At 37.0% G+C, this 72,089-nt stretch overlaps 1 protein-coding gene across 34 annotated transcripts; it reads left to right on the top strand.

Annotated features, from left to right (window-relative positions):
- The first annotated feature begins 21,647 nt into the window (after window positions 1-21,647).
- LOC131154156 (pentatricopeptide repeat-containing protein At1g08070, chloroplastic) lies at window positions 21,648-56,002 on the top strand. Of its 34 annotated transcripts, XR_009136350.1 has the most exons (6): window positions 21,648-21,817; window positions 22,002-24,657; window positions 26,222-26,353; window positions 36,042-36,132; window positions 40,153-40,425; window positions 40,613-41,307. XR_009136350.1 is itself a non-coding variant. In XM_058106723.1 (2 exons), the coding sequence occupies exon 2, from the start codon at window positions 22,077-22,079 to the stop codon at window positions 23,871-23,873; it is 1,797 nt and encodes a 598-aa protein (XP_057962706.1). In that variant the 5' UTR covers window positions 21,648-21,817; window positions 22,002-22,076; the 3' UTR covers window positions 23,874-24,792. The 34 variants fall into 34 exon arrangements, 1 of the variants encoding a protein (XP_057962706.1); XR_009136359.1 differs by lacking the exons at window positions 40,153-40,425; window positions 40,613-41,307 and adding an exon at window positions 55,508-56,002 and having other exon boundaries at window positions 22,002-22,050; window positions 26,222-26,345; XR_009136366.1 differs by lacking the exons at window positions 40,153-40,425; window positions 40,613-41,307 and adding an exon at window positions 55,514-56,002 and having other exon boundaries at window positions 22,002-22,050.
- The last annotated feature ends 16,087 nt before the right edge of the window (window positions 56,003-72,089 follow it).

Here is a 72,089-nt window from a genome sequence, read left to right as displayed (position 1 = left end):
CATTTCATGTACATCATTAGGAAACTCTCATGGACCTTGAAATGTTTTCAAAATCATGAAAAATATATTTTATGAAAGATCCAAGAAAAGAAGCCAAGCGAATTTTTAGTTAGAAATAAAAATTTGAGAGAATGGGTAGTTCGGTCGTCTGAACTCAAACCTCAGTAGCCTAAAGAATTTCTTCGGTTGCCTGAAGATTAAGTTCAGTCGCCTGAAGAATTAATAGAGAAGACAGAACCTGGCCGAGGCTCTTCGGTCGCCTAACCTTGGAACCTCAGGCACCCGAAGTTGACACTTCAGGAGCCTGAAGTCGAGTTCGGTTGCCTGAACTCGCGGGAAAGCCTAAAAATCAGCTCTTTATTAAAAAGACACGCGAAGTATCTTATTGATCCAACAGCTGAGATTAATTCTAAGGGTAATATAATATATATTATGAATATCTAAACCCTAGAATATATACACAAGGACAAACCAAGAAAGATATACTTCTCATTGCAAGACTTGAACCCTAGAGCCAATTTTTCTGCACTTCAATCTTATTCCATCTTCCTTTGGAAAAATCTCTACTGAAATCAAAAGGGCATTCATTCATCCAACTAAACTTTGATCCAATATTAAGGTTTGATCTGTCAAGTTATTATTTTTCAAGAACCTCTCATATCTTTACGTGTTTATCGTTAGAAAGACATTTTGATCTTGAGTGTGTATTCACATATAAAAACTAATTTTCAGGAAGATCATGTTTTGAGAAAAACTTGTTAGCTTGGTTGATTGATTTGAAATTCAAGAAGTACATAAACACATATTCATATATATTGTTCATTGGGTTTCTTATTGAAAAACCTACTTTGATTAAAATATTGGAACTTAAAGGAAAATTTTGTGATTTTTGATTGAGTTGTATTCAAGTCAAATTTTTGTTAAATAGCTCACTTCAAATATACTTCAGCATCTTTACAAAGTGAATCAAGAACCCTAGTGGACTCCAAAGCATTCCAAATATATTTTCACTTGGGAGTTTTTGATTAAATACAAATTTGTGTGTTGACACATATCATACATCAAACGATTGTATTTTTTTTCATACATTCTTGAGCTTCAAGTTATATCATATGATAATGTACTAGGAAATTGAATTGTACTCACAAGCTTTTGTTGGAAGCATTGTTTTGAGTGTTATTTTTCAGATTTCATTGTAAACACGGTTCGGGTTGTGAACCGGGTGTGAGGAGGAAGTTGTACCTCTTGTGAGCAACGGATAAGGAGGGAGCTGTACCTCTTGTAAGCAGCGGTTTGTAAGGGAAGTTCCGTCCCACTTTAAGGAGCAGGGTTATTAGTGAATCCTTGAGTGGTTGCTTAAGGCGAGGACGTAGGCCAAGTCGGCTGAACCTCGTAAAATCGCGTTTGTCATCTCTCTTCCTTTTACTCTTTATTTTCCACATTGTATTTAAATTGAGTATATTGCATGCATAGATAGGATTGCCACACTCACACATAATTGAGCAACTAGAAGTAGTTGGTAAACTTATAAGGAGTGTGTAAAAGAAAATTAAGTGAATTTATTTTTTTTAAATATCCAATTCACCCCCCCCCCCTCTTGGGATTACACCTTATTCAACATCCCAAGTTGTGCTAATCTTACAATATCCTCAATCGTATGCCAAAGGTTGGTTCTCTTTTCACTTCTTGGGGGCACAAGGGTTTAAATGTTGATTATATAGGTAACCTTGCCCTTAGGATGATTTCTAACCATTGGATCAAATTGATGAAGAAATAACTCGCGTGTTCTCTCATTAAAAAATCAAAATTTTAATCTTCCTATAAGTTCAGACGACTGAGGGTTAGAGTTCATACGACTGAAGTTCCTTAGAGTTTCAAAAAATAGAACCTGGACACAGGGTTAGGTGACTGAAGTTGGGGTTCAATCTTCTAAAATTGCGGGTTCAGATGACTGAAGTTAGGGTTCAAGCTTCTGGTGTGCTTCTGCCTGTTTCCGTGTTTCTCCAATAATTCTTCAGATGACTGAACTTAATCTTCGATCTTCTGAAAAAATTCTTTAGACGACTAAGCTTAAACTTTGGTCTTCTGAAGTTGACACTTCAGACGACTGAAGAGGGAGTTTGGTCTTTTGAACAGTGCATTTTCTAGATTTTTCTTTTTAGTTTCATAAATTTTTTTTACTCTCTTTCTTTGCTCTTTCATAAAATATTTTTCAGGGTTTCAAAAACAATCTCTAAGTCCATAAATATCCCCTAAAGATGTTCATGAGATGCATGAGTCCTAAGGTCAGTCTAGGGTATAATTTGAGCCTCAAATTAAATCATATGAAATATGTAAATACATTCAGTTCTAAATACCCATTCCCATGACGATCTTGAACTTGTTGCTTGCATCTTCATTTTTCAACTCTTTTAGTTGCATGGATTTTTCCAATATATATATATATATATATATATATATATATATATATATATGTTAGTCTTCATGGCTTCCATGACTTTCTATCCTTCCGTGCATTTTAAATATTGTTCCTATTCATAATCTCAATGCACAGATCAAATACCTAGTGATTTTTCATTATCAAAACAAGATTGGACTCATAGAGTCAACAATCTCCCCCTTTTTTATGATGATAAATACACGAGCAAAAATATAGAATGGGTTACGCCTAAAAAGGCTCCCTCTCAAATAATGGACAAATATCCAACAAATAAAATATGCTCATGCCAAATGAAATATGCTCATGTTCATACACGATTAGTTTTGCCAACCATTTTTGCCCCTTTTTGCTATAGCCTGATTCTTCTCCCCTTTTTAACATCAACAAAGAGGTGTAGAATATTACATGAGTGGACATAATCTTATAATCTTCTCCCCTTTTAAAGCTTAAAGTTTTGAACTTATTCAACCATCAGGTTTGAAAAATTGTACTGTGAGATGTGTCTCCCTGTGTTAATTCAATTTACTTCTCCCCCTTGCTAATATAGAAAATTGTGTTGTTAAATGTAAATTGCAATGTGAACATACACAGTGTGAAAAATTTCAAAGATTATGTGATGATTAACATGTGTAAGTCAAAAAACTCTTATCATGATGTGAACAAATGTGATATCGAATGAGAGCAAATGAGCCGAATTTGAAATTTTTAACTAATTGTAAATATTAAGTGACGTTGCTCCCCCTGAGTTATGTCATCTAATATAATTCTAGGCAACCTCTCAACTATGCATCAGGCCTAATTCATGCCTAATTTGGATAAACCTATCCTCCGCAAGTGGTTTCGTGAATATGTACGCCCGTTGTTCATCTATGCATACAAACTCAAATGTTACATCTCCTTTTTGCACATGATCATGAAGAAAATGATGTCTTCTTTTTATACGTTTAGTTTGTGAATGCAATATAGGATTCTTTGAGATGTTTATTACACTCGTATTGTCGCATCTTATAGGTATTGTGTCATAGCTTAACCCAAAATCCATCAGTTGTTGCTTCATGTATAGTGTTTGAGCACAACAACTTCCTGCCGCTACGTATTCTGCCTCATCTGTGGAAAGAGCTACTGAATTATGCTTCTTGGAAAACCAAGAGACTAACGAATGTCCTAAGAAATGACATGTACCACTCGTGCTTTTCCTATCCACTTTGCTACCAGCAAAATCAGCATCTAAATAGTTGATAATCTCAAAAGATGTATACTAAGGATATCATAACCCAAGTTCCATGGTTCCTATCAGGTATCTAAGTATTCGTTTGACAGCTAAAAAATGTGACTTTTTCGGTGCAGCCTGGAATCTTGCGCACAAACATACGCTAAACATTATGTCAGGTCTGCTGGCAGTCAAATAAAGTAAGCTACCAATCATTCCACGATAAAGTTTGACATCTACTGGTATACCTTGTTCATCTTTGTCTAATTTCAAAGAAGCGCTCATAGGTGTTCCTAGTATTTTTCCATCTTCCATATTAAACTTTTTGAGCAGATCTCTAGTGTACTTTGATTGATTTATAAAGATTCCATGTTTCGCTTGTTTAATCTGAAGTCCTAGGAAGAAATTTAGTTCACCCATCATACTCATCACAAATTCATTTTGCATAGTGCTTGCAAACTCATTGCACAAGTCTTTATTTGTAGCTCCAAATATGATATCATCTACGTATACTTGAACTAGGAGCAAGTCATCTTTCTTAGACTTTATGAAAAGTGTTATGACTATCCTTCCTCTGATAAATCCATTGTCCAGTAGAAAGTCACTTAATCTCTCATAGCAAGCTCTAGGAGCTTGCTTTAAACCGTACAAGGCTTTTGTTAGTCTACAAACGTGATCTGGATTCTTATGGTTTTCAGACCCTGGGGGTTGTTTTACATATACCTTTTCACTTATGTAGCCATTTAAAAATGCGCTTTTGACATCCATTTGATATAGCTTGAAATTGTTATAAGTAGTATAGGCTAAAAGCATTCGAATGGCTTCCATTCTAGCTACAGGTGCAAAGGTTTCTTCAAAATCTATTCATTCTTCCTGTTTATATCCCTAAGCTACTAGTCTTGCCTTATTTCTAACAACTATCCCATGTTCATCTTTCTTGTTCTTATATATCCATTTTGTTCCAATAATTGTCATATCCTCAGGCCTTGGAACTAATGTCCATCCTTTGTTTCTCTCAAACTAGTTTAACTATTCTTGCATGGACAACACCCACGATTCATTCTCAATTACTTCACTCACATTCCTAAGTTCTTCTTGAGATAGAAAAGCAAAATGACTAATCATATTTGTAACGCCCCAACCTGGGTCTACCAAGGAGCACTACGTCTCTCCTCCTCCACCACCTAGACCAGACAATAGGGAGGCGGGCCTTATCGGACTAATGAATGGCCCCACAAACCAACACATTTCTTTTTTAGTGTGTTTTTGTCCTCACTCACTCACTTCCTCAGAAAACTTCCTAGGTGGTCACCCATCACAAGATTGTTCCAAGCCAAGCACGCTTAACTATGGAGTTCTTATGGGAAGGCTCTCAAAAATAAATGTGCACCTTGTTGATATGGGTAGTAACATCTAATCTTCTAAGTCTTTCATCCATGGGGTATCACATTCTCCCCCACTTATAGAACGCAACGTCCTCGTTGCGAACCCACATTTCCAAACCTAGGCAATGTGAATATCATCACATTTCCAGCTGGGTGTTGGCTTTGATACCATTTGTAACGCCCCAACCTGGGTCTACCAGGGAGCACTGCATCTCTTCTCCTCCACCTGGACCAGAAAACAGGGAGACAGGCCTTATCAGACTAATGACTGGCCCCATAAACCAACACGTGTCCTTTTCAATGTATTTTTTTCCGCACTCACACACTTCCTTAGAAAACTTCTCAGGTGGTCACCCATCCCAAGATTGCTCCAAGCCAAGCACACTTAACTATGGAGTTCTTATGAGAAGACTCTCGAAAAAAAAAGGTGCACCTTGTTGATATGGGTAGTAACATCTAATCTTCTAAGTCTTTCATCCATGGGGTATCACAATATTCCTAAGTGAGGATCGAGTGGCTACTCCACGTAATGGTTCACCTACTATTTCCTCAATGGGATGATTCTTTATGTACTTCCATTCTCTAGGTAGTTCATTAACCTCATTTTCAATTTGATTAGTTTTAGCAGATGGTTCCTTAATTTCATTTCTCTTTTCTGAATCATTTTTAATGGACAGTCAAATTCTTTATTTATCTCAATTTCATCTTCATCAGTCCTTTTAGAGAAGGGATTTGACTCATCGAACACTACATGAATGGATTCTATAATGGTTAATGTTCGTTTGTTATATACTCTGTAGGCTTTACTATCTACGGCATACCCTAGGAAGATACCTTCATCTGATTTCACATCAAGATTTCCTAAATGTTCATTGTCTCTAAGCACAAAACATTTACAGCCAAAGACATGAAAATATGATATGTATGGTCTATGGTCATTCCATAGTTCATACGGAGTCTTATTTAAGGATGGTCTAATCAAAACTCTACTTAGAACATAGCAAGCGGTATTTACAGCCTCAGACCAGAAGTACTTAGGTAGTTTATATTCGTTAAGCATAGTTCTGGTCATGTCTTGTATAGACCTATTCTTCCTTTCATCTACACCATTCTGCTGTGGTGTTCTAGGAGCCAAAAAATTATAAGCTATTCCTAGTGAATTGCAGTAGTATTTCATGCTTTGATTTTTAAATTTTCTACTCCTATCACTTCAGATTTTAGTGACAATATAACCCTTTTCATTTTGAATTTTCTTACACAAATTTATAAATTGTTTACACGCTTCATCTTTGTGACCTAAAAAGAGTACCCATGTATATCTTGAATAATCATCAACTATGACGAATGCGTATGATTTTCCTCCTAAACTCTGAATTGGGTTTGGACCAAATAAATTTAAGTGTATCATCTATCTCCATGCGAAGCGGACGGGGAGCTAACTCGTATGAAGTCTCTAGACGAGTCTAAGGTGTCAATGCGGGTGCATCCACCTCCTCCGCATTGAGAGGGTCATCTAGCAGGTATGACATTGACGGGGTGGCGGAAAAGTCAGACAGGGCGTCCGCTTGTCTACTAGATGGGCCTGCAATATTGGCGGCTGTCAATAGGGCATACGGTGCGGACGACCCTAATACGTACTCCACCTAAACAATGGGCGATGACAGCGTTGGACCCGACGGATGATTGGAGAAAGTTGCTCGACCTCCTCGTGGTGCTAAGGCCCATTATGGTGTAGGGATCCGTTGTCCGTCCTCGTGGACAATGTCCAAACCTACTCTCGCTAAATTGCTCATAGTGGGCTCTAAAGAGAGCAAGTCGACCTAGTGTAGTACATCTCGCTACCAAAAGAGGTTACCACATTGACAACGTAACATAGATGGTAAAAGATTAGGTATGCGTTAGAGTATTCTTACGAGGCTCGTGTAGACTGCCGCGGTCCTATCTAAGAAGCGTCGTGTGATGGACCTATACCATATATAATATGGGTCCTCCAGACCCATCAGACCATCCGCCTCCACTCCCTATATGATGTACTCCTGTCGATGCCCCCACATAGTCACGTACATCACGTGCTCGGTAGCCTAATCCGTGTTCCCTTGACCGTGGCTATCAATATCGTGTAGGTTGTCCCTACGTACATCGACCCTCGATGTCAAAAAACGGTCTGGAATGCCCTGTTGAAAGCCAAACTAACGCATCACTCGATCAGGGAGATGCCACTCGATAATATGAAAACATATGAGTGGCACTCGGGCTAGCCACAGGTCCCTCCCAACTGCATAATCAGCTGGTAGGTCGGCTAGAATGTCATCCATGTGGTGCGCCCATATGAACTACGCATAAACATATGCAAAATGTTGGGGTGTGTAGGGATATCTGATAAATATGCAATACGGTCAATACACTTGAATGGGACTATACCTCATGCTCCCGGTGCATGTCCAACTCGAACCTGTAACAGGGCAGCATATGTTGTGCAACATTTGGCACCAACAACTGATCCCTCCACCTGTACAAAATAATACGTAAGTGAACATGTGTAATGACTAGTATGTACTACGCATTAATATTTGTAGTAGTCATATAACGAATGCATTGTGAATGAAGTTAGTAACCTCCATACGAGTGGGGCTGGGTCAATCGGGTGACCGTCCTCGTCCTTCTCAATAAGACGCCGGACACCCCGTCGCGTAGGAGCTAAGGACATGAATCTCTCCCACCCCTAAACCTGTAATAAGCAGAGTGCTCCTCCAATTTGTGAGTGGGACATGTCAGTAGTACGACACATCTCCCGGTAAAGCCACTGACTCACTCGAAAAATGAGCAGCTCGAAAGCTGTCCCAAGTATAGGAGTTACGTCGTGTAATATTAAGCCCAAGGGCTAGATCGTCTCCTCAGGGAATGCGTTTTAATCTCAGATTTTACGTTCGTCCAATCAAAATTAAAAAGGTACTAAACTTGGTTCAGATTCGGGATTTTTAGAATTTTGGAGACTCAAATTACATACACATGCAAATTAAAGTCCTAAAATTAGCACGCACGGAATTAAATAACAATAACGGAAATCCAAGTCTACTTAAGGAAACACTGAAACACACACTAATTAAAAATGGTATCTTTGGACACAGAACTAAGCACGCGGGAATGGAAACTTAAACAGACACGAATATGCACTAAAAATCAAAACTTTAACAAAAATCGAGAATTCGAACCAAAAATTAGTATTTTGAAAACTTAAGAAATACCCAGACAATATATAAAAACACGAACTTTAACAAAAAGAACCTAAACTAAATCAAACTTCAATTAAAAATTAAATTTTTTTAAGAGAAGAGAACAACTAAATTAATCTACTACTAATTTATGGAAAACAAAAACAAAACAAACACAAGAAAAAAAAAACACAATTAAATAACCATTACAAAATAAAATAGTATCCAAACTTGCAAATAACATAGATAAATAATAGTAAACACAATAATATCCATCAAAGGAATAAATGAGAGAAAGAATGGAAGAAAAAGAAGAGAGAGAGAGTAAAACAAAGCAAGTCCGCTGGTCGGTTGTGGAGGCTCACAGGGCTGCTGTGTCCGGAGATAAAGCTGCTGATGTGCTGTCCTTTTGCCGTAGGAACTGTGCAGAGATGGAGGGGCTGCTGTGGAGGTCTCGGGTGATTGGTTTTTTCCACAAAGGTTGTGCAGTGGTGGTCGGAGGTGCTCGGCTGCAAGGGCGCTGCTGGCCGGATTCTGGAGCTGCTCTGAGATGGAGAATTGCAGCAAGTTGCAGAGGATGGAGCTGTGGTGGCTCGACTGGAAGCACAGCAGGAAGTTCTCGGGGTAGGCTGCTGTGTTGCTGGGAGGCCGGGGACCTGCTGCTGCGGGTAGAGAAGAGGAGGCCGTGTACAGAGGGAGTTCAGCAGGAAAACAGAGGATGAAAAAAAAGGAAAAGAGAAGAAGAAACGAGAAGGAGAAAAATAGAGAGAGAGCTTGAAAAGAAAGACAAGGCAGGGAAAGATTAAAGAAGAAGAAGAAGAATAATCAAAAGAAGAGAAAAAGAAGAAGAAGAAGAAGAAGAAGAAGAAGAAGAAGAAGAAGAAGAAGAATTGGTGCGCAGGGCACACACGAGAAAAGAGAAGAAGAATAGATTAAATAAGGGGAGGAGGAGGACAGCCCTAATGATCCAATCGCCTGACCCATCGGGCTGACCCGACTCGGCTGCATCGCCGGGTCAAATCAAAGCTCATTTGATATATATATTTTTTTTCTTTTTCATCTTTTTTTTTCTCTGTTCTTGCAAATTCTGATCTTCTGGAGCCCGAATCTCACAAAACTCAAAACACGAAAGTTGTAGATGATCCTTTCCTCTTTCTCCAGAAATTTGAATCGTCTCAATCGAATCTTGGACGGAAAAGTTATGCATGAAATACGAAGAGGTGTTGGTTTTGATTCCCGGGAATTTTCCTGCGATAAAAAATTACCAAAACTTCATAAATAGTGCAATAAAGTTCAAGAATGATGATTTTGGCACTTTATTAAAATATTAGACAATTTTGGACATTTAATTAAAAATATAAATGGTAAAGCCCGGGTTAAGCGTCCAATTACGCAGTTTTGACGCTGAATCACACCCCCCAACTAACGTTTTGCTAGTCTCTAGCAAATGACGTGAATGAATTTCATGGCGGTGCCTACAACTACAAACTCCAATAATCATGAAATCAATGCACATGCAATATAACTATACTACTTCACATACAAGAACATACTGAATTTCACACAAGCTCGTTCATATTCAATGCATACGACTCCAAAGCACGTCACTCATGCAAGTTTCATCATTTATATGTCATTTAAGAGCAGTATACTCACATGAAGTTAATCAGAGGTACATTCAGAGTTAATGCAATCATATAAGTTCGAGTGTAAACAGGTAAACTCTCGAGGTGTGTGTGTGATATGTGTGACTCAGTACACCTAGGATGCCAGTGGACACCTACAGAACGGTCGCTTTGACTCGGCCTAACTAGTATACCCTCAAAATCACTCAAAGAAAATGGGTTCACTCATCATATGTGAGGAGGAGTGTCGCGATCAAACATCCCACATATTAAAAGGAACAACGCTAAGTATATGGAGTGGACTAGTCTGGAAAGGATCTAGCCTATCTATGAGGTGTCGGGTCCTTCACCCTAGCATCTTCTCACCTACTCGCCATATCCAACCGAGACCACCCTAGATCAACTTACTCACAAACTTGTCGTGAATACATCTGAGGCATTAAGTGGTTGAAGCATCTTCATAAGTGGAAAATATGTGTCGTCCTTGACTTTTTGTGATATGTATTTGGGCCGGCATTGACATTTCATTTCATGCGCATGTGTATTGCTTATTCTTTTTTTTCTGCTCATTCTTTATTTTCTGTCTTTTCTTGATCAATAAGGACAATATTAACACTTCTTTTGTAATCTTCATACCATCAATGGGAATTGAGCTCGAATAGGAGTTCATGAATTAAGTTTATCTCTAGGGGTAGCTCAGCCTTCACATTTTGAGTAGGCTACAAGACCTAGGTTTCTATCTCCCCACTAGGTGTCACCTCTAGGCTAGCAAATCAAAAACAAAGACTAGTGTACAAAGGAATCATCCAGAAAAGGAGAATTGAGTTCTACGAACTCAAATTTGATATTAACGCTCAAAAGGACGATAATAGCTCAAGAATATCTCACAAAGGTGTCATAGTCGCTACGGGTGTTCTCTCAATGCTCACTGGAAACCTTAAGTGCAATGAATCACGTGAATGTGTTTATTTAGCCTCGTGAGATGCCGTGTAAATACAGGAAATTATATAACCAAATTAACATAAGTGTACTATCAATCAAAACTTCATGGAGTCATAAGATCATATAAAGAGAAAACTACGCATGATTGACTCAAGTGTGTGATTCTTAAGTTATACGCAAGTATGTGAAGGGTATACACAATGTTAAGCATGACATGGTGCAATATAATTCCTCAGTGCTCCTCCTTTCTTTCTCTCTTTCTTTTTGATTTTTTATTTTTTAATTTTATTTTTTAATTTTAAAAACCCAGTACGTGTACGTGCACAGTGTCACATGCGAATGCTTATCCCCCCCAACTAAAGTAGAACATTGTCCTCAATGTGAAAGCATAGGGGAAATAGAAAATACTGTGCACGGGAAAAGTAAGGCGTACCTGAGTGGCGAAATAATGGAAAACAAAGATCAAACTACGAGAAAATAGACCTAAAAACTAACTAAAAATAAAATAAGATAAACTAAAAAGAAAATAAGGGAAAGAAAAACATCACAATTGTCTTGGCGGAGGCTCTGGAGGAATTTCTTCTGGTGGCCGCAGGTCTATAAATTACACCGGTGGTTCTCCAAATTTGAGCCGCCATAGTGGATCAGTCTTCATACCTGCACGAAAATCAACCTCAAATGAATTAATGCGTGTCAAAATACCAAACAATTTGTGTGCAAGTCGACCCTCGTGTGTGGATAAGAAAGGGTCTTTATTCAACATTGTGTCCACGAAATGTGCTTCTTTACGAACTAACGGTTGAGAGAAAGTGATCGAAATAATTACCTGCAGTTCTTCAGAAGCATTAACATTAAAGGTTTTACCTAGTTCTTTGAAAATTATATGCTCACCAGACTGGTCACCCTCTTTATCGGGTGTACATATCATCATACCACTGCAAGAGTCTGCCTCCACATTATGCTCATTAACATCTGATTCAGGCGGAAGTGACGGTTTCACAATTTCTGAGCTCGGAGTATGAGGTACCACAGGTTGGTACTCCGTATGAGTGTCAATATCCTCATTAACTAACTGTTCCGCTTTTGGGTTCGCTTCCTCTGATTTTTCTTTGAATTCATCTATTTCAGCCGTAACTTCCGGTGCTGGGACAACTATTTGTCCGACGATGAGCATTTCAGATTGGGGGTCGTCTTTCTCGCTACTGAAGGTGATAGTGGCCTCTACTGTCTCAAGAGAAACATCATGTATTTGTTGTTGCGGTTGCTGGTACTCTTGAGAACTAGGCTGAGGTTCTGCGAGTGTTTCCTCGTTTTCTAAGATGTCCAACTGTGTGCTTATTGCATTAATGGTGTCCCGTAATTCATTATTATGATCGACTTGAGTTTGCATGAACTGCTGGAGCATTCTTGCCATCTGAGTTATGCTATCCTCCAGAAATTCTGACGGCGTACAGCTCGGAGAGATCTGTGGTGGCTGGTATTGAGGCGAAGGAATATCCGGGCAGTTTGGTGGTTCATATGCATCACCACCACTAATTGTGCTGATAGGATGTGCAGTTATGGGTGCTTGAGTGTATCGTGTGTTGCACTATGGGACATTGTCAGCTAAGTAATCAAAGAATGATAATACCTGATCTGGATCCTCGCTGACGGGCTCTTCATTAGACATAGTCTGGACAAAACACTTGCAATCAGGGGTAGGAGCAGTATAAAAACAGTCAACTAACCTCCATAAGTCGAACCCATGATGTGGACAAGTGCTTAGTAGATCCTTGAATCGCTCCCAGCAAGCCCGAAATGTCTCGTCATCTTGCTGCACAAAATTAAGAATCTGTTCCTGCAAAAATTGAATTTTCTGTGAGGGACAAAATGCATGCAGAAATTCACGCTCCATATCAACCCAATTAATGATAGAGTGAGGTCTCAAGGAATGAAACCAAATTAATGCCCTATCCTGCAAAGTAGTAAGAAATAAATTCAATCGAATAGATTCATCAGTTTTAGCATGAGAGAAAAACATATTGCAGGTTAATTCAAACTCTGCAAAGTGCTGATATGGGCACTCAGATTCCGTCCCGTAGAACTCGGGTAGCAGTGACGTCCTCCCGCGCTGCATCATGAAATTAAGCTCGTCATAAGGCAAAATAGTGGAAGAGGATGCAGTGGCATATTCAAGCTGCAAAAAATCCATTATCGTGCGCGGTGCAGGTGTAGCCATTTTTCAAAACTCGATTTTTTTTTCTGTTTTTGTTTTCTGCTTTTTCTTTTTCTTTTTCTTAAAACTAATAAAGATGACAGGAAAAACGCAAATTTGAGACTAAGAACAACATTCCCCGGCAACGGCGCCAAAAACTTGACTCACTCGAAAAATGAGCAGCTCGAAAGCTGCCCCAAGTATAGGAGTTACGTCGTGTAATATTAAGCCCAAGGGCTAGATCGTCTCCTCAGGGAATGCGTTTTAATCTCAGATTTTACGTTCGTCCAATCAAAATTAAAAAGGTACTAAACTTGGTTCAGATTCGGGGTTTTTAGAATTTTGGAGACTCAAATTACATACACATGCAAATTAAAGTCCTAAAATTAGCACGCACGGAATTAAATAACAATAACGGAAATCCAAGTCTACTTAAGGAAACACTGAAACACACACTAATTAAAAATGGTATCTTTGGACACAGAACTAAGCACGCGGGAATGGAAACTTAAACAGACACGAATATGCACTAAAAATCAAAACTTTAACAAAAATCGAGAATTCGAACCAAAAATTAGTATTTTGAAAACTTAAGAAATACCCAGACAATATATAAAAACAAGAACTTTAACAAAAAAAACCTAAACTAAATCAAACTTCAATTAAAAATTAAATTTTTTTAAGAGAAGAGAACAACTAAATTAATCTACTACTAATTTACGGAAAACAAAAACAAAACAAACACAAGAAAAAAAAAACACAATTAAATAACCATTACAAAATAAAATAGTATCCAAACCTGCAAATAACATAGATAAATAATAGTAAACACAATAATATCCATCAAAGGAATAAATGAGAGAAAGAATGGAAGAAAAAGAAGAGAGAGAGAGAGAGTAAAACAGAGCAAGTCCGCTGGTCGGTTGTGGAGGCTCACAGGGCTGTTGTGTCCGGAGATAAAGCTGCTGATGTGCTGTCCTTTTGCCGTAGGAACTGTGCAGAGATGGAGGGGCTGCTGTGGAGGTCACGGGTGATTGGTTTTTTGCGCAAAGGTTGTGCAGCGGTGGTCGGAGGTGCTCGGCTGCAAGGGCGCTGCTGGCCGGATTCTAGAGCTGCTCTGAGATGGAGAATTGCAGCAAGTTGCAGAGGATGGAGCTGTGGAGCCTGTATCTCACAAAACTCAAAACACTAAAGTTGTAGATGATCCTTTCCTCTTTCTCTATAAATTTGAATCGTCTTAATCGGAGCTTGGACGGAAAAGTTATGCACAAAATACGAACAGGTGTTGGTTTTGATTCCCGGGAATTTTCCTGCGATAAAAAATTACCAAAACTTCCCAAATAGTGCAATAAAGTTCAAGAATGATGATTTTGGCACTTTATTAAAATATTGGACAATTTTGGACATTTAATTAAAAATATAAATGGTAAAACCCGGGTTAAGCGTCCAATTACGCAGTTTTGACGCTGAATCAGCCATGCTAACGTCGTGGAGCCTCAAGTGTACTGGCGTATCTCTACTCACTTCGCAAGGAGTTGAAGGAACATCAAGTGCTCATAACTCCCCGAGAGGTCGTAGAATAGCGTCCCACATATCAATAGCATCAAGTGGGCACGTGCATGGCACGCAACTGTATGATCATCTGCAGCTGCCGAAAGCTGGCAAAACATCTCACCCTCAAGAAATAGCATGCAGATGCAAGCACCAACCATCTCACCCTTAACAGGCACCACCCCTAACAATCTCTCGCACATGCGGCGCAATGCTCCCCCCTGACTGGGTTCCCCTTCCTATATCAGTCCAGTTGTATGACCAGTGATAGGTCTCCCATCGATTGGCAGCCCGAACAACACCGCCATATCCTAGAGGGTGATATTCGTCTCCCCGTGCGGTTGGTGGAATGTGTGTGTCTCCGGCCTCCATCACTCCACCAAGGCAGTCACCAGATGCCAATCCAACTGGATATGGCCAATCTAGTATATCTCATAGAAGCCTGCCTCTTGTATCCAACCAACAATGTGGGGGTTTGTGCCTATCTTGTCATGTACAACCTGTATGCCCCCTTGGCAATATAGGACATCAGAGTGCGAATCAGTCCACGCCTGACTGGACCGATGATGATCACCCATCGTCAATACCCTGGAATTGGACAGCCCTAGATCGATCCTGCAAAAAGGCAGAAGTGTTAAATAGTCACTATAATAATTATAATAATAATAGGGACATGAGGGAACTCAGAGAGATTACTGAGTTTCAGATTATGGACTGTCCATAGTATGATGCTAAAACTTCCCCTTGGTTGCGTCGAGGATAAATAAAGGAATGGACACCTTTTTGAACATAGCCTTAATCACAAGGGCTCTTTGGAACATTCATAATCTTTATTTTTCTTTCTGAATGGGGTCAATATGTGGGATGCAACAAGGTATGAAGTGTGGACGTGTAGCAGCACCTCGAATACGTCCTTCGCCCTTTTTACGAAAATTGAAGGTAATAATAGGATTCTATATTAACCTATAAGTGATAGGTCAGTGCGAAGGTCCAGCTGCATCATCAGGTTGTGTCCTTCTTAGACACCTCATGCGGTTATGTCCTTCTTGATGACATATGCTGCACGTGATATTCTTCCTACCTTCTCGTGCATCCATCTCGTTGTGTATACGTGAGCTCCTAGGCTGACCTTTATGCCGAGCATATGTAGTATTTGCCTGCAAATTCGGCAAAGAGGATGCTGGTTAATATGCCTCGTGCATGATCAGATGAAAATCTGCAGCATATGTCGCATAGTGCTCGATAGTGCTCCAACATGGCTCAACATACTGGTTTGCGTTTAGCCGTGTCTCCGCACAGGCAGCGAGAAGGTGGGAATAGGGGAAGTGTAAAGCTTGCCACTTCTCGCACGAGCATTTGCGTCTCTGGATGCTCAAAATTTGGACATTATTCCCTTTATGTGGCCCTAACTGCGTAGTTGTGATGCTAAAACTACCTCTCGACTAGTAGAACATTGTGACTCGATGTCCGGTCACCTTCAGCTTCCTTCTTTCCATTGCTAGAAATATATGCAAAGTGAATGCATTTCCTCCAAATATTGCATTACGAACAGCCTCCCATTGGCTATTGAAATAATGTGTAATGCGATAAAAGGTTAGTTACACAAGGGCCATTATGGGAAGTCTACGAGCGCCTTTTAGGACGATGTTGAAACATTTGGCAAGGTTAGTGGTCATGTTCCCATACCTTTTTCCACCGTTGTGGCACTGAATCCACATATGAAGAGGGATCTGATCAAAGAATAACCTCGCCGGCTCCCCACCCTCATCGAATACCCTCTCCAACCACATGTCAAATTTTCTCACCTGATGCTCCCTTCCCGCTCGCTCAGCCATTTGCTTAAGATTGACACTTAGTAGTTTCGTATTAAAGTTGCTCACCACATGTGAAGGCAGAATCGGTGGTGGGCATGTAGTGGTTGCCAATCAAGATTGCGCCGCACTGCAGCGAGAATTCCTAAATGCCGATTTGATATAAGGCAAATGTCGTCCCTGTCGGTAATGGAACGAAGACAACATAGAAACCAATTCCATGTCTCCAGGATTTCCTCTTGCACAATTGCGAATGCAAAGGGAAATATTTGCCGATTTGCATCTGGGCACATTGCAATTATGAGTTTGCCCTTATACTTACCATACAAGTGTGTCCGGTCCACACATATGATGGGAGAGTAGTGACGAAAACCCTGAATAGATGTTGCAAATGACCAAAATACAGATACAAAAGTTGCGGTGTTCTCGCTACTTGGAACAGGAGTCCACCTCCACTTAACTATAGTCTCAAGATTGTACGCACACATCGTTTCCATCCACTTTGACAATGTTTGATAGGATTTCTCCCAATCGCCGAATATTTGGGCAATTGCCTTCTATTTGCCCAACCAAACCTTTTTATATGAGATTGAATAGCCGAAGCGACGATCTATGAACCCCTTCAATGTGGCAATCGACGTCGACGCATCTCCCCTTATCATATTCACAATCTCCCTTGCAATAAGGGACGATGTGATTTAGTTATGGTCCCGTGAGAGAAGTTCGTTCAGACACATGTGCGGACCACCATATTGGGTGATTTCGAATAATCAATGTTTCATCTGATACATTGCACGCAATCTTCATCCGCAATTGTGGTCTTTACACCTAGCAACTTATAAATCTGGGGTAGATCGCACGACGTGGAAGTCATGGTGGGTTCGAGCATGATACATTCGCACTACTGCGATTAATTGATCTTTCAACCCGAAGAGCATCCCCCTACTCAGCTCAGATGATTCATCCCAACGAGTCACGTGTATAGGTAGCTCATCCACCGCAGTTAAATCTACAGCATCTAGGTCAATATGACCGTACATCGGAGGCACGTCCATGAATTGGGCGTTGAACGTTGCATCATCCGTTTCACTGGGGGGTGAGTTCACATCATCGGGGGCCTCATTTAATTATTCACCCATTTCCTGCTCGTACGTGTCTTCATCTTCAAGATGAGCATCGTTCGTAATGTTCATCCCGTCATCCAATGCATCGTTTGCAATGGCGAACAACGATCCTAGACCCTCTGTGGGGAATTCTTCGCAACCTCCCCGCGGATACGTGTCAGGAACAGGTACTTCGTATGACGGTGGCGGATATTCATTAAAATCGACACTAGGCATACCACCAACCTCCACACTCACATCGATATGACGTGTTTGTTGAGTGTCTTCCTCGACTTCATCCAAATGCTCGGCAGGCGCCTCTGGCTGCGTAGCCGCAATTACACCCATTTGAGGAATGATTTCGACATATAATTGCACCATTAAATATGTCGAGCCTACACAGTGTGTGTCCAACACAATGCGCAGACCATAATTATCAGATATGGGAACAACCTCGTAGAGGACTATATTATTGAATCCTCACAAAGGGTATCTTGCGGTCACCCGTAATGCATATTGATCTGGATCAATATGCAAATATTTATATATCTTCGTATATAATTTATTTAATTTACACCTATGGCCAATTTGAATTGATCGAATTGGTGGACTACTATAACTAACACCATTTGCTTCGGTTATGATGTCCCCCCTTATATACAACAATATCGTCACCGGAGCACTGCTTGAGCTTCCTGCCATTTAGATCGACGCTCGGGAAATAGAAAAGACCTACGCAAAACAAAATTATATGTATAAGTGATATGTGTTACTTATAGTAATCAAAAATTAATTTTACTAAGTTTAGTCATCTTATAACTCTATTATGATCATTAAACTCTCTTATAGTTTTTAAATTTTTGAGTATATAGATTTTAGAGTGTCTTTATTTCGTTAAAAAAATATTAGACCTTAGATTTGGATTTGGATTTGGATGTATTTGAATAATTTTTAATATAATTTTCCATTACATTTTATTTAAATCCAATGCAAATTCACATTCAAATCTAAGGTCTCTCCAAAGATAAGGTACTAATATTTTTTATCATAAAAATATATAATTTATATATGCATGTTAGAATGTTATTTAATTAAGTACAAATCACTTCATAAGTTAGGAAAATTCTTGAACTTTTAAAATATACCTAGGATCTTTTTTTTACTTCATAAGTTGTGGTGATTTCTTAAGTTAACAATCTGAATACTCAACATTTAAATAAAGAATAGAGATAATGTGTTATTAAATAATTGGTATAAAACAATTATCTTCTTCAAATGAGTGAAGTAACTAAAATTTTAATTATATAACAAAATTATTAATTTTTGCCCCAGAGAAAATAAAATAAGTATTAATATATTTTTGCAACATGAATTTATTGTCATGCATCAATTTAAAATTGTGTATCTTCAAGTAAAATTATATATGCTTTTACATTCAAATTTATTGAAATTCATACACCTGTACAATTTATGTTCCCGAACTTGTGTTCTCAAATGGAACACATAAAAAAAATTACCAAGTAACTACAACCCGACTTTTCCATGCATGAGAAAGAAGAAGATCAAGGAGATCATAGGATTAGTGTCGATATATGTAATGTCAATGAGAGGTTAGTGTTATATTTTTTAACATTACAAGAGATTTGTGTGTGTTTTTTTTTTTTGGTAATATTTTTTTTAAAGAAAAATTATATAAATCCTTCTTGGAGATTAACCAAAACCACGTTTTGTCATCTTATAACTCTATTATGATCATTAAACTTTCTTATAGCGTTTAAATTTTTTAGTATATAGATTTTATTAATTAACAATAATCTTATTATTAATATATATTTATAACATTTGATTATGACATTAATTTATGTTAAAAATGGTATCTATAACCAAATTAATTTTTTTCATTTATTTAACGTAAATTTAAATTTATAGATAGTTCTTTTTATTCGTTCCATAATTTAATTATATTTTATTAATAATTAATAGGTTAATAAATAATATAACATTATTATATTTAATTAACAATAATCTTGTTATTAATGTATATTTACAACATATTACTATGATATAAAATTAAGATTAAGATGAATATTACTAATTTAATTCAACATATTAATTTATTTAATGTTAATTTAAATTAATAAAAAGTTCTTGTTCAATCCAGAATTGAATTAAAATAACTTATATGTCATGATATATTGGTACGTATATGTGTGTGTACAGTTGCATGCATACATGATTCGGAACATTATCATTACTTTTTTCTTTTACATAGTAGTCTACTTTTTTTTTAATTCTTTTAAATGTATTTAAAAATATAATTACAAATATATATACGATTTAAATATTACCTTTTAAAAAAATTATAATAAATTATTAACATCTTCAATGAAAAATTATATTTTAAAAACTTAATAAAGTGGTGCCTAAGTTCATTTACAGGCTTGACTAATACACCGAGTTAACAAGTTTGTCCCTCTACCCTTCTCTACATAAATATATAAGTTTTAATCTCAATTCAAAAGCCCATAATGCCCAATCATAATAGTTAGACTACTAATGGTCTTTTAATTAGTTAATTGTCCACCATTCAATCAACAAGTACTTCGTTTTTGTATGGAATAAAACAAATTATTGTAGGCCCTAATGTAATTTTTTGAAAATCATCACAAAACCCTATTGATGTTTAATTTTATTGATAACTCGTACTTTTAAGATAATGTTTAGCTTCATATTTCAATTAGTAAATCGATAAATGCTATACAAAATATAGTTTTTGTTATGCGAAATACAATAACACATGATTAAATAATCATTTTAAAGGAAATTGGTCTTAAAAAAATTTATAATAAACATTCATATTTAATATTCATGATTTTACTAAAAATGAATGTTACCAAAATGTAATATTAGAATTCAAATTCAAAATTAAAGGGCCTTTTAAGGCATCAAAGCTAACCGAGCTCTCTAATATATATAAACTGAAATTATTTGATAGTTTTAATACTACTAATCCAAATATATTTTAATCCTTATATTTTTAATTAGTAAAATTAAGGATTTCTATTTACTGATTTTATTCAATTATTATTGTCACTTTAGTTAAATCTAAAAGTACTAGAGAATCCCTATATTATATATATATATATATATATATATATATATATATATATATATTAAAATAATGTGTGTAGGCAATGGAATTACATACATATTATATTAAAAGAGAGATAAGAGAAAGCAAAATAAATTTATTTTGTAGTGATTTCATTATGTGAGATTAGTTTGGCTAATAAGCAAGTTCAATTGCATGCTAATTACACTTTAGCATAAAAATTAATTTGAAATTTGTATGCTACTAAATTTAAAATACTTAACACAAAATCAAATCACAAAACCCAACTGATGTTTAATTTTATTGATAACATGAAATTTTAGTTAGTCAACGATTAAGTTCAGTAAAATATTAAACTTAATAAAATGATACCCTTACACTCAATTTAGATGAAATAAATTAAGATAATAAATAACATGCATTTAGAAATAAAAATGCAAATACATCAAACAAAGATGATTCCATAAATATGCTAAAGAACATAGAAATACAAAAATGATTATATAATCCAAACAAATAAATTTCATAAATTTCAAATACAAAAAATTCCTAACCTTAAGTTTATATAGCTGCTTCTCAACGGTTAGGCAGCCTCTCGTTGAGTAACGGTCACCTGCGCAACACGTCCGGCTTCTACCTCAACAACAGTAACCTACTTTGCTCTGCTCCTCCCTGTCTCTCTGCAAAGCCTACGTAGGAGTACTCTCTGTTCGCGAACACAATTGAAGGAGGAAGGGCTCTGTAGGGGCCGAAGCAAATCTGACTAGACGAACCAGCGAGATTTGCCACGTATCGAACACCAGCTGGATGGACATTAAGTATCAAAAGCAAATCTCGTTAGATAAACCAGCGAGATTTGTCACGCATCGAACGCCGGCTGGACGGGCAATAAGTATCCGAAGCAAATCTCGCTGGTGAGATTTGTCACGCGTTCACGCCAGCATCCTTCCTCAAAAGTAAATCTCGTTACTTGAAGTAACAATATTACGTTAAAGTCATTCTGGAAAATACTTATTATTTAATATACTTTAAAAAAAAAAAAGTTAAATCGGAAAAAACTCCAACGAGGGCGTCGCGCTCACTCTTCCTGCCCAAGTTTAGATGCTTGCATGTTTTTCTTTTCAAATTATTATACTGTACCCGAACATAGTTTTGTTTTATAAATTTAGCTATAAAAATTGATGGAGGCGATCAGTGCAGGGATGGAGGTGCACCAGGGACTCATCACTGAGGTTATGATAGCTCGCCTTTGCATATTTTCTCTAAAAAGAACATGGTGTCTTTTGTTTGCAGGAGCTTCTCATCTTCTGTCTCTGTTTTTTGCTTTTTTAAGGTTTTTTGTTTTGTTTTTTCTCTTGGAAGAGTTTTTGGGACCCTGATTTAACTTTCGGAGATTGTTGTTTCTATGTACTTTAGGTGAATTGAAGACTTGAGTTGATCAGTAGTTGGGGATCCAAAGGAGAAGGTTTGTGAAGACTTTAGGTTGTCGATATGCTTATGAAAGTAACTGAAAAACCACCCCACATACTTCTAGAAGAAAGGTTTATCTCACTCTTGCACTCATGTAGGACTTCAAAACAGCTTCATCAGATTCAAAACCAGATAATTGTCCATGGCCTCCAACATAACCAATATGTAGCTCCAAAAGTGGTATCAGCCTGTGCCTTTCTCAAGAAAATAGCTTATGCATGTCAAATGTTTCTTCAAATCCCGAATCCCAATGTCATGTTATGGAATGCGATGCTCAGAGGGTATGCTGATAACGAGTTGTACAAAGAAGTAATATCTTTGTTCAGTCGTATGAGGAGTGCAGACATACGACCCAACTGCTTCACTTTTCCTGTTGTGCTCAAATCTTGTGGGAAGGTTTTTGCAATAAGAGAAGGTAAGGAAATGCACTGCTTCTCAATCAAGCTGGGTTTTAGATCCAACTCATTTGTTGGGACAACATTGATTGACATGTATTCAGGTGGGGGAGAAATTGGGTCTGCTTATAAGGTGTTTGGTGAAATGCTTTTGAGGAATGTAGTCACTTGGACTTCAATGGTTAATGGGTATATTTTGTGTCGTGACATAAATTCTGCCCGACGCCTTTTTGACTTGACACCGGAGCGTGATGTCATCTTGTGGAATACCATGGTTTCTGGGTACATAGAATTTGGGGACATGTTGGCAGCACGGAAGCTTTTTGATGAGATGCCAAATCGGGATGTGATGTCTTGGAATACTGTGTTGAGTGGGTATGCCAATAATGGGGATATAGAAGCATGCAAAAAATTATTTGAAGATATTCCTAATAGAAATGTATTTTCTTGGAATGGACTGATCGGAGGGTATTGCCGATATGGCCAGTATTTTGAAGTTTTGGGAACTTTCAAAAGGATGTTAACTGAGTGTGACGTGCTTCCTAATGATGCTACACTTGTGACTGTGTTGTCTGCTTGTGCGAGATTGGGAGCTGTTGATTTGGGCAAGTGGATACATGTATATGCCGAGAGTAATGGATTCAAGGGGAATGTTTATGTTGGTAATGCTTTGATAGACATGTATGCAAAATGTGGGATTATAGAAAATGCAATTGATGTGTTCAAGAGCATGGATTCAAAAGATTTGATTTCATGGAACTCCATTATTGGTGGCTTGGCAATGCATGGGCGTGGAGCTGATGCCTTACGTTTGTTTTCCCTGATGAGGAATGGAGGAGTAAAACCTGATGGAGTCACTTTCATTGGTCTTTTGTGTGCTTGCACGCATATGGGTTTAGTTGAAGATGGGTTTTCATATTTTCAATCAATGGTTGGTGATTGTGCTGTTGTGCCCCAAATAGAGCATTATGGTTGTATGGTTGATCTACTAGCACGAGCTGGTTTTTTAGACCAAGCTGTTGATTTTGTCGGGAAGATGCCCATGGAAGCAGATGGGGTAATCTGGACAGCCTTACTTGGGGCGTGTAGGATTTACAAGAATGTTGAAGTGGCTGAACTGGCTCTTGAGCGACTTATTGAACTTGAACCGAAGAACCCTGCAAATTATGTCATGCTTTCAAATATATACGGGAATGCTGGAAGATGGGTAGATGTTGCAAGATTAAAAGTCGCAATGAGGGATACTTGTTTTAAAAAAATACCAGGCTGTAGTTTGATCGAGGTCAATGATGGGGTAGTTGAGTTCTATTCCTTAGATGAGAGGCATCCTCAGAGTGGGGAAATATATGGAGCTCTGAGGGGATTAACAAAGCTTTTAAGATTTTCTGTTTATGTGACAGAATGTGTTGAGCTTGAGCTGTGAACTTTATGACAGAAACGTGTTATAATGGATTGAAAATTATGGAAATATATGGAGCTCTGAGGGGATTGCTGTTAATATCATTTGGTAATGTGCCAGAACTTGTGGAGCTTGGGCCATGAACTTCATGAAAGAAAATTGTTATCAAGGACTGAAAATTCTGGAAATATATGGAGCTCTGAGGGGATTAGCAAAGCTGTCAAGATTGTCTGGCTATGTAGTAGAACTTGTTGAGCTTTAGTCACAAACTTCATGAAAGGAAGATTTTAATATGTTATCAAGGATTTAGAAAATAGTTGCTCAATGGATTATTGTCTGCTATTTGCTGGCCATGATGTCTACACTGTATGGTGCTGTGTTGTGTCTACCATCAATAGTAGGAATGGACTTCAGGCACTGAATATATGCAATGAAGGGCTTTAGAAAATAGCGCTGTTTGGTGTTCTTGTTTTATCAGAGAACAGCATTAAAAATGCGCTTCCGACAAGAAATGGTTTTAGAAAATGCTTTTCCTCCTGTAATACATTTAACCGGCCTAAAGAGGAAGGACCTTTTCCTCTGGGGGTATGAAGTTTTACCTACTCCAGCGCCCCCAAATAGTCCAATTTTTCCTCCACGGAGATAAGGAGCTCAAAATATCGGCCGTATGTTATTATTTCAATTTCCCGAGTGGTCCGAGGATTTGTCTCATTGGCTCTTGTGGGAAAATGATCCCACAAACAAAGGAACTGCACAGCACGAAATAAGAGTCTGTTTTTAGATAACTGTTTTGCATCACATGTAAAAGGTTGGTGATATAATCATGTCCATTGTCCATGGATTGTTAAGTTGGCCCACACTTGTCAGAGTAACCACTTCTAAGAGCATCCTGGAATTCAACGAAATAGAAATTTCTATAATGTTGATTTTTTAAGATTTGAAATGATTTAGTGATTACATTTTTTGATGCCTGGTTGAGCCATGACGAATTAAAACATAGTTATAGGCTCTTCTGGCTAAGTTTTTTTCACGTTACTAACCATTGTCTTGATTGCACCAGCCTCTTGAATTTGTTTTGATAAATTACACCACAAATTTATGAAGGTAATGATAACTCCTGAAGTTTTAATTGTAATGATTTGATTCTTAAAGTTTTAATTTTAGCTGTAATGAGATGCCTAAAGAGGGACTTGAACTAGTCTAAAATGAAATTTTGAAGATTAAACTATTACAATAAAAACTCTAGGGAGGGAAATATAATTTCGTGAAACTTCAGGGAGTTGTAGTGTACAACAACAACAACAACAACAACAAAACCAAGCCTTAAGTCCCACTAGGTGGGGTCGGCTATATGAATCTTTTTCCGCCAATTTATGCGATCATGGACCATTTCTTTTGACAGATTCAAGGAGTTGTTGTGTAATTTACTCAATTTTTTTTAAAGGACTATTGGTGGGCCCTATTAAGAAGGGATAGAATGAGATGAGGAGGGGATTGGATTAGAATTTTTTTTTAAAAAATATTTTCTGTAGGATGTTAAGAGTGAGGTTGAATAATATTCTGGGACAAATTCTTAAAAGGAGTAATAGGAAAAGTAACCACCATAATATGCCTAGTTGGGCTCCAGGAGAATTAATAATCTCAATACTAATGATTCTCTCTGGTTCTCAAGTGAGTATCAAAATGCTGAGTTTTGGAATCCTATTTATTTCAAATCCAAATCTCTTATCCTGAGTTTCATCTGGTCAACTTGACATATTTGAAAATTTTCTTCAGTCTATCATAGCTTCTTGTTTGGAATTTTTGATGGTGATCTCTGGTGTCGTTGCACTATTCATTTTATGAATGTTTCATGTATTGACAAGATCTCAAAAGCATGAACTTATTGTTGTAATAGCGACTGGAAACCTTGCCTATTCTTCATGACTTTGTTTTCAGTTCTTTTTTTTAAAAACTTCTTATAATTTTTTTGCCTTCCGAGTCCTGAATATGTTCAAGGATCCCTCCTTGGAATACAAGTGTCTTTTTCCTGGTGCACTTCATTGGATTGATGAGGTAACTTAAGCTTGCAGCTTCCTATTTGCATGCCACCTGCACAGAAAAAAGAACAAAATAATCTTCTCTCTCTGTGCTCTCTTTGGCATTGGTGATATTACAAAGTTGATTTATCGCATTGGTACTTGCATTGATACATGGGAGTGTGATGTGTATCTTTTACATATCCTTAAAGATATGAGGAGCATGGGAATGTTTGGTGTTTTTTTTTAGATATTGCATGAAATACCATAATGTTTCTTTTATCAGCTGATATTTTTTTTTTCCACATCTAATATTGCTAATGAATCGAAATGACTAAAGTTATGTTTTTGCAGAGAGCTTCAGATGGCCCTTTAGTTGATCCTCACGGAAGGCTTGTTGGTGTAACTACTTGTGAGGAGGTGGACGTTATTCAGTTGACTTAATTTATTGGATTTCGGAGCACTTTGAGAAGTACAGGTAATCAGGTATTATTGAATTTCATTTTTGCACATTCATTAGTGTGTTGCACCCTATCTCACTTAGATAATGACTTGATGATGGTAGGAATTAGTAATTTTTCTCTGCCATCTTCATGGAGTCCTTTGGGCCCTTCCTCAGTTTACTATCTCATAGTATTTGCATTTAAAACAAAAAGAAATGTTTCGGCCTGATGGAGAACCACCAATGGAGAACATTAGATGTTGATATTGTAGCTGGGATTTTTATTTTAGTTTGGGAAAAATTCTAGTCATTTTAGAAGTTTAGTTAATTTAGGTTTATTATGTGTCTTTTAAGTACTTCGGGGTTGTTTTGTGATTACACGTTTTAGTTGTATTGTTGGGGTAGAAGCACTTTCTTTGTTATGTGCCAGTCAGTCATCAATTTGAATTCAGATTTTTTGACTGGTTTTCCCCTCTCCTTTGTGCAACCTCTCCTCACCTTCTTCGTTCTTCTTTCTTTTCCTTCCGTTCTTCTCTATTCTGTCTTCTAATTTCTATGCTGTTATTCTTACCTTAGTTTTGAAAATTGGTGCATAATGGCTGGTACGTAATGGTAGCAGTGGAGAGAGAGGGAACTGCTACCATTGTCTCACCCTCATGCCTCACCATTGTCCCCGTAAGCCTGAAATGCTGTTCACTGTGCCTGAAAATAATCAGGCTCACCAGAGAATACATTAACATCACTGAATGTTGATTATTAGCTTATGCAGTTAATGGAAGACCGTGGACGCTTGAGCATGGTGAAGATCTCCCTGATGCTCTCTCCCCTCGTCCTAGTTCGTTTCAACACTAGTAAGTTCGTAGAAGCACTGTTCCTGTTCTTGAAGTCGAACCCTAGCTGACTGTTTTCTTATTGAAGCCAAAATTTCTTGCCATCCATCCTTCTTCCAACTCTCTATTATTGAAGCCGAACCCTATTCAACTGATTCAAAGTCAACTCTTCCTTGACAATCTTCTTTCTTTGTGTTTTCTTGTTTGACCATCGGGATTCCTCATCAATCAATTGCATCCTAAATCTTCTGACCTGAAACCTCTTTATCGTGATGCCCTAGCCCTGAAACTGAACCGATGTCCCATCTTATCCACAGCAACTGAACCTATTTTAATTCAACCTCCCAAAAATCCCTTTCTACTTCAGACAATCTTCCTCTCTAAACTCTTGCGTCTCCCTACGGCAAGCCATCCTCGGCCATTAGGGCTTGTTTGTCTTTCTCTAGTGATAGAATACAACCTATTGACTCTCTTGATGACCATCATTGGACTGTCGGAAGGCTCTCTTCTTATGGCAACCTTCCTGGACATTCAGAGGCTGCTCGAACCTTCTTGGACATTCAAAGACTGCACCAGCGACTGGACCTTTAGTGATTCTATCGACTCTCTCTCCATACGGCTACCTTCACGGACCTTCAGAGATGCTCGAACCTTCCTGGGCCTTCAAATACTGTTTGCAGCAAAAAATCTTTCACCCTTCGATTATGGTGACCTAGTTATTGAAGGCGAGAGAGGCGTTTGGTTTTGCTGAAGTGATCGGTTCAGATCTGCATTTAGACAAGCTTGGGGAGATCCCCTCTTTGCTTGTGGTCAAGAATAATGCCTCCTGTAATAGATTCTTTAGGTTTTCTAAGGAAGCGGCAGTCTGGTTTGCTGATGGTTTGTCTTCTTTTGATCGGATGCAAAGGGGATTTTGAGTTTTTTGAATGAGATTCACAAAGTATTGGACGTTGATTAGGCGGATGAATGTGGGAAATTATTTGGAGTTATGGTTGGGGTGGAAAGGAAAGAGATTGTCAGTGTCTTGGAGGCTCTAAAGGCGATGCATGGCAAAGCTTAAGTGATTTTTTTGAGATAGAAAAGGTTTTTCATGCAGATTCTGGAGGTGTTGGTGCTGACAGTTCTGCATGTCAAAGATTGTTGGGGTCAAGTGGTGCTGGAAGGAGAACATAGGGAATGAGGATTGCAGTAGCCAAGTTAATTCTGGAAATCAGGGTGTATTAGTCAGGAAAGAAGAATTGTGCTGTCAGTGTGGAGGTGCGATGCAACTGAATGAACCTGGGGCCATCGCAAATCAATTGAAATCAATCAATCAGTATGTGAAGGAATCTATGGTTCTGGATGGTGTTGCAATCATCTCAGTGGTGGCTAGGGTTGCTTTTGGGTAGGAGGCTCTGAAAAGAATTGGGCCAGGCTGTATGTTACTTGTTGTGGACCTGGCCCAAGTTATTGAAAAAGGAGGCATTTCCTTTTTGACTAAATTAGGACAATTATTTGAACAAGCTCAATGTCTAGGAAAGGTTGATTTTTTTGGTTCAAAGGAAGGCTTTCTTCAAATGGGTTTCCAGCAGAAGGGTCAAGGTGGTGTTCAGGCTCATGTGTGCAGTAATGGTAACTCAAGTACGTCCTTATTGGTTCCGGATAAAGTGCAGGTTCAAAATTTTGCTCCTGGATATCAAGAAATGAGTATTGGGGAGGAGGTCTCTAAACATTCTGCTAATGGAATCCAAATCGAGCATACAGTTTTCCAGGATTTGAGTCCAAATGACCAACAAGTTAAGAATTCTAGCAGCATATTAGATTTGAAACAAGATCACGTGGAGAAAATTGTGTTGAGTATTGAAGAGGTATTAAAAGGCAGTATGGAAAAATCTGACAATCAAAGTCTTAATGTCTATAGATTTGAGTGTAAAAAGGTTTATGTTCATAGGAGGGCAGCTTGTATTAGTGCTGAAATGGAGAAGGTTTTTGAAGAAAAGAGAAAATTCTGGTGAGTTAGTGCCAAAGTTACTAGAGAAATTCTAAAGGAGAGTTGCGTATTGTAGAAGACTCTAGTGAAAAAAAGAAGGCCGGATGTAGAAATGAGGTTAGTGAAGGAAAGATGGGAAAGAAATGGGGGGATTTTTCAGATTTAGAGTGATGATATTAGTGAGTTTGATTGTGGTGGGGGTTGTTATTGGCAAGATTTGAGAACAATATGGATACATTTCTAATTCTTGTGATGAAATAGGGGATTTATCGTATGTCCATCCACCTCATTGGAAGGCTTGGAGAGAGTTTCTATTTTTTGATGACTATGGGTTGGTGAACAAGTTATGAAGTAGGGATGGAACTTTGCCTACACCCATGGTGGAAATTCCGAAGAAGGGTTGGCTTGAGACAGTTGATGTGAAAGACAGGATGCACTTTCATCCAAGCCGGAGGGTGAATTCTGTAAGAGGCCTTCCCGACTTTGGCCAAGATGGGGATTGGTCCTTCATATTTACGAAGTAGTCTCCTATCTCGTCCCTGTAGTGACTTGATTTGTTTAGGATTCATCTTAACAAGCACCAAGTCACCTTCGTTGAAGTGTTGTGGTCTTCTCCCCTGATCTGCCCACTTCTTCATCCACTTAGAAGCTTTCTCTTGGTAGGCTCTGGTAATCTTTGCATTTTTTCTCCATTCTTTGGTGAAGATGTATGCTCTAGGGGCTCTTTCCTTTGTATGGCTCATCCACTGTGTGAGGTAACAATGACTGCTGGCCTGTAACAAGCTCAAAAAGACTTTTGTTGGTTGTTGAGCTCTTTTGGGCATTGAAACAAAACTGAGCCACATCAAGTAGTTGCACCTAATTCTTCTTGTTGGGCTTGACGAAATGACGCAAGTACTCTTCTAGTAGCTTGCTGATTCTCTTCGTCTGTCCATCTGTCTGTGGATGGTAGCTCGAAGAGATGTCATGTTATGAACCGATAATTTTGAAAAGTTTTGTCCTGAAGTTGCTGGTAAATCTTCAGTATCAGTCACTGACAATATCTTGGGGAAGACCCCAATACTTCACAATATTCTTTAAAGAATAGTTGTGTCGTCTCCTCTCCTCTGCAGAACAATACTTTGGTGCGGGAATAACATATCGTACTTTGAAAACCTGTCTATAACCACAAGTATAGACCCTGTATCCCCCACTTTGGGCAAGTTAGTGATGAAGTCTAGTGAGACACTTTCCCATGGGTCTGGATGGTATTGGTAGGGGCTCCAGCGGCCCTGCAATCTTCTTTTGCTCCACTTTGTTTTGTTGGTAGGTGAGACAAGTCTGGGTATAATCAACCACATCATCACGCCTTTGCGGCCAATAATACCTTTGCTTCAGTAATGCCAAAGTGCGCTGCCATTGTGGATGCCCGACCCACATGGTATCATGACACTCTCTCAATAGTGTTTTCCTTAGATCTCCCGCTTGTGGCACAAAGAGCCGACTACCATGGGTCATCATCAATCTGTCTTCCATTCAGAACTGATGTGCCTTCCCCTTTTCGGTCAGCTTTGTGAGGTTCTACGCAGCTGGATCTTTGGTTAAATTCTCTTGATGCGCTCCTGCATCATCGTGGTAACATTACTCACTGTCAACTGTGTTACCATCTGCAAGGCCACTAGCTCGGCCTTCCTGCTCAGTACATCAGCAACTTGGTTCAGGTGCCCTGCCTTGTGTTCAAATGAAAAATCAAATTCTGCCAAGAATTCTTGCCACCAACCTTGCTTGGGTGTCAACTTCGGTTGTGTGAAGAAGTGGCTTACACCTGAGTTACCTGTTTTCACCATAAACCTTGACCCAAGTAAGTAATGTCGCCACACACGGAGACAATGTATCACCACTAGCATCTCTTGTTGGCCTAACAAGACTTAATCTCGTTTTGATAATGATAAACTAAGGAATTTAATTGTGCTTTCAAGTGAAGTTTCAGGCATTACATTTTTACAAGCACAATGGTTTACATTCAAATTCAAAAGCCATGAAGAAAACAAGCTAAATGAAGATTGGTCAAAGCTTGGATGAAGTTAAAGCTCCATTACATGAAGACTTAGGGTTTATTCCTTTTAAATGTCTTAAAAGTCTGATGTAAGTGCTTTTCGATTTTAAGTTTGTTTATGAAGCTCTTAGGATTAAGTATTGGACTTTGAGACCTGTTTAACAACTTGGAAAATATCTTTACAAAGTCCAAATGTCTTTTGAAAAGAATACAAATAAGTTTTGGAATCAAAAATATGAAAAACATTGAATTACAAAGTGTTCACGCGCCTGAGGAGTATGCTCAGTCGACTGAATGGCTACTGCTAGTGTTAAAAGATCTGACAATGTTGGTTCAGGCGATTGAATGACAGTTCAGTCACTCGAATAGAGTCATTTAGTCACTCGAATAGAGTCAGGCGACTAAACTTATAGTTCAGGCGACTGAAGAGCTACTGCCTGTTCTGGAGCGTATGTTTTTAATTGGTTCAGGTGACTGAAGATGGCGATATAAGTTGCTAAAAACTCGACTTCTTTCCTATTTTTTCTAGATATGGTTTCCAAAACTTGGGCAAACTGTAAGATTTCTACCCTAGCTATATAAGGCTACTTATAAACGCATTATGGCAAGAATATAGCTTGCATATATCTTGATTTCTTCTTGAAAAAGCTGCTGTGCGCAAATCCTCTTCTCTAAACTGATTTCTAGTTTTTTACTCTTGATTTTCACATCTTTCAAACTTGAAAACCCTAGATTATTTGTTGAGCTTCGTAGCAAATTTATTGTTGAGAGTTCATAGTGGTTTTATATTGTACAAATCCACTCTATTTAGAGAGTATTCTGCTTGTACGCAAAATCTGTTATTTGTTTTGTAACTTAACGATTCGGGGATAGAATCGTTGCCTATCAAGAGGGGTGTTCTTGCTAGAGAGGTGTCTCTACCTATTGAAAAGAGAGAAGGAACTCTACCTATTGAACGGAGAGAGTAAGGAAAATCCTCACAGCGGGTTGCTTGAGGCAAGGACGTAGGTGGGACGCCAAACCTTGTAAAAAATCTGGGTGTTCCTCTTCTCCCTTAATCTCTTTAATTTTCTGCAATTTTAAATTGATTATTAACTGCTGTGTATGAATTAAAATTGATTGGGAAATTGTTGAATGCTGAGATTGTTTTGAGGATACTGAGATTGATTTAAGATTACTTGTAGATATTGTGAATGATTTAATTCTCATTGAAAATCAAACATTGCTGAAATTGTAAGTTCTAAATTGATTTAATCGGCTGAGATTATTTCATATTGATTGATTAATTGTTTGAATACAAGAAGAGTATTTGCTTGGTTAAATAGCTGGGATTTTTGATATTGAAATATTCATTGATTAAATACAAGATCAATATTTGTATATCTTATCACCTATTTAAATCTGCTTGAGATAAAATGAGGCTTGTATTTCAATTATATAGATTTAGGATTGTTCATTAGTATAGCCGTTCGCTGATTAGATATTTGTGGTGATTGAGATTATTTAAAGGGGATGTGATAAATAAGTCTAGAATGAGATAGCTTCTTGTGGAAATAATTCTCATTAATCGTAACATGGGTACACGTCTGTATAAATAGATGTACAACATAAGAATAGAAGGAAAGAACCAAGAAGGAAAGAACCAAAGATGCTAACTTCTAGGGAAACTAAATATTCTAGGATATTCACACATTTACAGTCGAGATTCTCTTAGAAAAATTGGAAAGTTGACTAAACAGATTTGAAACTTTCCAACACTCCCCCTGAAGTTGGCTTGAAGCTTCCATGGCTAGCTTGCTAATGAAGTTTTCAGACTATTTCTTTGGCAGTCCCTTTGTCAGTATGTCTGCTACTTGCTCAGTTGTCGAGATATATGGTAAACAGATTACTCCCTTATCTGTTTTCTCCTTGATAAAATGCTTGTCTACCTCCACATGTTTAGTTCTATCATGAAGAACTAGATTGTGAGCGATAGCTATTGCAACTTAATTGTCACAATACAATTTCATTGGTAGTGAATTAGTAATTTTTAATTCTTCCAGCAACCTTTTGATCCATAGTGCTTCACAAATTCCATGAGCAACAACCCTAAATTCTGCCTTTGCGCTACTCCTGGCCACCACATTTTGTTTCTTGCTGTGCCATGTTACTAGGTTTCCTCCAACAAAGGTGCAATAGCCAAAAGTTGATCTTCTATCAGTGATACTTCTAGCCCAATCTGCATCAGTGTATACTTCAACTTGTAAATTCCCATGTCCTCCAAATAATAAACCTTTACCTGGAGTCCCTTTTAGGTACCTTAGAATCCTGTACACTGTACACAACATCAAAATGCTTGGATCCTGGTGAGTGCATAAATTGACTTACCACGCTTGTTGCAAAGGCTATGTCAGGACATGTATGAGAGAGATTGTTTTTGCTGCTTTGCACCTTAGCAGACCTATTTCTCCAAGTAAATCAAGTACATACTTGCGTTGGGAAACAAAAATTCCTTTCTTTGACCTTGCAAATTCCATACCAAGAAAATAGTTCAAGTTGCCTAAGTCTTTGATCTCAAATTCCTGAGCAAGGATCTTCTTTAACCTCTTTAGCTCATTGCTATCATCACCTATCAGAATTATATCATCTACATAGACAATACAGATAGCCATTTTACCTTCACTCGTGTCTCTATAGAACATAGTATGTTCGGCTTGACCATGGCTATAGCCATGACTCTTTACTACCTTCCCAAAGCGTTCAAGCCAAGCTCTAGGAGATTGTTTGAGTCTATGCAATGATTTCCTCAATCTGCACACTTTGCCTTTGCCACCTTTCCCTTCAAATCCTGGCGATAGATCCATAAAGACTTCCTCCTCTAAGTCTCCATTTAAGAAGGCATTCTTCACATCTAGTTGATATAAGGGCCAGTAAGAGTGAGCTGCTAGAGAGAGCAACGTACGGATTGAGTTCATCTTGGCTACAAGAGCATTGTTTCCTGGTAGTCACTTCGATATGTTTGAGTGAACCCCTTCGCCACAAGTCTTGCTTTGTACCTTTCTGTACTCTCATCAGCCTTGAATTTTACTGTAAATACCCATTTATAGCCAATGGTCTTCTTCCCCCCCGGTAGGTCACCAATTTCCCAAGTGCCGTTAGGAATTAGTGCATCCATCTCTTCTTGAATAGCCAATCTCCACTCCGGGTGATCTAGTGCTTCCTGAATGGTTCTTGGAATAAACAGATGAGAAACATTTGAAGTAAAGGCCTTATGAGAATCGGAGAGTCTATGATAGGATAGATAGTTGGAAATAGGATGTGTGGTACAAGTTCTAACTCCTTTCCTAGGGGCAATGGGCAGGCCAAGATCAGAAGAATTATCAAAACAAGAATCTGGAGAAGAAAAAGTACTTGGAGTATGTGAAGGAGGACCAACTTGTGTAGGTGATGAAGATTGACCTTGCTCTGGATTTGAAGAAAGAGCTCTATTATTTTGATGATTTCTTCTTCTAGTATAAACACGAAGATCAGATGAGGGAATATTTGATAGTGCTTCTCCCCCTGTTTGTGAATCAGGTATGCCTTGTATAGGTAGACTAGGATTTCCATTATTTCCATTATTTTAACTGGGCTGACCCAGTTAGGGAAGAGGGCTGCCACGTGTTAGCCAATGGTGGCGACACGTGGCACATGATATTATTTTATTTATTTATTTTGTTTTTTTTTGAACTTACTGTAGGAGGGTGGTGTTAGCGTGATGTCACTCGCCACGTGGCAGGCTGCGATGGGCGCTAGGCTTTTGATGCGGATCGCCGACATGACAGTGATTTGGCCGTCCAGAGAAAACATAGCTTGGACAGCTAGGATTAAGCCATGTCACTCCCTGAACGCTCGGTCTTGGTTATGCCACGTGCAAGCTCTTAAATTTCGATTTTGACTCAAATTTCAAAGCTCCAAAAGTACGGAAATTTTGACGAAAATTTCGATTTCGATTTGAAAAAATAACGGAAACTAGTAGTAAAACATGGAATTCTTTGTGAAACTTTAGAAATGGTTAACAAATATAATAATATAAGTTTTAAGACTAATATATTACAAATTAAATACATCTATATTTTGTATAGGGTGGAAAAGTTTTAAAATAGTATTTGTATCAAACATGTTTGTAAGATAATGTACATTAAATAGATTCAGTTAATGCAAATGAAATTCATAATTCATTTAAATATTATTTATCATACAAATATTGATAATTTAGACATGAATGGTTAAATAAAATATTACTATAAGTTTATTTTTTCATATAATTTCAAAAGCACTTGTGGTAACCTTTTGTTTCAATAAAATAAATTAAAAGAGAAATTTCACTTCACTCTTGAATCTCTCGTTTGATTTCGACGAAATTTCATTGTGTAGTTAAAATTTCGACAAATTTCGCTAAAATTTCGAGGTTTCGATAAATTTCGGATGATTCGTTGAGATTTCGACAGAAATTATGCAAGACGGAAATCGACTGCCATTTCGATTTCGAGGGGGATGGAAATTGGAAATTTCGACGGAAATTTTGACAATTTTGTGGAAATTTAAGACCATGGCCATGTGTCACCATTTGTACGGTGATGCGTTTACACACACACACACACACACACACATATATATATTATTTTTGAAAAATCTAATATAAAAACTTTTTTTTTTCCTTTTCTTTTCTTTTCTGAATTCTCTCTCTCTCTCTCTCTCTCCAAACTTCAATTTGACCTCTTTGACTCTCGGCTTCTTCTCTCTTTCTCTCTCTTGATCTTTCATCTCACCTTCTCGGCTCTCTCTCTTTCACAGATCACTTCGACTTTCTCCATGGTTTTCCCTTTTCTTTTTGATTTGTCTCTCTGTCTCTCTCTCATTTTCCCCTTTTTTTGCAGGTCTCGAGAAAAAAGGGAGGGGGGGGGATCACAAGCAGAGAGTCTTGAGCTATCTACTCTTAGATCCAGATTTGGATCAATCATCCTGAAGGTAAGATCTCTTCAGTCTCTCCTTATTTTTCATTTTTTTTTTTAACCTTTTTTCTTGTATTTTCTCATTTTATTGTATTAATGAATATTTACACAATTATGCATAAATTCAAAAATTGGACTAAGAAAAGACCCAAATGGGCACTAAAATTAGACCTAAAATTTTTTTTGTTATATAAGCCCTAGACAAAATGGGGTGTCTACAGACTTGAGATTAAAGGGGGATTTAGGAATTTAAAAAGCAGAATAAAGTGAGATGGAGGGAGTAGGATTTACTGTTTGTATTCCGTTAACAACAGTATTAGACCCAACAACAAGAGTAACTTGAGGTAGATTTTTAGAATACAAGAGAGCAGAAAATAAGTTGGTAACATCTGTCATATGGTCAGTAGCAGCAGAGTTGATAACCCAAGGACTAGTGGGAGGGATATCGGATGACATATAGACGGTATGATTACTTTTCTGAACAAAAGATGCAATGTGATGAGATGCTTGTTGGGATGCCTGATACTGCAAGAACCTTGAATACTCCTCTTCTGAGACAATTGTAGTACGCTCTTCACCCGAACAAGTAATTGTGAGGGAGAAACACTTTTGGGATTTGGGAACTCCATCCCATCACACAGACCACCTCGATAGAGCAGCGGATAAAAAAATACACAGCGGAAAACATGTTTTTCAAATTCATCACCTCCATCCCAGCACACACAACCTTTGACAATCAATGCAAACCACAAGCACACAATGTGCGAATAAAAAACACAGAAAATACCACTATTATAGGCCCAATAAACTCAATAGCCATTGACAAACTGCTTGGGAAAGCATCAGACAGCCATTCCTCATATGCTGCACATGAGCAACTAAAAAAGGTGAGATCTTTGGACAAAAGTAAAAAGAGTGTCCCCGGGCCATAAGGCTCCCTGCTTCGTGAGGGTAAGGGGAGGGTTGTCACAGTGTGGCAGCCTTTCCCCTACTCTTATGTAGAGAGGCTGTTTCCTTGGACTCGAACCCATGACCAACCTGTCACAAAGGAGTAACCTTACCGTTGATCCAAGGCCCGCCCTAATCTTTGGACAAAAGAACATCATGAAAAACTTCACTAATATGTTTATTGTGGGATTCAAGCACTGCTGGATGAATTCAGACCAGAAACAGGCTTGAAATTGGCTTCACGCTCCTAATATGTTTGTAGGGGGATTCGAGCACTGCTGGATGAATTCGAGTACTGCTGGATGAATTCAGGCCAGAAACATACCTGAAATCGGCTTCACGCACTGGCGTGTGTGGTCGGCCCTGGCAGCCTTTGAACAGCATGTGAGGGCATGTGGGGGACTGTCTGGAGATGTGATTTCAGTGGGGGCCAGATCGGCAGTGTCTGTGGGTGACTATGGTGTTGTTTTTAAAAATTCTAAAGTAGATTTGAGTTCCTGAACTGGCAGTGTCGCTCAGGAACTTTCCGGTGATTGCTCTTAGTTTCGGCAGCTGCTGGCTGTTTGTTAGGGCTATAGTGTTGCTGGAAATTCTTCTATGATGGTAAACATGCAGCAGATTTAGGGCTTCAGGCTTTGGTTTTGATGGTGGCTGTGACAATAAGGGTTTAGGTCTCAGAATCATGCTCAGGAATTCTCCCTTTGTCTAGGAAACCTTAGAATAAAGTCCGTGCTTAGATCCTTCCAGTGTGTTTTCTGCTCCTTAGCCTTGGTTAACTGGCTATTTTCCATTAAAACACAACCCTAGTGACATATTTCTTTGAGGGCCAATAGAACCTATCATCAACTAGAAGAATGGTCTTATGCCTACTGAAATGGCCAGCAAGGCTTGGTCCACGTAGCTCCACACATAGGAAAGTGAGAGGAATGCAAAGTCTAGTCCCTCTAAAAAATACGATCACCATCCCTAAAAAAAAATAGCCATCATTAACCACAAAATCAATAACTTTGACAATTATCAAGTTGCATCTCTTTGAAAATGATATTGAAGTCGAGACAAGAAGAGTACTCATCCTTTGTAATTTCAAAGCCTGCTACATAGACACTTATAAAGTGTAAAAGTGCTACAACTTGACTTAAGAGTGGCATTCGTCTTATTCTTAGTGTAAACATCGCGCTTTGTATTTGGGTTGTATGGTGCCACTTGGACTCTTAAGAGTGGCATTGGTGCCTAAGAACAAAAGAGTATTCTTGGAGAAATTTAATCCATTAATATGTCAAGCGCTAAATTCTTTTTGAAGTTTAGATACTTAAGGTCTAGGTGATTAAAGTATATAACAAACTCCTGGGGTAGGAAGTAATACATCCAATGCCTAAGTGCCAGCATTGTAGGTTGAATTTTTGTCATATGTGGTAAAAATTTCAACTTTGCATAACTGAATTTCCTGCTAAAATAGGCCAAAGGTTAACTCTCTTGATTTAACACTCTGCCAATACTTATTCTAGATGCATCAAAGACAACTTCAAAGAGTTTAGAGAAGGATGGATGTGATAAAATAGGTTCCTTAGGCATGTTGAGCTTCATCTCCTTGAAAGCTCTAGCTGCAGACGTAGACCAATATAACCCCCTTCAATCAATCAGTGATGGAAACCATGATGGTGACAAAGTTCCTAATGAATCATGTGTAAATGTGGCTAGTCCATGAAAACTATGCACGCTAGAAATGAATTATGAGCTCTAGCTCATCCAACATGGCTCTTGCCTTCTCAGGAATGGTTGAAATGTGCAGTGGCTACACGACATACCCTAAGAAAGCGATACAAGTTTGGAGGAACTAGGAAGGAACATCTGGATCACCATACTTTTTGCAGACTTAAGAGTAATGACAATTGCTGGAGTATGGTCCAAGTGTTCCTTTCTAGACTGATTGTCAATTAAGATGGCATCAAAATAAACAAGGAACTTACTTAGAAAAGGACAAAGTAGTTATGTTATGGCTCTTTTAAAAATGCTAGGCGCATTATACAAACCAAAAAGCATGACAAAGCCACTCATAAAGACCATCTTGGGTCTTGAAAGAGGTTCTCCACTCCTACTTAGGTCGTTTCCTAATTTGGTGATGGCCACTACGAGGATACCACATCATCATCACAACAATGCTCATCCCCTGTGGAGTCATTACCATATCCTCAAAAGAGATTCTATGTGTAGCGACTTGAGGTGGAGGACTAAGTCTAGGTTGCCTATGTTCCATGACTTGGTGGAGAAGGTTGCTTGGTACACTAGTACAGGCTCCCGTATGTGTTGTATTTGTATAGAATCAGTTATAGGGACCAAACTAGAGTGTTGAATGCCCTTGGGTTGATTCAAAGATCTGAGTATCCTAAGGTTCTACTTCGGCCTTGTCAATAGATTGTTTCCATGGACGCTTTTCATGCAAGGTAAATTGATGTTCTATTTGTTGATCTAGTCGCTATGTTAGTGTGGAAATAAGCTTCTCTTTTGTGGAAGTCTCTGAGTTGGTTAACCAAGTTGCCATTTGGGTTATGATTTCTTGAAGACGAGGTTTGTTTTAACTATCACATTTTTTTCTCCATGGTAGCATGTGCGTATTTTAAGTTTCTGATGGTAATGATAGGAGGAAATGTAGACAAGTAGGCTAGGTGTGCTGATGTTAGACTCATGATAACTCAAATATTTACAATGCCCACTACTATTATGCAAAATGAAGGAGTGCCTTTTGTTTAGGCAGGCGTGACAATGAAAGTATTTTGCTTCTAATTTGACAATAAAGGATTGTAAAGGGGCACAATGGGTAAACTTATGCTATGAACCATGGTTTTGTAAACCTGACCGAACCGGTTGGTTGACCTATCGAACCCGGTCACATGTCTAGTCTGATTGAAGCATGGGATTAGGGAAGGAAATGAGCTAGATGAAAATTGGCTAAAAAAGGGTTCAAGTTCGGGTTGGTCCAACCTTTTTAAGAAAAAAGAAAAATTTTTTTTTTTTCCAATGCTTTTCTGCACCTCGATTCTCAAATCTGCACTTCCAGTACTCCTCCCTACTCACGTAACTTTTAGATCAGCCTGCAGATGGAGGATTGGAGCAAGAAGCTTTTTATATCGAGGCTTTGGCATGGTTTGATGAACAATACAAAGATGAGAGAGTTCTCCTTGTAGATTAAAGCCACAACTCCTAGCATATCCCAAAGCTTTGCCATGGCTGAATTAAAATGTACAAAGAATGAAGAAAGAGAGAGAGAGATGAAGTAAGGAGGGAGAGGGGAGCGGATTTTGCGCGTGAGATAATGGGGCAAACTTTCTTACTGGGGAAGACTCGACCTACCCATATTTAATGTGTAAGATTTTTTTTTTTTAAATTTTAATTACGAAATTTACTTTTAAAGAGAGTAAATCCCTTCTTTTAAGGCAATGTTTCTTTTTCAAGAATAATAATTTTCCTCTTTTCCAAAGTTTATTTAATTGAAAATTTGAATGCAGTGCTTTATGTATTTTTTATCACACATTGAGACTCTGTGATTTCAGGGGATAGAGCCTATCCCAACAAACCCACCGCTGTTACTGCACGTTGGTTAGCATTGCTGCCCGTCTTGCTGGTTATTTTAGGCGACTAATTTCAGTTTCTTCAACTGTGTCCTGGGTCTTGTGACTGTCTATTTTGCGATTCTGGTGAGGCTGAAGCGTTAGTAGCATACTGGAAAGTGGCTTGCGGGGAGCTATTGTAAGCTTTAGGCTATAAAAAAGTCAATAGCCCATGCATTTGATCATCAGACTTAAATCCACTTCAATCGAATTTCATTTTGAAGGAGTGCCTTCGACTTGCCTCAAGAAGGTGAAGCCATTGCCAGCAGACCTAGACGCCCTTTGCCGTTGCTAGTCGAATCCTAACTCCTTCGTCCTCTGTCCCTCCTTCTCTCGTTGTCGGTTTGGTGTTCTTGACGGCGGTTTGTTATCTAATCTTCTTCGAGATTGCCAAGTCTTGTGGTGCTACATTTTCTTGGTTCTTGGAGAGGAAGAAGGATCAAGATTCTTGCATTGTTGTTATCAAGATTCAGTTTGGCAACTACAGGAGTTTTTATTATTTCACATGCCAATAAATCATTTACTTTAGCGACACAACCTCAAATCTTAATATAAACGTATACAAGAGCTATCCGTAATAATGATTTGCATGAAGAAGCAATAAAGATTTTATGGGTTGAGGAATGTTGTTTCTTCAATATTCTTGAATTTGAATCTTGAATTTAGATTGAAAAATTCTTGCAATCTCTCATTGCTTAAATATTCTTTGATTGATTTTTGTTAGCAGCATTAAGTTTCCTGTGCCAAAGGGTACTTGCTGTAGTATTTATAGTTGGTTGTCATTACTGTTTAGTTTCAGCCACTGGTGAGATCTTCTCCTCTCTTGTTATTTTTTTTTTTCTTTTTGCTATTATTATTATTTTTTCCAATAGTTGGTTAGCAATGGAAATTATTTGTTTATGATTTGTAGGTCTAATATTTGCATTTTTGTGTTTTGTGTATTTCATTTGCAAGTTTGGGAATATAAATTTTTCAAAAAGTACTATTATATGGTGTGTTTTTTTTTTTTAATTATATAAATTTTTGTGTAGCTTGGATTCACTCTTAAAAGTGTATGCTTTAGATTTTTTTTAATGCATTGTATTGTGTGTATGGTTTCTACTAGTTTTAGGGTGTGATTTAGAAAACTCTCTATGTGAAATAAGTTTGAAAAAAAAAAAAAAAAAAAAAAAGCCTCAAACGTTTACTTCGCTTGTGTCATGGTTTTAAATAAAGGTCGCAACCATTACATAATGCCGTTACGTAACGGTTTTTTGGGTTATTAATACCGTTACACCCTGCGAAATCGGTGGGAATAAAAATCACGGCCATAGCGGCCGTTATGGACCGTGACCGTTATAAAAAGGCTGCTACGACCGTTAGGTAATGGCTATAGGACTGTTACGCCAAATTTTTTTTTTTTTTTAAACTTTTTCTTCTCACATTTTCTCTCTCTTTCGTATATCATTCTCAATATACCAAGTGGCAAGAGGGGGAAAAGATTATAATGAGGACAACAATGATACAAAATTTACTATTTCTTTAAATACTCACAACAGATGCATTAATTAACAATTTCAAGATACTAACTTGTTAGGAAAATATCTTTTTTTTTTTTTATCATCTTAGTAACGTGATATTTATGTTCTTTATTTTTCAACTTCTTCTTTCTTTTCTAGCTATTTTATATTTATATTATTCTTGTCTTATGTGTCTAATAGATTAATGGAGTGTATAATGAATTTTGTTTTATTAATTAATTTAGCACATATAATAATTTATCACAGATAAGAACAATGAGAAATATAAATACGCACACACACGTAATTTTCTATCAATGGCGGTTTAAAACAAATGTAAACTTGCTGCCCTTACCAAATAACTTAGTTACTCGAAAAAGATCCAAAATACACTAAAACTCTTTCTAAGAATGGCTAAAAGTTTAAAACATGCAAGTACGTTAATATGCACAAGGTTGTGTGTGCTTCAAAAAAATTCATGGCTGTTACCTGGAGTTAATAAACATCATTAGTGCATATGTTTCACAAATAGACTTAGTAGAAAATCTTAAAAGAAAATTTTGGTAAGATATGGATAATATTTTACAATGGATACCAATGTCTGAAAAGACATTCATTGATGCTGATTTGAATGGTCACATTGGAAAGGATAATATAGGGTACAAGAGGATACGTGGAAGCCATGGATATAGTGATAAAAATGAGACCGGTTATATAAACTTAGATTTTGCCTGTCTTACAATTTGGTTATATTAAATACTTGCTTTATAAAAAGAGAAGAATACTTAATAACTTTCAAGAGTGGGTATAATAAAAGCCAAATAGATTTCTTTTTAACTAGGGACTGGGATCGTTTATCTTGTAATGATTGTAAAGTTATCCCAGGTTAAAGCTTGGCTGCACAACATAGAGTCTTAGTATTAGATATACAAATTAAAAAATAGAAGAGAATGAGTAACATAAATCAACACAAGAGGACTATATGGTGGAACTTGAAAGGAGATAATATAGTAAAATTTAAAGATAAAATGATCAAAGAGAGTGATTGGATAGTAAGGGGTAAAGTAGATGCAAATACTGCTTGAAATAAAATGGCTAATTCTATCCTAAGAATAACCAAGAAGTTTTAAGTGAGTCCAAAGGAAGCTATTTAGGTGGTAAAGAATGTTGGTGGTGGGATCAAGAAGTCTAAAAAACCTTTAAGACAAAAAGAAATTGGCAAAATTGTAGAAATATAGAATATCTTGAAAAATATTTAAAGGAGAGGAAAAATGCCAAAAAAAAAAAAAAAAAAAACCTATTAGGGAAGCTAAACATAGAACTTATGATACTCTTTATGCTAAACTAGATACAAGAAGGAGAAAAAAAACATTTATAAACTTGCTAGAGTTGGAGAAAGAAAGTGTAAAGATTTAGGTGATGTAAAATGTATAAAGAATGAGTATGATAATGTCTTAATTAGAGAAGAAAACATAAAAGAAAGATGATGAATATACTTTGATAAGTTGTTTAATGAAAACCAAAATGAAAGGTTGAACTTGGAAGGGACAAATGAGGAGAAGACTAAAAATAGGAGATTTATTTGCAAAATTAGAGTTCTTGAACTTAAGATGACATTAAAAAAGATGAAAAGTGGGAAATCTATTAGACTAGATGAATTTGGAAATGTTTAAGGGATAAAGGAGATATTTGGTTAATTAATCTGTTCAACACTTATAAAAACCAAAAGAATGGTGGAAAAGTATGTTAGTACTTTTATACAAAAACAAAGACGATTTTCAAAACTATGATAACTGTCGTGGAAATTAAGATTATGAGTCATACGATGAAATTATGGGCAAGGGTAATTGAACATATAATAAGATTGGAAACAAAGATTTTAGAAAATCAATTTGGTTTTATTCTGGGAGATCAACAACAGAAGCTATTTATCTTTTAAAAAGTTTAATGAAAGAAGTTTAGAGAAAAGAAGAGGGACTTGCATATGGTTTTCATTGACCTAAAGAAAGCATATGATAGAATACCTACGGAAGTTCTTTGGAGGGTCTTAGAAAAGGAGTTTTGTAGTAGATATACTGAGGTCATTGAGTATATGTATGATGTAGAGTAGTGACTAGTGTTAGGATTGAATTGGCAAAATTGTAGAAATATAGAATGTCTTGAAAAATATTAAAAAGAGAGGAAAAATGCAAAAAAGAAAAAAGAAAAAAGAAAAACCTATTAGTGAAGCGAAACATAGAACTTATGATACTCTTTATGCTAAACTAGATACAAAAGAAGGAGAAAAAAGACATTTATAAACTTGCTAGAGTTGGAGAAAGAAAATTCAAAGATTTAGGTGATGTAAAATGTATAAAGAATGAGTATGATAATGTCTTAATTAGAGAAGAAAACATAAAAGAAAGATGATGAATATACTTTGATAAGTTGTTTAATGAAAACCAAAATGAAAGATTGAACTTGGAAGTGACAAATGAGGAGAAGACTAAAAATAGGAGATTTGTTTGCAAAATTAGAGTTCTTGAACTTAAGATGACATTAAAAAAGATGAAGAGTGGGAAATCTATTAGACTAGATGAATTTTGGAAATGTTTAAGGGATAAAGGAGATATTTGGTTAATTAATCTGTTCAACACTTAATAAACCAAAAGAATGGTGGAAAAGTATGTTAGTACTTTTATACAAAAACAAAGACGATATTCAAAACTATGATAAATGTCGTGGAAATTAAGATTATGAGTCATACAATGAAATTATGGGCAAGGGTAATTGAACATATAATAAGACTGGAAACAAATATTTTAGAAAATCTATTTGGTTTTATTCTTGGAGATCAACAACAGAAGATATTTATCTTTTAAAAAATTTAATGAAAGAAGTTTAGAGAAAAGAAGAGGGACTTGCATATGGTTTTTATTGGCCTAAAGAAAGCATATGATAGAGTACCTAGGGAAGTTCTTTGGTGGGTCTTAGAAAAGAAGGAGTTTTGCAGTAGATATACTGAGGTCATTGAGTTATGTATGGTATAGAGTAGTGACTAGTGTTAGGATTGAATTGGCAAAATTTTAGAAATATAGAATATCTTGAAAAATATTAAAAAGAGAGGAAAAATGGAAAAAAAAAAAAAACCTATTAGTGAAGCTAAACATAGAACTTATGATACTCTTTATGCTAAACTAGATACAAAAGAAGGAGAAAAAAGACATTTATAAACTTGCTAGAGTTGGAGAAAGAAAATGCAAAGATTTAGGTGATGTAAAATGTATAAAGAATGAGTATGATAATGTCTTAATTAGAGAAGAAAACATAAAAGAAAGATGATGAATATACTTTGATAAGTTGTTTAATGAAAACCAAAATGAAAGATTGAACTTGGAAGTGACAAATGAGGAGAAGACTAAAAATAGGAGATTTATTTGCAAAATTAGAGTTTTGAACTTAAGATGACATTAAAAAGGATGAAAAGTGGGAAATCTATTAGACTAGATGAATTTTGGAAATGTTTAAGGGATAAAGGAGATATTTGGTTAATTAATCTGTTCAACACTTATAAAAACCAAAAGAATGATGGAAAAGTATGTTAGTACTTTTATACAAAAACAAAGACGATATTCAAAACTATGATAAATGTTATGGAAATTAAGATTATGAGTCATACAATGAGATTATGGGCAAGGGTAATTGAACATATAATAAGACTGGAAACAAATATTTTAGAAAATCAATTTGGTTTTATTCTGGGAGATCAACAACAGAAGCTATTTATCTTTTAAAAAATTTAATGAAAGAAGTTTAGAGAAAAGAAGAGGGACTTGCATATGGTTTTTATTGACCTAAAGAAAGCATATGATAGAGTACCTAGGGAAGTTCTTTGGTGGGTCTTAGAAAAGAAGGAGTTTTGTAGTGGATATACTGAGGTTATTGAGTATATGTATGATATAGAGTAGTGACTAGTGTTAGGTTTGAATTGGCAAAATTTTAGAAATATAGAATGTCTTGAAAAATATTAGAGAGGAAAAATGAAAAAAAAAAAAAACCTATTAGTGAAGCTAAACATAGAACTTATGATACTCTTTATGCTAAACTAGATACAAAAGAAGGAGAAAAAAAACATTTATAAACTTGCTAGAGTTGGAGACAGAAAATGCAAAGATTTAGGTGATGTAAAATGTATAAAGAATGAGTATGATAATGTCTTAATTAGAGAAGAAAACATAAAAGAAAGATGATGAATATACTTTGATAAGTTGTTTAATGAAAACCAAAATGAAAGATTGAACTTGGAAGTGACAAATGAGGAGAAGACTAAAAATAGGAGATTTATTTGTAAAATTAGAGTTCTTGAACTTAAGATGACATTAAAAAAGATGAAAAGTGGGAAATCTATTAGACTTGATGAATTTTGGAAATGTTTAAGGGATAAAGGAGATATTTGGTTAATTAATCTGTTCAACACTTATAAAAACCAAAAGAATGGTGGAAAAGTATGTTAGTACTTTTATACAAAAACAAAGACGATATTCAAAACTATGATAACTGTCGTGGAAATTAAGATTATGAGTCATACAATGAAATTATGGGCAAGGGTAATTGAACATATAATAAGATTGGAAACAAAGATTTTAGAAAATCAATTTGGTTTTATTTTGGGAGATCAACAATAGAAGTTATTTATCTTTTAAAAAATTTAATGAAAGAAGTTTAGAGAAAAGAAGAGGGGCTCTCATATGGTTTTTATTGGCCTAAAGAAAGCATATGATTGAGTACCTAGGGAAGTTCTTTGGTGTGTCTTAGAAAAGAAGGAGTTTTGCAGTAGAATACTGAGGTCATTGAGTATATGTGTGATATAGAGATTTTGCAGTAGATACTAGTGTTAGGATTGTAGGATGGGAATCTAGAGATTTTCCAATTATAATAGGTGTATATCAAGGTTCTACTTTGAGTCCTTATCTTTTAACTTTAGTAATTGATGAACTTACTAAGAATATCCAAGATGAGATCCCTTTGGTGTATGTTTTTTGCAAATGATATTGTGTTGATTGATGATAGAAGGAGTGAAGTGGAATCTAAGGTTGAAATTTGAAGAACATTAGAATCTAAAGGATTTAGAATAAGTAGGAGTAAGATTATATGAAATGTAATTATAATAGTGTAAGGGTAGCAATTAAGAAAAGATTAAACTTGATAATCAAGAAATTAGTAGCATAGATTTAGATATCTTGGATTTATTATGTGAGCTAAAAGGGAAATTGAAGAAGATGTAGTACATAAAATTAAAACAGGTTCGGTAAAATGAAGTAATGTATCAGGTGTGTTGTGTGATCATAGAATATCCTTAAAATTAAAGAAAAGTTTTATAAGATGGCTATAAGACCAGCTATGTTTTATGGTTTAGAATGTTGGACAACTAAGAAACAACATGTGCAAAAAGTAAAAGTTGTTGAAATGCGAATGTTAAGGTAGATGAATAGTTTAACATTGAAAGATAAAGTAAGAAATGAGCATATATGCAATAATTTAGGCACACAGGTTGAAAACAAGATATGGGAGGGACGACTTAGATGGTTTGGGCATTTGAAACATGAACCTTGTAAAGCACCTGCAAGGAAGAGTGAAACCCTAACCATGCAACGTAGAGTCTTAGTGTTAGATATATGTATTAAAAAATGGAAGAAAAAGGATAAAATAAACCAGTATAAGAGAACTAGATGGTGGAACCTAAGAGGAGAAAATATAATAAAATTTAAAGATAAAATGATCAAAGATGGGGATTGGACCATAGAGGATAAGATAGATTCAAATACTCTTTGGAGTAGATTAGCTAGCTCCATTAAAAAAATAGCAAAAGAGAATTTAGGTGAATCAAGGGGAAGATTCTCGATTAGCAAAGAGAGCTGGTGGTGGGATAAAGATGTACAAAAAATCATAAAGGCAAAAAGAATTTAGAATAAAATGTGGCAAAAATGTAGAAATATAGATAACTTTGAAAAATATAAGGAGGCAAGAAAAGATACAAAAAATGCCGTTAGTGAAGCTAAATATAGATCATTTAATTGTTTGTATGATAGATTAGGTACAAAAGAAGGGGAAAGAGATATATTTAAACTTACTAAAGCTAGAGAAAGGAAGAGCAAGGACTTAGGGAATGTAAAATGTATAAAAAGTGAGGATGATATTTTCCTGGTTGAGGACAAAGACATTAAAGAAAGATGGCGAAGTTACTTTAGTAAGTTTTTTAATGAAAACCAAATAGAAGGCCTAAACTTAGAATTATCAAATGAGGAAAAGACTAAAAATATAAGATTTATTCGCAAAATTAGAGTTAACGAAGTTAAGTTTGCACTAAAAAAGATGAAAAATGGGAAAGCTTTGGGAATAGATAACATCCCAATTGAAGTTTGGAAATGCTTAGGTGATAACGAAATTATCTGGTTAACTAATTTATTTAATATAATTGTAAAAACTAAGAAAATGCCAGATGAATGGAGAAAAAATACTGTAATACCTATATACAAAAATAAAGGAGATATTCAAAATTGTAATAACTATCGTGGAATTAAACTTATGAGTCGTACAATGAAGTTATGGGAAATGATAATTGAACAAAGATTAAGGTTAGAAACGAAGATCTCAGAAAATCAATTTGGTTTTATGCATGAGAAGTCTTTCACAGAAGCTATTTATCTTTTAAGAAGATTAATGGAAAAGTTTAGGGAAAATAAGAGGGACTTGCATATGATATTTATTGACCTTGAGAAAGTATATGATAGGATACCTAGGGAAGTTCTATGGTGGGTTTTAGAAAAAAAGGGTGTATGTAGCAGGTATATCGATGTCATTAAGGAAATGTACGATGGAAATATAACTAGTGTAAGGACTACAGATGAAGAAACTAGAGAATTTCCAATTACCATAGGTGTACATCAAGAATTTGCTTTGAGTATTTATCTTTTTGCTTTAGTGATGGACCAATTGACTAAGAGTATTCAAAAGGAGGTTCCATGGTGTATGTTTGTAGATGATATTGTATTAATTAATGAAACTAGAGACGGAGTAGAGGCTAAATTAAAATTATGGAGAGAAGCTTTGGAATCTAAAGGCTTTAGGATAAGTAGAAATAAGATAGAATATATGAAATGTAATTTTAGTAATGATAGGAGGAATATTGGAGACAAAGTTGAACTTGATTATGAAGAAATAAATAGCACTTGTAGATTTCGATACCTTGGATCTATTTTGCAAGCTGAAGGAGAGATTGAAGATGATGTAATGCATAGAGTTAAAGCAAGTTGGGTAAAATGGAGAAGTGCTTCAAGTGTGCTCTGTGATCGTAGACATGGTCTTAAATTTCCACGAAATTGTCGAAATTTCTGTCTCCCTTGAAATCGAAATGGCAGTCAATTTCCGTCTTGCATAATTTCCATCGAAATCTCAACGAATCATCCGAAATTTATCGAAACCTCGAAATTTTAGCGAAATTTGTTGAAATTTTAACTATGCAATGAAATTTTGTCGAAATTCAAACGAGAGATTCAAGAGTGAAGTGAAATTTCTCTTTTAATTTATTTTATTGAAACAAAAGGTCATCACAAGTTCTTTTGAAATTATATGAAAAAATAAACTTATAGTAATATTTTATTTAACCATTCATGTCTAAATTATCAATATTTGTATAATAAATAATTTTTAAATGATTTATGAATTTCATTTGCATTAATTGAATATGTTTAATGTATATTATCTTACAAGCATGTTTGATACACATACTATTTTACGACTTTTCCACTTCATACAAAACATAGATGTATTTAATTTGTAATATATTAGTCTTAAAACTTATATTATTATGTTTGTTAACCATTTCTAAAGTTTCACAAATAATTTCATGCTTTACTACTAGTTTTCGTTATTTTTTCAAATCGAAATCGAAATTGACATTGAAATCGAAATTTCCGTTGAAATTTCCATACTTTTGGAGCTTCGAAATTTGAGTCGAAATCGAAATTTAAGACCTTGATCGTAGAATACTCTAAAAATTGAAAGACAAGTTTTATAGGACAACTATAAGACTAGTTATGCTATATGGATCGGAATGTTGGGCGATGAAGAAACATAATATCGAAAAAGTAAAAGTTGTCGAGATGAGAATGCTTAGATGGATGAGTTGTATAACATTGAAAGATAAATTAAAGAATAAACATATTCATGGTAAGTTAGGTGTAGCTCCAGAAGATAAGATAACGGAGGGACGACTCAGATGGTATGGAAATTTGCAACGTAGGCCACATAGTGCACTTGTGAGGAAGAGTGACTTAGTTACTATGGAGGCCAGTAGAAGGGGTAGGGGTAGACCTAAAATAACTTGGGAGGAGATAGTGAGTAAGGATTTAATATCCTTAAATCTATTAAAAGAAATGGTCCATGATCGCATAAATTGGCGGAAAATAATTCATATAGCCGACCCCACCTAATGGGACTAAGGCTTGTTTTTTTTGTTGTTGTATTCATGTTTTAATAATTATTATATAGCCTATGGTTGTATAATTTGTTTTACTTATATATATGAAATTATAGTGATGTCACTGGTTCAACCACTTGGTTGACTCATTGTCTGGCATTCCCTCACACTCTCGGATCTCTGTCTTCGTCATTGACGACTCCGTCTTTGTTGTCCTCCGTGAGCAGCTTCATCGCCAAAGTTCCCACTTCACCAGCGACCCTGTCTCCATCCTCTCCTTCGCCTACAACTCCACTACCAACGCAGCACTCCCTCTTCAGCAAACCAGCTCCGTCAATGCTCGCTGACGTCGCTGAATCTCCGTCAGCCATCCCTCATCCCTTGCGATCCGATTCTTTGGCTGCTGCAATATCCAGAGATCCTGTCAAACCCTTGGCCACCGCAGGCTCTTCCTCCACTCTCCCTTTCCATACCCTTACTCACATGATCACCATCAAGCTATCCTCCACAAATTATCTTCTCTGGCATAGTCAAATTCTTCCCCTCATTGAGAACTAGTATCTTTACCATAGTCTTGAAGCCTACCAATTGAATGTTTTAGAGAGATAAATGGGCTGTTGAGCTGCAACAATTCGACGAGGAACTTTAAGACCATCAATGAGTTTGTCAAGAAATGGAGTGCGAAGTGCATTTCATGAACAAGAAACTGTAAAAATGGAGATTTTTTTTTTTTCTTTTCAAGTGTTGAGAACCTTTTTATTTTTTATTTTATTTTTTAAATTTTTTTGCTGAGTGTGAGGATGGAAAACTGGAAACAATTTTCCACCTCTGTTAATCCATCAGTGTGAGGATGGAAAGCAGCTAAAAACTTTACTTGTGTTCCAAACAATTTCCATTAGGCCTTCCAGGATTAGCTATCAAATTTCCCATCCCTATCAAAGACTATTGATGTGGGAAACAAGTGGAGCCAAACAATTTCATGAAAGAAGAGTGTGGCTATGTGTGACACATCATTAGTTTTACTACACGGAATGAAATATGTAATTATTGAATACATATGGACCACCACAAGAATGGAATCATGACCCTTAATAGTTTTAGGCAACCCTAGAATATAGTCCATTCTTAGATCCTTTCAAGGTGTTCTCTACTTCTTAGCCTTGGGAAATTGGTAGATGTGACATTGAGACACAATCCTAGATACATTTTTCTTTAAGGAGGGCAAGTAGAACCTACTGTCAACTACAAGAGTGGTCTTACTCCTACTGAAATGACCAGCAAGGCCACCCGCATGCAGCTCCTAAACCAAAATGTCACTCAGGGAAGTGCAAGGAATGCAGAATCTAGTCTCTCTAACCACATAAGTATCACTAACCACAAAATCAATAACCACGACGATTATCATCTTGCACTTGAAAAATGATACCAATGTCAGGACAAGAAGGGTACTCATCCTTTATAATCATCTTTTATAAGTTCAAAGCCTACTGTATGAACACCTAGAGTGTAAAGGTGTTACAACTCGACTCAGAGAGGTGTTGGGCTTATTCTCAGTACCTGCACAGTGCCTTAGAACAGAAGAGTATTCATGCAGAAATTCAACCATGTAGCATGCTGAGCACTAAGATTCTTTTTTGAGCATAGATACTTAAGTGGTAGGTGATTAGAATATATGACAAGGTCTTGGGGTAGTAGATAACACCTCTAATGCCTAAGTGCCTGCACTGCAACATTGAATTTTTTGTCACATGTGATATATTTCAACTTTGCATCATTGAATTTCTAGCTAAAGTAGGCTAAAGGGTGATGCTTGAACACCCCACCAATGCCTATTTGGGGGCATCAAAGACAGCCTCAAAGACTTTAGAGGAGGCTGTATGTGATGAAACGGGTGCCTCAGGCATCTTGAGCTTCACCATTTTGAAAGCTTTAGCAGCAGATGGGAGCCATGATGGTGCCAAGGTTCCTATGAACCACAAATGTCTAGCTCATGAAAACCATGGAGATTAGAAATGAATTTGGCTCTAGCTTGTCAATTTAGCTTTCACCTTCACAGGATCTGCAAAAAAGCCTAGTGATGACATGACATTCTCCAAGAAAGTGACATGAGTTTGTAGGAACATTTCTTAAGGTTAACATACATCTTGGCAGACCTAAGAGTAACGGAAACCATTGGAATATGGTCCTAGTTTCCTGTCTAGACTGACTGCAGATCAAGATGCCATCAAAATAGACAAGGAATTTTCTTAGAAAAGGACAAAGTAGTTCTATCATGACTCTCATAAACTTGCTGTGTGCGTTAACTACTCAAAAGGCATGACAAGCCAGCCAAGACCATCTTGGGTCTTGAAAGAGGTCTTTCACACGTCCCCTATGGAGCTACTATGATATCCTTAGGAGAGACTCTAGTTGTAGTGTCCTGGGCAAACCATGTTAATGTTTCCTATGTTCCATCACTTGGTGTCACAAGCTAAGCTTGTTTAGGGCATTATGCTTGCCTATGACCATTTGGCTCGTTTGTTTGGGATGAGTTTCCATCATGTAAATACTAGTGTAGGGTTATTTTCCAGTATTTATTTCATTGTAAGCCAAATAAGGTAGTATGACTCTTCGGTCACTTTGATCTTTCCTAGTGCCAGAGTGAGAATGGCCCAGAAAGCTCTTTAGGGGAGGGTGAATGTTCATCAGTCATTGTAAAACTCACTAGCTTTTGTCAACGTGTTTAGCCTACTTGCCTCCCTCGCTAAGCACACAATGTCAAGGGAGGTGTTGTTAATGAATTACGTTTGCTTCAATGTTTACTGCTTGCTTGCCATGGCTTTCATGAATTGATTACTGTTTCCGCTGCTATTTGAATGAATGCTAATGAAAGTGTCTCGTGGATGAATGTTGGTAAACAATAGGCTGACTAGTTAAACAAGAGTGCTTTAGCTAGCGCCGCACGACCCTTCACAACGGTGTGAAAAATAGTCGGACCATGACACTTGGCATCGAAGGTTGGCTTGTGCAAGCTCCCGCACGTTGCATCTGTAAAGGAAGTGGGGTACCGATTGGGCTAGACCTAGCAGTCAAGGATCGAAATAGGGTGGTGATACCCTAGGTTGACCTCAAAGATCTGATTATCCCGAGGGTCTACTTGGGCCTCCTCAATAGATTGATGCCTCCTCTATAGATTGATTTCCTAGACATTTTTCACACTAGGTAAGTTGTTCTATGTCAGTGTGGAAAGTAGCCTTTCTTTTGTAGAATTTGTCTGGGTGTTGGTTAATTGAGTTGCTGGTTTTGTTTCGGTTTCTTGAAGATGGGAATAGTTAGGTTTAATCATCCCAATTTCTTTTTTCCATATTAGCATGGGCTTCTTGTATGTTTCCAATGGTCCTGGGCTAGATGTGCTGAAATTATACCGGAGACAACTTAAATATTGACACTGTCCACTGTTACTAATGTTCGCAGTAAGTATGCAAAATGAATTAGTGCTTATGTTGGAGTGTGTGTTAGGTGCAATTTGAGCAAGCACAGCAATGAAGGGTTTTTTATTTTATTTTGTTTTATTTATTTATTATTTGCAATAAAGGAACGTAAAGACGTAAAGGGGCACAATAGGTAAAACTCATGCTATGAATAACCAATAAAATTGAGCATGAATCACTATTCTCAAAGTTGGGATTTAAATATTTTCCTTTTGTCTTCATCCCTGCCAATTGAATGTCAATCTTACGGAGATAAGTGAGCTGATGAGCTGTGACAATTCAAGGAGTGACTTTGAAACAATCTACTAGTTTAAAAGTGGGTTGGTCTTGCTTATGGTGCAACTTGAGTTGGGCCAGTGCTTATCAACAAGTTGGGTTTAGGTTTGATATAGGTGGATTAGGTTTTTCTGCATCAACTTAATTGCAGCCAGATTGCCGCAGTCATGACTCACCACACGACATCACTGCCAGCATTCCCTATCACCGCTCACTAGCTTTGTCTTCATCTCTGCCACGGTTTAGTCCCAGATCCCCGCCCCATGCCACATTACTGTTCAGTTGATCCTCCACCCCTAAAATTGAAAGTCATTTTACATCCCTCTTGCCAATCCTCATTTTTAGCTGAGGATGCCAGGAAGCCCCATGTATCATTTAGGAAATTCACAAAATTTCTATGTCTTATTTTGAGTAATTTATTTTTTTAAAGAAGAACAATTGTTTTAATGTTAGAAAGTAAATTGGGTTATATATATATATATATATAGTTATAGTCTCTTTGGATTCAGTTTTGGAATTGACACTTGATATGTTTAAGTTCAGATTGTGATCCCTTTGTGCCTTCAACATAGGTCCTGCATGACCTGGGGGGCAAAGTGACCGGAACCTAGCCATGGCTGTCATCCCTTAGGTTGTATGAAAATTTCTTTGCATGGACCATAAATGGTAGACATCATTTCCAAGTTATGGACGCCAAGTATACTTAGCTTTAGCATGTCCAAGGTGTAGGGTTGGTGGTAGTCAGAGTGGGGCCCCCTTCTCTTTTAATTGTTCACTTAGGAATCAGAATAAACATCCCGCGGAGTACAGTAGGTTTAACTATTGTGCCAGGGGGTGACGATTTGGCTGCCCCTCTCTCCTCTATTCATAGGTGGAAAGGCTTGTTTTTTTCTTTGCCTCGGGTAAGGGCCTTTGGCTAGTTTATACATTTGTGGCACAACCCCTACAGTGATTGGGGTGATATTTTGTCTCTGAAGCTCTAGCCTTCTCCCTTTTGACTAGGGCTGATCAAGCCTAGAACTAGATCTGCCGTGGTTCTTGGCCGCCGCAACCCTGGCTTATTTTCTTTTGTTTTGTTTATAAGTAGCTTGCAAGTCTAAACATGCTCAGTTCATTGGTGGTGATGCTGATTCAGATGCAGACAGGGACATCAGCTTGGAGAGAGTAGCGCTTATGAAGGTTGCACACAGGAAGAAGTTGGCTAGTCAAAGCTGACAACAGTTGTAGAGGCTTGAAGCTGGGGACTGAGGTGGTTGCTGGTTGGTACCTGTACTTGTCCCTAACTGTGGTCCATGGTGGAGCCATTCATGGCCCAAGTTAGGGGAGAGGGGAAAGCCTTCCCCCTGGAGTTGAGATGATCATCCTGCTGATTATTTGGTATTCTTTCTTTTGTTCTTGTTTAAGGGTGTGTTTGTTTTAGGTTATTTGCCTCATAATGAATTAGTATCTTATGGTAATGTGACTCAGATGTGCTCAATTAGGTGGATAATATTGTGTTAATGTGCAAATTAATGAGATGTCTTTAACTTAAAACCCTTGAGCATATTAGAGATGTACTTACAAATTCAGAATGTAAATTAATTATGCGCCTAACATTTAATTTATCTAATGACTCCAATTTCTAGTTTGACTTTTGTGTGTGGTTGTCTCTTAGGGATTGTTTGGTACCATTTGTTGAAAATTATGCAAATAAAAATTTTAAGAGAAAATAAAAAATAAAAACTAAAAATAGAAATTGGTTGCATGATTGATAATATTTTCAAAATTAAAATAAATTAAAAGTTGATTGGCATAGAGGACATTTCCACGGTGGGGGGGGAGATTTTGTGACACATTTCTGAATAGTCATCGTATTGAATTGTATGAATCAAATAAAAAATTTAAAATATAATTAAAATAATAAAACAAAAAAGATATAAATTTAAAATATTAATTATTTTGATTTTATTTAATTATAATATTTTTATACTTGCTTTTTACCTCTTCAAAAACAATCTTATTATGCATAGTAAAAAAATGGTAAAAATGAATTTTTTAAGTGGCTTTTTTTAATCATTGAAAATTTATGAAAATTTTTATTTAAATATATCTTAAATTCACTTGGTCATTTTATCTTAATTTGAATTTGAATATTGTCTAGAATAAATAATTTAGTCCACAAAAGTCAATGTTGGATTTTAGAATATTGTAGCAATAGATTATTACAATTGAAAATTATTAACTATAGTTTTTAGCTTTTGTGAAAATTGACAATAAAAATAAAAAATTAGTAATATAAATAAACATGTTGCTGTAACTTGTTTATTCACTTAACAACAAAGAAAACATATACTAAATGTTCCTTTAGTTTGGTTTTGAGAAGCTTTCAACATTTAAATATAAGCTCATGGCTAGCAGAGCTCGAAACAGGAAAAACATGGAAGGAGGAAGTGTACGTTTAGTTCCAATTCTAATTTGTTCGGGAGTAGCGAACATAATTTACTTAATATGTATAATCATGACGAGCTATGCTTAAGATAGATGAAGATCTGGATGAAGAGCTAAGAGAAGGAGATGGAGTCAACATGGCTCTGGAAGACATGACTTCTTAATATAATGGACACTCAATGTAAGATCAATGCGGAGTAAGGGAACAAAATGTAATAAGAACAGACTGAGAGAAATATCATTAAACTCAAACAAAAGGATTACAAGAACAAAAGGAATAACTTTTACAAGAGAATTCTTTACTCTCACTTGCTCTGCCTAACTAGAGGTTGGAGTCTCTTTTAAATAGATGGGGAGGAAGGGAGTATGCCATGACATCTTGGAATATGCTTCCGACATAATCTTTTTCCTTATGTCATTTACACGGCTTTTAATAAAGCTAGAGCTGACTAACAAAGACAATACACATAAAGCTAAAAATAATAAAGGTAAAGTTAACTGACAATGACAACACACATAAAGATAAAGCCGACTAACAATGACAATGCACATGAAGATAAAGCTGAAAATAAAGATAAGATTGGTATTGCTTCAGTGGTCCTTCGGTGGTCCATTGCTTCACTGGTCCATTCTTGCTCGGTAATCCTCCTTTTCTTCAGCTGGGTAGACTGCCATAATCTCCAGATTTTCAATTGTCCCATTACTCTCTGTTTGTTCCACATCTTTAGTGGTGTCCTTCGGTGGTCCATTTAGTGGTCCTTCGGCGGTCCATTACTTCAGTGGTCCATTCTTGCTCGATAATCCTCCTCTTCTTCAGCTGGGTAGACTTCCATAATCTCTAGATCTTCAATTGTCCCAATACTCTCTGTTTGTTCCACGTAATAAAATGTTAGCTTGTTTATTAGGTAGGTGCTATAGAAATGGGAAAATAAAACTTGGTAATGAGAGCTTTTGGCTTTTCCGTCATCTTGAAAATGCATTGGGTTGAATAAATCTTATGGTAACCTGTCTGGGTCGGCTTGATTTATGTGGCATAAACTTTTCCTTATATCGATCCATTTATGTGCTAAAAGGTGCGGATCTACAAAGGAATTTTCTTTGAAGCTCCTTATCCTTTCATAGATGGGAGAGATATTAACATATCTATTCCTATCTTGGATTTGGATCTTACCTGTGAGTTGGAAAATGACCAATAAATATGGGGACCTCGTATTGAAATCTAATTGCTTAACCCATTGTACTTTTGTTTTGAAGAATAGTTAGCCAATCCTTAAAGTAACTGTATTGGCGAAGTCTTTGTCTTCGATTTGTTAACAAGACATAGGTCCAGGGTTTGTGAAGGATCATACTGAGTTGGTAGGTCCTTGTAAGTTACCAAAGAAGGAGGAATGCTTCTTTAGGGAAGGTCAGAGGGGAAAGTGCGGGGACCCAAAGGCCAATGATGTATGAGAAAAGAGGGTGCAAGTCCAGGTATTTTATCAATGCATCGACTAGACCATATTTCGAGAGGAGAAGAGACTAGAGATCTTGGATCATTTTGTGATTTCCCTTATCAATGGTGTGACAAAGGATGTTATCTTGGATTTCACTTGGAAGAGTCTAAATTAGTTGTGAAAGAGAAGAGGAAGATGAGGATGCCATAAGGAAGAGAACCTGGGGATGAGTTTAGGGATTTGTTGGTCTTGAGAGGAAGTCACTACGGATGTTGTGCTTTCCTTTGATGTACTTAACTTCGAATTTATATTGTGAAAATCAGTTCGCCCATCTAAGGAGTTGTCTTTGTGGGAGGATCTTCTGCTTGAATTGAATCTGTTGTGATATGGATTGAATAACGAAGATGCATAGTGGAATAAACAACAAGTAAATAACACACACAATCAAAACAAGAACAACACAAAGATTTACGTGGTTCGGCAAAGTCTACATCGACGGAAGTAATGACACACAAATTTCACTATGGAAATCACAATGCACGTAATACATTTCTCAAAATGATCACTCACTCTTCAATATATACCCAGAATAACATATATAGAAGTTCCTCGGAGGTTTCCCTCTACTTACTTAATCACCCAACGTTCAAAAATTCAAAATTCAGAAAAACTACTTGTAGCCTAGTCGCCATATGTTGACGAGTACAAGGCTTCGTTGACGATCCATAGAAAGACAATTTGTCGACGAGTCTAGATCTCTGAAATTTTCCTGCTCTCGGTATTTTCTCGTTGACGATTTTAGAATCTTCATCGATGACTCGTTGCTGTCCACTCATTGACGAACACAGGGCATTCGTTGACGAGCTCTAATGTGCTGCCCCTTCATGTTTTTCCCTCTTCATTCTTTTCTTACAAAAACAAAGTATAAGAGCTACAAACAACAATCTCCACCTTGGCGATTATACACCCCTTAGGAGAATCCTGAAAAACATGAACTGTTCCATCTTGAATTTGAAAACGCTTGGTTGGGTATGTCTCCCTTCTATCACTTGGAGACATGGAGTAAGTTCAAGCAATGCTTGAACTTCTCTGAAGTAACTGATTTAGTTAGAATATCCATTGCATTTATAGATGTGTGAACTTTCTCCAACACATGTTCACCCGAAGCTATCAATTCCCGAACCTTGTGGAACCTCACATCAATGTGCTTGGTTCTAGCATGGTATACTTGATTCTTCGCCAAGTAAATGACATTTTGACTATCACAATGTAGCATCACTCCATCTTTTTGTAATCCCAGCTCTCTAACTAAATCGGTAAGCCATAAGGCTTCCTTTGCAGCTTCGGTAACCATATATTCCACATCAGTTGTGGACAATGCTACATAAGACTGTACCATGGATCTCCAACCTACTGGTTCTCCTACAAGGGTAAATACATATCCCGTAGTAGACCTTCTGTCATCCATATCTCCAGCATAATCAGCATCAACAAACCCTATAACTGAAGGACAACCTTGTTGCTTTCTGAACATGATGCCATATCCCGATGTACCCCATAAGTATCTAAGTATCCATTTGATGGCTTCCCAATGTTGCCTTCCTGGATTAGAAAAAAACTTACTTACCACACTCATCGTATGAGCCAAATCTAGCGTCGTACACACCATGACATACATCAAACTTCCCACAACACTAGCATAGGGGACCTTTGACATGTCCTAGATTTTCTCATCCAAACTTGGGTAATCTGCAGTAGATAACTTAAAATGATTTGCTAAAGGTGTACTCACCGGTCTTGCATCAGTCATGCTAAACCTCTCCAACACCTTATGCACATAATTGCCCTAAGATGACCATAATCTCCCTGTAGTTCTGTCTCGGCGAATCTCCATCCCAAGTATTTTCTTGGCTGAACCAAGATCTTTCATATCAAATTTCTTATGCAACAGGTCCTTTAACTGATTCACCTCAATTAAATCTTTTGTAACTATCAACATATCATCGACATACAATAACAAGAAAATAAGTGAGCCATAATCAAGTTTGTTCACATATACGCAGTAGTCATACTCACCTTTTGTAGCCAATTTTGATCATGTAGGAATCAAATCGTTTATACTATTGCCTTGTAGATTGTTTCAGCCCATAAAGAGATTTCTTCAACCTACAAACTAAATTTTCTTTTCCTGATTCAATGAATCCCTTCGACTATACCATATAGATTTGTTCCTCCAAGTCACCATGAAGAAACATCGTATTCACATCCATTTGTTTCAAATGAAGATCATAATGAACTACTAACCCCAACACAACTTTGATAGAAGTATGTCAGACCACTGGAGGAAAGATCTTATCATAATCTAACCCCTTCTTCTGTGAGTATCCTTTTGCCATCAACTGTGCCTTAAACTTCTCACCTTCCTTTTCTGATATTGCCTCCTTCTTCCTATAAACCCATTTGCAACCTATCAGTCTTTTTTCCATCTGGAAGCTCCACCAACTCCCAAGTTTAATTTTTACGTAGTGACTCCATTTCCTCAATCATTGCTTCCATCCATCTATCTTTCTCCTGGCCGTGCACTGCCACTTGAAATGTAGTTGGATCGTTGCAACTAGTAAGAAAAGCATAAGACACTAACTCTTCAAACCCATTCCTTGGTGGAGGCCGAATAGTGCGTTTGGATCTTCTTAACTGAATATCGTCAACTTGCTGGCTTTCCAAGCTAGACCTCTCTGCAACCACGAGATCATGATAATTTCTGTTGCCCTGAACTTCCAACTCCGTCTGCACGATATGTTCATCACTGCTCGAGCTTTCTGGCTCCTGTTTTTGTTCATCACATTTTTGAGTACGCTTCACCATAGGCTTCTCATAAAAGACTACATCCCTACTAATCACCACCTTGTTTGCCACTGGTCTCATAGCTTGTACCCCTTTACACCTATTGGATACCCCAAAAAGATGCAACGAAGAGACTTCGGATCAAGCTTAGACCTCTCCTCACTAGACACGTGAACATAGGCTGGACACCTGAATACTTTTTCCGGACACCTTAAGCTTGACCTGGTTCATTTGTTTTGCCACACCATTTTGTTAAGGTGTTCGGTGAATTGTAAAATGTCTCTTGATGCTCTACTCTGCACAAAACTCCATAGACCAAGAATCAGCGTACTCGGTCCCATTATCCAATCTTAAACATTTGATTCTTCTCCCTGTCTGGTTCTCCACTTCAGCCTTCCAAATCTTAAACTTGGCAAACACATTTGATTTTTGACGCATGAAGTAAACCCAGACTTTCTGTGAGTAATCATCAATAAAACTCACATAATACACATGTCCACCCTTTGATGGAACTCTAACTGAGCCCTAAACATCTGAATGTAAATAGTCAAGAATACCCTTTGTCTTGTGAATAGCTGGTCTAAACTTTGCCTTGTTCTATTTTCCAAGAACACATATCCTGTAAAATTTTAGCTGACATGATTTCAAGCCCTTCAAGAGTTTCCTTTTGTGTAGTTTCTTCATGCCGTGTTTCCCCATATGCCCAAGGCGCATATGCCACAAGACGGTCTCATCTGATTCAGCATCTGCAGTTGCAACTCCACCTACAATGGTAGTTCCCTGCAACGTGTAAATATTTCCATCCTGTTTCTGCCCTTTCATTACAGTCAGATTACCTTTTCATACCATCAAGACTCCACCTTTAGACTTGTGAAGCCATTACAATCCAAAGTATCAAGAGACATTAAACTCTTTCTCAACTTAGATATATGTCTTACATTACACAATATTCTTACAACACCATCAAACATCTTTATCTTTACATTTCATATGTCAACGATCTTGCAAGAAACATCATTACTTATAAGAACTGATCCAGAATTCACTAACCTGTAAGTGCTGAACTACTCCTTATTCGAAGTCATGTGATAAGAACATGTCGAGTCAAGTATCCGAGAGTCCGTTAGATTATCCAACCCCGCTGAAACTGATAAAACATCACTATCCGCTAAATATTCTTCTTGAACAACATTCGCAGATTTTGAAACACCTTCATGTTTCTCATAATTTCCCTTTCCAATCCGGACACTCTGGTTTCACTTTCTCCTTTTTACTGCATTTATAACACCGAATTTCCTTCTTCTTTTTGGATTGATTTCAGGATGATTTATGACTGGACCCATTCTTAAACTTTCCTTTGCCTCGCTCATTACTACCCTTTACTACAAGTCCTTCTTCTTCATCACATATCTTCAACCTTTGATGAAAATTTACTAAGACACTCGTTACCTCTTCCAGATCAAGAGTTTCTTTTCCCTACGTAAGAGTGGTCATAAGATTTTCGTAGGTATGAGTCGAGGGCAAAGAATTTAATAGCATCAAAGCCTTATCATCGTCATCAAACTTTACATCACTTCTCATCAAATCACTTATGATTTGGTTAAAAACATTAATGTGTTGATCTAGACTCGATCCTTCAACCATCTTAAGTCAATATAAACGCTGCTTAAGAAAAAATTTCTTATTGAGGGATTTAGACATGTACTGAATTTCTAACTTTCGCTAGATAGTCGCTAGAGAATCCTTCTCCATCACCCGATAGAGAACTTCGTCTGCCAACACAGGCATATTGTAGACGCTGCCTTTGCTTTCAAATTTACCCATGTTGCCTCATCCATTCCTTCTAGTTGAGTATCAAGCAAAGTCTTAGCCATTCCTTGTTGCACAAGAATGTCCTTCACTCTCCTTTGCCATAAACTGAAGTTTCCGATTCTATCGAATTTGACAACATCAAATCTTGTAGAAGACGATCTCGATGCCATAATAACAATCGCTCTGATACCAATTTGTTGTGATATGGATCGAATAATGAAGATGCATAGTGGAATAAACAACAAGAAGTAAATAACACACACAACCAGAACAAGAACAACATAAAGATTTATGTGGTTCGACAAAGCCTACATCCACGAAAGTAATGACAAATTTCACTATGGAAATCACAATGTACACAATACACTTCTCAAAATGATCACTCACTCTTCAATATATGCCCAGAATAACATATATAGAAGTTCCTTGGAGGTTTCCCTCTATTTATCCAACCACCCAACGTTCAAAAATTTAAAATTCAAAAAAACTGCTTGCAGACCTAGGCACCATTCGTCGACGAGTACAAGGCTTTGTTGACGATCCACATAAGACAATTCGTTGACGAGGACAGACTTTCGTCGACGAGTCCAGATCTATGAAATTTTCTTGCTCTCAGTATTTTCTCGTCGACGATTTCAGAATCTTCATCGACGACTCGTTGCTGTCCACTCGTCGACGAACACAAGGCATTCGTTGATGAGCTCTGCTCTGCTGCCTCTTCATGTTTTACTGGGATGAGGTGGGCGAGCGGAAGATTTTGGGTCTGAAACTGATTCAGCAGATCTCTGCAAAGGTCGAGCTTATCAGGGAGAGGATTAGAGCAACTTAGAGTCGGTAGAAGAGCTACACAGATACACACCAACGGGAGCTAGAGTTTGAGGTAGGTGATGCTATATTCTTGAGGATTGCTCCGATGAAAGGAGTGAGGAGGTTTGGTAGGAAGGGTAAGCTGAGCCCTAGGTACGTTGGAGGCCATTCAAGATTCTGGAAAGAGTCGGTTCGGTGGCGTACAAGATAGCATTACCTCTCGCATTGTCTAGGATTCACAACGTGTTCCACGTGTCAATGCTTAGGAGGTATATACTATATCCTTCACACGTGATCAGTTACGAGTCGTTGGAACTCAGGGACACATTAGTATATGAGAAGATACCAGTTCAGATCCTAGATCATAGAGAGCAGGAGTTATGTACGAATAATATTCCTCTAGTAAAAGTACTGTGGCATAATCACGCAGTAGAGGAGGCCTCATGGGAGTTAGAGTCAGAGATACGTCAGAAGTATCCTAATCTTTTCAGAGACGCTTAGAACTAGTCAGATAAGTAGAGCAACAGGTAAGTGATTTTATGTATGTATGTTTTGTTCATGTTTAGAGTATGTATGGTCTTTGGGAGAGTTTTGTATGAATATTATAATCTCTTGAGACATGGTATGTAACCATGGTATTCCTCCGCCATAAGTGAGTGTAGGTAATAAACTTGGGACGGGGCTACTATATGGGTGACCACCATCTTTTCCTAAAGTTGGCTCAACAAATCAGTAGTAATCTTGTGGATGTGATGGGAGTCAATCAGCAAATTTCGAGGATGGAATTTTTATAAGGAGGGGAGAATGTAGTAATCTGAACAAAAAAATAAAAATAAAATAAAATAATGAATAAATAAATATAATAATAAATATCTTGGAGGTGATATTTTTAGATATTTATAGATAAATATATATATAAATATCTTGGAGGGGATATTTTTAGATATTTATATATAAATATCTCGGAGGAGATATTTTAAGTTACTTAAGAGTTATGTATTTTTTTTATATAACTTTCAACTCTCTCTCTCTCTCTCTAAAATTAGGGATTCGATTTTCTCTCTCTCTAGCCACGGGAACTCTCCGCTAGTGCCCCTCGGTTCTCTCCCTTCTCCCAGCTCGTAGGATCTCGTTGTTCGGTCGGTCTAAAAAGCTAAGGTTTCGGGTTTTCGTCCGTTTTGGGTCATTTTTTAGGAAAGAGGTAAGGTAATTTGTTTACATAAGTTATTTTAGAAAACTAAATCGGTAGAACTGTAGCTTATGTTTATATGTACGTTATGACTATTCATTTGGAAAATTCTGCCAGGTAAAATGGTTGTTTTTACGATTTTACGGTTTTGGTAAAAACTAGGATTTTAGCGTTTGATCTCCAAACTTCTCAAAACTCCTTTATTTGCATTAAACTTAAAGTAGGAGATGCTTGAAATCCTTGTTTGCAGTTTAAATGGTATTTTACGAACCATTTTACTATGTATTGTATACTTAACCAAATGAGTGTGACATATGATATGAAATAGGAATGTATTGAAATGAAAAGCATGTTTATGAAATATAGGAACTGGAGTTCCAAATGAGTATCAGGAAATAGAAAAAAGAGATGCCGGTTAGATACCGAGTTCTATGTATTCAAGGGTTAAACCAAGAGTGCGTGTGTCGGTTTATACCATAGAATGAATGTATGAATGAATGTATGAATGAGTTTGTGAAAAATACTGAAATTGCTTAGATGATTTATGGAATGAAACAGGTTAATATGCTTTTATTATAAATTGTATATATGGTGTTGGAACTGCATTAGAAAGCTTGTTACTAATAAAGCTTTAGATAAGCTTATTATCACAAAGCCTTGAAAAGCTCGTTATTATCAGTAAGCGTGGTACCGTTGCTAGAATATGAGGTACAATGCAACCACATGACAATTTCTTTGGTGTGGGTATCGAGATAGTTGATTGACACGAAGGGCCACTGGTCGACTTAAGGTCCAGGGTGGTGATGGCAAAATCAGATTGGAGAGAATATGATGCCTTACAATGCCTGCACGAACAGGGCTACATCAGAACTTTATTATCGCACAACCCTTGTCATGGGGGCAGTAGATGGCTTAGTTATGATGTTTCAAAGTTGGGATGAGTTCTATATACATATATATGATTCTAAAACTAAAATGGGCAAAGTCACAAGGTTGAGTACCGAGCGGAGGGACTGTACAGTGTATGGGCCTGTACCCTACCCTAACATTGGGAATTCTCGCTTGTAATGATGCTGAATTATCTATTATAGGAATTATATATATATATATATATATATATATATATATATATATATATATATCTCCTATATTACAGAATTGAGAATGTTTTAAATGTTTAAATGCTTCTACTGAAATAAACTCATGTTGTCACACATTGATGTAATATGATCTACCTTACTAAGAAGTGTCTCACTCCAATATAAAACCTTTGTTTCAAGTCCTACAGGAAATCAGTCTTAGATTTCTAGAGGGACTTTGGAGCGTAGTATTGTTTTAGGTTATGTAAGTTTTGTATATGTACTAGATTTTTGGCTAGGATGTCTTTTGGGGATTGTAATAGCAAATTATGTTTTAGTGCATATGAATATATGTAAAAATAGTTAGATACTCTGGTAGTCTATCAGAAGATGTATGAACTATTATGTTTTTTGCTGTGCATGAGAAGACAAATCAGTATTATACACTCGTAAGTCCCTTATTAGGGCGGGTAGTTTGTGTTCATTATTATAAATATGCATGTTATATATGTTAGTAGCACTCTAGGGCCACCTAGAGGGCCGGAGCGTTACAACAAGCATAGCACCCTTAGTGAGCTTCCGCTGGCCATCACTGAAAGTACTGTAGTACCCTTCGTCATCAAGTTTACCTATAGAAATAAAGTTCAAACGAATGTCAAGAATATGCTTCACATCTCTAAGAACTAAACTCGTGCCATTATTTGTCTTCAGATACACATCCCCAATTCCAATGACTTTAACCAAGCCATCATTGCCTATATTTATTGTTCCAAAGTCACCAGATCTATAGCATGTAAAGAGTTCCTTCCGAGATGTAGCGCAAATGGAGGCACCACTGTTAATCACCCAACTGGTCTCATGGTATGCAATATTTATCATCTCATCATCATAAACAATGAAGAAGTTTGTAGGAGTGGTGGTAGCAACTCTATCATCACCATATTTTTCATTTCCATTCTTCGTTCCCTTCCCTTTCTCATTTTTGTTTTCTTTCTTCAATCGCCAGCAATATTTCTTGATGTGTCCCTTTTTCCCGCAATGATGACACTCAGTATTTGCAAACTTATTGGACTTACTTCTGCTGTTATCTCTGTTCTTCGGATCTCTTCTCTTACTTCTCCCCTTCTTTTCTGTAGCAAGATCTCTGATTGTGAAGAGGATCCCTGTGTTTTTTTTCTCATATCTTTATTTAGTAAACAACTCTTGGCCATATCCATTACGATTGCACCTTCTGGAGCGGAGTTAGACAATAAAGTTCTGAGCGTCTCCCACAAGTCCGGTAATGAACCAAGCAACCATAACCCTTGTATCTCATCATCAAACTTAATGCCCATTCCAGCCAACTGATTAATAATTCCTTGGAATGTATTCAAGTGATCAGATAAAGGAGTCCCGTCTTGGTACCTCAAAGCCATGATTTGTTTAATCAGAAATAACTTATTATTTTCAGCATTTCTAGCATATAACTTTTCAAGCTTACTCCATTGAGAACGTGCCTTTGTCTCTCCACTAATATTGTTCAAAACATAATCATGTACCCACTGCCTGATATACCCACACACTTGTTGATGTAACAAAGTTCATTCCACATCAGACAATTTTTTCTAGTTTTTCAGCACTAAACATGTAACGTCCTGCTTATCTTAATCATATAATAGAACATAGTAAATAAAATAGTCAACCCGAACCCGTGGGTAACGAGGATAGTTGTCAATCACAGCGGAAATCTAAGTAGCAGTAAATATAAATTACATTCTCAAAACCATAGAATACATTATACAAGAGTTAACTATAATCCATCACGTTCTGTATTTATATACAATCTCCAAAATACCCAAACACTTAGAAGTATTTCCTAGGATCCTATAACAAAAACCGTTGATCCTAGCATAACACTTACCCTCCTAGCGAGGTAACTCAATAAATTCAATGGCGGCCACGACCCGCCGGTCCTTTTGGGTTTCCTGAAAATCATTTAATGTTCGGGGGTGAGATACTTCTCAGTAAGGGAAAATAAACTAAATACACTTGTGTAACAACATGAATATTTAATGCAGTTATTCATATTCAGTACATTTCATATATCTGAAAACATACATCATAACATAGTGAATAATCATATACTTTCATATTTTCTAATAATTCATACTGATCATGAAATGTCTATTATAGCTGATAATACTGAAAACATACCCACGATGAATAGCAAAAACTTGACTCACTCGAAAAATGAGCAGCTCGGAAGCTATCCCAAGTATAAGAGTTCTGTCGTGTAATATTAAGCCAAGGGCTAGATCATCTCCTTAGTGAATGTGTTTAATCTCAGATTTTACGTTCTTCTAATCGAAATTAAAAAGGTACTGAACTCAGTTCAGATTCGGGTTTTTCAGAAATTTGGAGAGTTAAACAAAAATTTAAATTAAAGTCCTAAAACTAGCATGCTTCAATTTAAAGAGTACGTAGGGATGGAAACTCTAATCTACCTAAGGGAACATCGAAACACACGCTCATTAAAAATGGTAACATTGATCATGGAATTAAAGCACATAATGGAAACTCAATTAGACACAAAAACTCAATTAGACACAAACACACATACTAAAATCGAACCTTTAACAAAACTACGAAAATTAAATCAACCATCATGTTGTAAACGCAAACACAAACTCAACGAGAATTCAAAACACACAAACAATACGGAGCGCGATAAAAATATAAACTTAAATAAAATGGACCTAACTAAACCGGAACTCAACAAAAAGAGTAAACTTTCTTAAAAAAAAACAACTAATTAAATTCTTTAAAACAAAGAAAAAAAAAACACTTTTATTTATTTATTTATTTCATAACAAACCCAACCTTAATCCGATTAAACAAATAACTTAAACAACGAAAATTAAATACTAAAGCAAAACACACTAACATCATATTAATATTCAGTCAAATACTAATTAAAGAACAAAAGATAGAGAAGCAAAACTAATAACTTAAAAATTAAAATAACAATCAACTACATAAAAAATTAAGAGAGAGAGAATAGAGAGTGGCTCGGTTGTTTTTGAAAAGCCTGGGAAGATGATGGCCTCTGCTGCTATGTGTAGCTTAGGAGGCAGGTATGAAGCTGTGGAGACTGGAGCAAGATGTAGGAAACAGGGCTGGTGCTTCTCAAGCTGCTGTTGGTGAAGCTGCTGCGAACAGGAACTGCTGTGCGGTGGAGCTCGGCTGTGCTCTGTGGTTGTAGCTGGCCGGGGGTGAAGTTGCTGATGGTTCTGCAAGGTGGCGCTGCTGCTGCTTGCTGGTATTCTGGCTGAGGCTGCTGTGGCACTGCCGTGTGGAGTTGCTGGCTGTGCAGAGGGCTGAGGAGGAGGCTTGCTGTGGTGGGTGTGTCACGGGTTGCACCAGAGGGGCTGCTGGTGTGCCACGAAGCTGGGGCAGCAGGTAAGGAACAGGGAGAGGGAGGGACTGCAAGAGATTAAGGAAAATAGGGGAAGAAGGGAAGGGAAATAGAGAAGGAGCAAAGCAGCAATTGAAAGAAAAAAAAAAAATACAAAACCAAAGAAGAAGAAGAAGAAGAAGAAGAAGAAGAAGAAGAAGAAGAAGAAGAAGAACAGAGGAGAGCCGAGGAGAGCTTGGTGCGCAGGGCACGGCTAGGAAAGAGGGGAAGAGAAGAATAAATAGAGATTGGGGAAGAAAGCCCTAGACCCGGATCCAGCCAACTTGACCCGGCAACTTGACCCGAATTGTTGTATTTTTTTTTTTTTCATTTTTTTCATTCTCTGTTCATCGCAAATCTGAACCTTCTAGAGCCTGTATCTCAAAAAACTCAAAACATGAAAGTTGTAGATGATCATTTCCTCTTTCTTTAGAAATTTGAATCATCTCGATCGGAGCTCAGACGAAAAAGTTATGCACGAAATACAAACAGGTGTCGGTTTGGTTCCCGGGAATTTTCCTGCGACAAAAAATTACCAAAACTTCATAAATAGTGCAATAAAGTTCAAGAATGATGATTTTGGCACTTTATTAAAATATTGGACAATTTTGGATATTTAATTAAAAATATAAACCGTAAACCCCAGGTTAAGATGCCCAATTACGCAGTTTCGGCGCGTAATCACTAGTTGATGTCATGTATTACTCCCCATGATGAGTTTTGTAGCTCAAAGGCGGGACCCGACAATGGCTGGCCGACCATTGCCGAGTAAAAAATGTCTGTAGGTACGATGGACTCGCCACACTCAGGTCCGGACTGCCAAGTGGACGTCTACAATTCTACACTGAAAGCCACATCGACTATCCATCTCCCACTTCCTCGTGGGGTGGTTAGCACCGATCTGATTATAGATATCTGATCTATATAGGTACAGTACCGTGCTCCTGAACTGAACTAAACTAACATCTGAATTTTGATAATATATAATACATGATAATATAGAGTTTAACATAAATGGATTGATAGCATTTTCTATAATTTCATAAATATGGTCTCGTGCCAAACATTTCATAAATACGACCTCGTGCCGAACATTTCATAAATACGGCCTCGCGTTGGCTATCAATCACGGCCTTGCGCTGAATATCTCATACATATCATTTTGAATAATAAATCATTATCATGTACTTTAAAATCATAATATACTGCATTCTTTCATAATTCCTGAAAAACATACTTCATTCATAACATTGTCATATCATAATATTTCTCACGTAAAGTAATATTCATGCCACACATTTGCTGTATAAAACCATACATTGTATTCTAAAATCATAATTTCTGGCATCTCATACATACATATACATTTCAACATAATAACAGTATTTTCCCAAATGTGCATTTCCTTTGTAGTATACAAATATAATACATGCTTTCCTGAAAATTAATTTACTGATAAATAATAATAATTTGCATGGAAAAATAACTATTTTAGTTTATTCCCTTACCTAACACTGAAAGAAACCTCCTAAAATTTCTAGTCTTGCACTTGCAGGGTTCCCCGTTCAACTCTTTGAAAACAATAACTCGTAGAACTAAATTTCGGTATTTTCATGTGAATATAATTTCCTATAACTATAGTAAGACCAAATTTGGCATAAAAAGTCTTACCTCAATTCAGGGATGAATTTTGACTAACTTCCACCAACGATCCACTTTGGCAGATTTGGAGAGAACTTCTCTAGGAGCATCGTGGTGGCCTCAGATCGTTGATCCGACGAGCGATGGAGCCGAAATTGAAGAGAGAAGGGAGTGAGAGAGAGCGAGAGTGATTTTTTCTTAATTTTGTGCTTTTAAATCCGAGGTTTTGCTATTTATAGGATTGAATTCGTTGACGAGACACGTCACCTCGTCGACGAGTCCTATAGAAAGTTCGTTGACGAACCTGCACTTTCGTCGACAAATTTTAGACTTCCCCAAAAATCTTCTCTTGGTATCTTCTCGTTGACGAAACTTGTCTTCGTTGATGAGGCTCTTTTGTACCCTCGTCAACGAATCCCCTGTGTTCGTCGACGAGGACCTGATAAATTTTCTCAGTTATTTCTCCTAAAGTGCAATGTCGTCGACGAAGTCTGTTGCCTCCTTTTGTTTCTATTTTCATTTTCTTTCCTTTTTATTATTTAAATATCATTATTCTTCGCGTCATTACATTCTCCCCTCCTTATAAAATTTCGTCTTCAAAATTTATTATTCATATAATTCATCATCTCTTATTAGGCAAAATGGTCTACTTATTTTATTATTTACCCTTATTTTTAGTGAAGGAATACCGTGGTTACATTCCAAGTCCTGGGAGATTATATATACCAAAAGAAAATTTCCTCCGAAACTAAAATACTACTTACTAACTCAAATATTACATGTACCTGCAAAAGAAATACTACATATTTACTTACATTTCCTAATCACATATGGACTTTTTGGAATAATTGTGGGTATTTCTGTCTGATCTATTTCTCAAACTCCTAAGAAGCCTATTCTACTGCATGATTCCTCCATAGAACATTTACCAAAGGAATCTTTTTATTACGTAGTTCCTATTCATTTCTGTCCAGAATCTGCACTGGTACCTCCTCATAGATTAGAGAATCGTTGTGTTCTAACTCACCATAACTGATAGTATGTGAAGGGTC

Source organism: Malania oleifera, chromosome 4, assembly GCF_029873635.1.
Source record: "Malania oleifera isolate guangnan ecotype guangnan chromosome 4, ASM2987363v1, whole genome shotgun sequence".
Classification (NCBI taxonomy): domain Eukaryota; kingdom Viridiplantae; phylum Streptophyta; class Magnoliopsida; order Santalales; family Ximeniaceae; genus Malania; species Malania oleifera.
Note: the sequence above shows the minus strand (reverse complement) of the source record. Positions and strands in the feature narration are given on the sequence as shown.

Bases quoted from the DNA above. Each gene is read 5' to 3' on its own strand.
- LOC131154156 (XM_058106723.1), top strand. From the start codon at position 22,077: ATGCTTATGAAAGTAACTGAAAAACCACCCCACATACTTCTAGAAGAA.